General features: G+C 47.6%; 4 protein-coding genes across 4 annotated transcripts; 2 read left to right on the forward strand and 2 right to left on the reverse strand.

Annotated features, from left to right (window-relative positions):
• Positions 1-5,560: 5,560 nt before the first annotated feature.
• On the forward strand, positions 5,561-16,746 carry LOC129847059 (uncharacterized). Its single transcript, XM_055914833.1, has 10 exons — positions 5,561-5,708; positions 7,897-7,979; positions 8,511-9,291; positions 9,389-9,544; positions 9,688-9,776; positions 10,169-10,205; positions 10,453-10,727; positions 11,786-15,926; positions 16,243-16,330; positions 16,497-16,746. Exons 1-8 carry the CDS (start codon positions 5,688-5,690, stop codon positions 15,432-15,434), a joined length of 5,091 nt encoding a protein of 1,696 aa, XP_055770808.1. The 5' UTR covers positions 5,561-5,687; the 3' UTR covers positions 15,435-15,926; positions 16,243-16,330; positions 16,497-16,746.
• Positions 16,747-16,913: 167 nt separating this feature from the next.
• On the reverse strand, positions 16,914-35,448 carry LOC129847064 (polysialoglycoprotein-like). Its single transcript, XM_055914842.1, has 5 exons — positions 35,349-35,448; positions 35,127-35,192; positions 34,884-34,967; positions 33,222-34,747; positions 16,914-16,928 (listed from the first exon to the last, which is right to left on the reverse strand). The coding sequence occupies exons 1-5, from the start codon at positions 35,446-35,448 to the stop codon at positions 16,914-16,916; spliced, it is 1,791 nt and encodes a 596-aa protein (XP_055770817.1).
• Positions 35,449-40,943: 5,495 nt separating this feature from the next.
• Positions 40,944-45,068, forward strand: LOC129847063 (polysialoglycoprotein-like). Its single transcript, XM_055914841.1, has 5 exons — positions 40,944-41,012; positions 41,184-41,249; positions 41,413-41,496; positions 41,635-41,781; positions 43,435-45,068. The coding sequence occupies exons 1-5, from the start codon at positions 40,952-40,954 to the stop codon at positions 44,958-44,960; spliced, it is 1,884 nt and encodes a 627-aa protein (XP_055770816.1). The 5' UTR covers positions 40,944-40,951; the 3' UTR covers positions 44,961-45,068.
• Positions 45,069-48,843: 3,775 nt separating this feature from the next.
• On the reverse strand, positions 48,844-49,702 carry LOC129847062 (polysialoglycoprotein-like). The gene is made up of 4 exons (XM_055914839.1): positions 49,632-49,702; positions 49,388-49,453; positions 49,143-49,224; positions 48,844-49,006 (listed from the first exon to the last, which is right to left on the reverse strand). Exons 1-4 carry the CDS (start codon positions 49,690-49,692, stop codon positions 48,991-48,993), a joined length of 225 nt encoding a protein of 74 aa, XP_055770814.1. The 5' UTR covers positions 49,693-49,702; the 3' UTR covers positions 48,844-48,990.
• Between the last annotated feature and the right edge of the window lie 8,583 nt (positions 49,703-58,285).

Genomic DNA, 58,285 nt, shown 5'->3' on the forward strand with positions numbered 1-58,285 from the left:
TTACCAAAGCCCCTTATACCACCCACCACTACGACCTGTATGCTCTTGTCGGCTGGCCCTCGCTACATATTCGTCGCCAGACCCACTGGCTCCAGGTCATCTATAAGTCTATGCTAGGTAAAGCTCCGCCTTATCTCAGCTCACTGGTCACGATAACAACACCCACCCGTAGCACGCGCTCCAGCAGGTATATCTCACTGGTCATCCCCAAAGCCAACACCTATTTTGGCCGCCTTTCCTTCCAGTTCTCTGCTGCCAGTGACTGGAACGAATTGCAAAAATCGCAGAAGCTGGAGACTTACATTTCACTCACTAACTTTAAATATCAGCTATCTGAGCAGCTAACCGATCACTGCAGCTATACATAGTTCATCTGTAAATAGCCCACCCCAATCTACCCACCTCATCCCCATATTGTTTTTATTTACTTTACTGCTCTTTTGCACACCAGTATCACTACTTGCTCATCTATCACTCCAGTGTTAGTCTGCAAAATGTTTATTACTTTGAAACTATGGCCTATTTATTGCCTTACCTCCTCACGCCATTTGCACACACTGTATAGACTTCTTTTTTTCTATTGTGTTATTGACTGACTCTGTGTTGTTGTTTGTGTCGCACTGCTTTGCTTTATCTTGGCCAGGTCGCAGTTGTAAATGAGAACTTGTTCTCAACTAGCTTACCTGGTTAAATAAAGGTGAAATAAACAAAAAATCCCAGAGGATCCCAGATGGCTAACAATAACATAACCTGACATAACGTAAACGTTATACATTAAGCTCTCTCCCTCAGTGACATGAATTAGTATATTTCATATTCTCAGAACCCAACAGTAGGTTTTAAGGTGTGGCTGCATGTTTGTCGTGGACGCATTGTCACTCTTGATGTTCTTTTTCCAGATTGCAAGTGAAACACCTTTAGATGTAAGTGCCAGTTGGTAACTTTCTCACACTTGCTTGTTTAAGGTATGGATGCAACACCCCAGTATGTCTGCAGGGGCTGGTCACTGAGATTTACCATGTTTCACATGCTACTAGACTAACCTTCCAAGTAAATATGTTACAAGTCTGAACTGGCCATCCTGGTCTTTCCTCAACTAATTGAAACCTCAGGGACAGACATGCTAAACGACTTTGATGTCAGAGCTCCCATCAGCCCTCTACACCTCGCTGTGAGTAAAGCCTACCTGCTCCTGAAGTGGTCTCCATATGACAAATGGTACCCTATTCCCTCTTTAGTACACTACTTTTGACCAGATCCTTATAGGCCCTGATCAAAAGTAGTTAACTACATAGGGAATAGGGTGCTATCTGGGATGCAGGCGTGGTGTTGATTTTCCACAGGAAGTTGACTGTCCAGATAGACTCACACACCAAATTCCTATCTATTCCTGATTAGTGTGAAATACATGCATATTCTACACAGTGATGATGAGGAAGATTTCCTTATTTTGCCATTTGAGGTAATCAACCTCAGAGGAGAAGTAGAGTGTTTGTTTCTCAATCCCACACTTGGCAGGGACCTCAGATTTTGATGCTGGGCGGGAGCAAAAATGGGCTCCCGATTGAAAGACTCTGGTCTACTTTAGAGGTCTAGCACTGTATTTCTGTTCGGGCGTACCACTGGTCTACTATAGGACATTGATTATATTAAGAGTGTATATCTATTCAGGCGTACCACTGGACTTTGCTTGAGACTGTGTTTGTGTTTCTATTCAGGCGTACCACGGCCACCACCATGCTATGGAGGTCCTGGTTCAGTCTCTGCTGGATCTAGACGTGAGGGACAGCCAGGGGCGCACCCTCTGGACCTGTCTGCCTTAAAATGCCATGTGGAGTGTGTTGACGTCCTCATCAACCAGGGAGCCTCCATCCTGGTTAAATACTTCACCCTAAAGAGGACCCCCATCCACGCTGCAGGTACACATAGGATATCACACAGAGCTTCTGTAATTAAAAAGTTTTCCTGACCAAGATGGCCATTTGTTTGGTAATGTTGCTAGGACGACAATGTCCACTCTAGGGATGTTACATGGTATAGTGTGAACATGCCCACTAGACACTGATCTAAGGTCATTTTTTGTCATGTTTTCTACTAATGATTGAGGATCTAGGGAGGGTAAGCTGATCCTAGATCAGTGCACAGGGGAGACTTCTATCCAGAGCCAGGTACACAGCTAGCAGGTGACAGGCTTCGATGGCCTCAGCCCCAAAATTCTTTATTATCTGCTGTGTTAACATCTTGAGGATGTCATCTACCAACACCATTGTTCTACAAATCTGTCTGTTCATGTGAAGGTTATAGTCATCCAGCAATCTGCTCATATCCTCTCTGTTTATCCTCCTCCAGCTACCAACGGTCAATCATCTCACATTCTTATATCCTCTCTGTTTATGCTCCTTTAGCTACCAACGGTCAATCATCTGACATTCTTATGTCCTCTCTGTTTATGCTCCTTTAGCTACCAATGGTCAATCATCTGACATTCTTATGTCCTCTCTGTTTATCCTCCTCTAGCTACCAAGGGTCAATCATCTGACATTCTTATATCCTCTCTGTTTATCCTCCTCTAGCTACCAACGGTCAATCATCTGACATTCTTATATCCTCTCTGTTTATCCTCCTCTAGCTACCAACGGTCAATCATCTGACATTCTTATATCCTCTCTGTTTACATCATTTACATTTACATTTAAGTCATTTAGCAGACGCTCTTATCCAGAGCGACTTACAAATTGGTGCATTCACCTTATGACATCCAGTGGAACAGCCACTTTACAATAGTTTATCCTCCTCTAGCTACCAACGGTCAATCATCTGACATTCTTATATCCTCTCTGTTTATCCTCCTCTAGCTACCAACGGTCAATCATCGGACATTCTTATATCCTCTGTTTATCCTCCTCCAGCTACAAGCTAGATATTCTTATATCCTCTCTGTTTATCCTCCTCTAGCTACCAACGGTCAATCATCTGACATTCTTATATCCTCTCTGTTTATCTTCCTCTAGCTAACAACGGTTATTCGGAGTGTTTGCGTTTGCTGATTGGAAATGCTGACCTCCAGAGTGCAGTGGACGTTCAAGACGGGAATAGACAGTAACTCATTTGGGTTTCGGATACAATTCCTTAAATAAAGAGATTTTGACACTAGGCTTTCATCCCAAATGGCAACCTATACCCTACTTGATGCACTACTTTAAACCAAAGCCCTATGGGCTCAGGTCAACAGTAGTGTACGATATAGGGAATAGGTTGCCATTTGGGACTCAGCCTGGTTATTACCAGTTTGTAATATGACCTGTTGTCTTGTGTATCAGAACCCCTCTGATGCTGTCGGTGCTGAGCGGACACACAGACTGTGTATACTCATTGCTCAACAAGGGAGCCAGAGACAAATGGCACAGAACAGCTCTACACAGAAGGGTAGTGAGGAGAGCTGGCTGTACGCGCTCACACACAGAAAGAGAGGGGGAGGCTTGTTCTGATCTAGGGATGGGGCCATTGAACTACTAGGGATGGCTTTGGTGTGGGATCTAGCATGGAATATAAATTATGCCCAAATATACCTATTATGATTCCTTATTATTTAATAGATTATGAATTATTCAAATCCATTCTTGTCTCCCCTCCCTTCCTCCTAGGCGGTGACGGGTCACGAGGAGTGCAGCACAGCGCCAGCTTCCTGGTTCGGAAAGGTAAGGGGCGGAGCCCTGTCCACCTGGTGGCGACGTCCGGACACATCGTGGTGCTGGGGTGGCTCCTACACACCGCCCAGTCAGTGTGGACCCTCCCCGTCATCACAGACAACCAGGGCTACACGCCACTACACTTGGCCTGCTACAACGGTACGTACTGGACAGAGGGACAGCGAAGTGAGCCCGAGGCCACAAACAAATACACACATAAATATAGCGTGTCTTAAATCACCACAGCCAGCTTCGGGAGGGTACGAACCGAGACAGTCCGCACAGGAGCCTTAAGAGTCCCTCAGACTGAGAGAGAGGGAGGAACAACAGGCTGGCTGGCCCACACTCATCCTCTCGTACCACCAGGTGTCCTTCCAGCAGATACTGGACTTCAGAGGAACTGCTGCTTCTATACCCCATCTTTACCTTTACCCACAAAGGTCCTAAACGGTAGAAAGTGTCCGGCCAACAGACAGACACCTTATGATGGCAATAACCTGTAGTCCAAGGGGATAGTAGCACTTCACTGAGAGCAAAACAGACAGGGATCAAAAGATGTGGAAGAAGCATTTTCAAAACCTGTTTTGACTGTAGATATTGGGCTGAGTGTTTGGGCTGAGAAAAGACATTAGGAGTGATGTTTCATTTAAGTTTCATGAGAGTGATTGTCATGTTAATCCGCACACTAAGACAGTCAGAACGCACCTAGCCTCTTGTCTGTAATCCATGTGGGAGGAGGGGAAATCATACATTTTTTATGAACAAACATTTGAATAAAATCATTCATGTCTTAAGGTCTGTGGGAATCAAAACATCGTAGTATTTGCTCTCATGAGTAATTGTAAAGTTTTGATGATCCCAAATGGAACCCTATTCCCTATACTGAATATTGAACAGGGCCCATAGTGGTCTGGTCAGAAGCAGTGCACTCTAAAGGAAATAGGGTGCCATTTAGGATGCTGGTTTTGCATACCGGTATGTGACCAACAGGACTTTTTGATGGGACATATTACATTTGTGTTATTAAACCTACCTGTCCTTTGCCCTCTAGAAAATATTTTTTAAAGTAAATGATTAATTCATGTATTCTTTCTTGTGATATTTATGTCATCATTTTATGCCTTCGTTAGTTACTGAGGGGTGGTTAGGAGAGTAGGGGCAGCTGTATGAGCGAAAACAATGATGCACACTAAGTACTACAAAGTTTGTGAAAAGCACTGATACTATCCCGAGGCATGTGAGGTGGAAAACATGTCTCCCTTGGAGAGGAGAAACACTGTGTAAACCAATGGTAGGACAGCAGCAATTAGATTTTCTTCTGTTGGAAAATAAATATCTATATTATTTGTCTTTGGTCTTATAATCAATGTTTTTTAACAGGTTTTGCTTGCTTTAACTTCTTCAAAAACTGAAACCACTCAATCCTTGTATGTGATTGCATGTTCAAATCCCAGTTTTTGTCTCTTTTTGAAAATAATTTTAACTGGAAATATGTGCAATACATTTGCTATGTTCACCAAATCAGCAACAAGAGGTTCACAGGTTTTTTCGTGTCATTATCATTCTTTTAAACGGATGAAACTAGCACGTACATATGAAATAGTGACTGAATTCGAAACTCCCATGAATTCTTTCAGTATCTGAAGTTTGCTGTATATTTTATGAGTAATCAATGTTATTTAATGATGAACTCTGGGTTATCAGTGTGGGTTATGCATTCTATTTTATTTTGCATTGCGTCCACAACATTACATTTTTAAAGGCAATAGTAGCCTACATTTGTTTACAACTGGCAGAATTTCCATGCGTGAATTTACAACCGCACAGAGCGTTGCATCAGCACGAGATTGGAAGTGCGTCAAATCTGTACAGCATTGTTACGTCATCACTGATAAACGTTGAAACTGATGAGAAACCGCGGGAGCAGTTCAGTCTGATTCTCGCTAGTGCTGGAGGAGCGTTCATTTTGGCAAGGAAATGTACTGATTTTGCAAGGACATGGAGAATAAAGAGTTCAAGGTAGGCATGTTATTTAAGCAATAAGGCCCAAGGGGTTGTGGTATATGGTCAATATACCACGGCTAGGGGCTGTTCTTACGCACGACGCAACCCGAAGTGCTAGGACACAGCCCGTAGCCATGTGGTATATTGGCCATATATCACGAATCCCCGAGGTGCCTTATTGCTATTTATTATAACTGTTTACCAACATAATTAGAGCAGTAAAAAATACACGTTTTGTCATACCCATGGTATACATACAGTTTGATATACCATGGCTTTCAGCCAATCAGCATTCAGGTCTCGATCCACCCAGTTTATAATTATTTTTAAATCCCGATTTATATTAATTACTGTGGATTAAATATTGTTAAATAAATAAAAGAATGTGCTATTCATTCTGTAATATCAAACCACAAAGTCTATGGCCGGGGAGTCATGAGAGTTGGCTAAAGGTACAGTAGAATCTGTTGTGGGTCAAATGGGGGACTAGGGTCAAAGGTTATTATGACACCACCTTCACATTTCTGTCCTAAATGGCACCCTATTCCCTATGTAGGCTAGTGCACTACTTTTGACCAAGATACATACACTGGTTGGCCTACGTCACGAAAAACATGCACGCTCATCAATGGCCGGAATGCGTGTATCTTGTTATGACTCTAAACCTCAGCTAGCAAGTGCTCATTATGCAAATGTATTTGTTTGCAATTAACATTTAGAGACTAAATATAGTTTACATGTTGTCAACATTCTAAGCAAACCCTGTCTATTTTACCCACAGTTACTTGCCAGTGTTGTTGCTAAACAACCAACCCGTCTATATAGCCCCACAGTGGAGGTGTCATAATACCCATAAAACCTAGCGGTCAAACAGGGAGGGAAATGGTTCCAATCGTTTTTCCACATAAAATAAGGGCTGTGTTTCATGTGGATTTACCGTGGTGTGACATTTTTATAACCATGTAAAGCTCTCATGGACAAGGTGACTTTTAGCAATACATTTGGCTCTATTTACTCTCAGATTCGAAATTTCTAATTATTATCAAAGTAGACATGCAAAACTACAAATCCCTGCAAGCTCCTAATCGTCATTTCTAGCTGACACCTTTGCTAACAGGTATTGTGTCAATTTAAAACTTGCACTAAACAGTTCACAGAATTGTCCATTTAAAGAAATGTAGCCAATTTATTAATTACTACATTTAGCTAACATTAGATAGTTAGTCAAGAGATTCTTACCTTTGCCTCGATCAGCATGATCATCGTGGCATTTGAAATTCTTTATGATAGCCACATTAGCAGCTAATTAGCATTTAATTTTTTGGGGGTAAATACAGGCGAATATATTGATAAAAGTCACCTTGTCCTAGAGAGATTTACACAGTTATCAAAATGGTAAGCCTACCTGAAACACAGCCCTTATTTTAAGTGTTTCTAAAATCCACTATGGGAAAAATGTATGGTGGGAAAACGATTGGAACCATTTCCCTGTTTGACTACTAGGTTTTATGGGGATTTTGACTCATTCCTGTGGCACTCTATAGGGCTCCGGCCAAAAGAAGTGCACTATATTGGAAATAGGGTGCTATTTCGGACACAAGCATAGATATGATGCATTATGATGTGACCGTAGAAATAGAATCACTAGAAAGGATAGAGCCTCTGACCATGGCAATTTGACTGGTAAACTGAACTGTACACCTGACATGATGTTCTGGTGATTCTATTTCTATGCATATGATGCATTATGCTGTGACAATGAGTGTTGGGTTAATGGTGCTTTCAAGGCAAGTGATCTTGGTCAAATCATGACTTCCATGTTCTTTAGGTCGGAAAGTTGGAGCTCTAAAAAGATGCCAGAGTTTCCGACTTTATTTAATTAAATTTTGTATAAATTTTTTGTGATATCCAATTGGTAGTTACGATCTAGTCTCATCACTGCAACTTCCCAACGGGCCCGGGAGAGGTAAAGGTCGAGTCAGGAGTCCTCCGAAACATGACACGCCAAGCCGCGCTGCTTCTGACTTGGAAATCCAAGTTGGATGACTATTGAAAACGATTTTTCCCTGTCGGAGTTAGTTTTTTCCCCCCGGTTGTCTTGAACGCACTGAAGTCGGAAGTCAGAGAGTTCCCAGTTGTTTTCAACACGGCTAAAGGCGACACAGTAGGTGACATCCAAACATGACTTTGTCCTGTCTTTCAGGAGTCAGAGGTCAGTGGGAATGACCTCACCCTCATAGACCTGGATGACCCCATCAATGACGATGATGTTATGAAGGAAGACAGGTAAGTGATTTACACTAATGACACATTTGTGACTGGTTACAGGATCACATAGGCCTACAAATACAGATTCTGTAGTAGGTCAAAGGTCCTATGGAGAGGTAGGCCCAGAGCCATGTATTTAGAGAGATGGGACATCTATCTGCATTATGTTGCATTTACATCAATATGTATACATTATATGACACAGTATAATCAAAGATATCCATATGAGAGCTGGCTCCCCATGCGCAATATTGACATTTTAAACAATAATATGTAACTGAACATCTATTTTATAATTGACTTATTGGGTAAATGAAAGGCTCAAAGGCGCTAACATGGAGTCCTTTCTAAAAGTTTGCCAAATTCTGTAAATACTGTATATACCTCTGGATAGGCCGAGTCATCTCAGAGTATTGGAACCATATAATTCGAGTGATTCTATTCTAATTCTAGAATGATTCATTCTAATTCTATAATTGGAACACATCCTCACACTCACATTATAGCACATTATAGTGACCTTAGAGAGATTTTTTTTTCTGTATCTAGATCTGATAAAGATCACAGAGAGGTTGAGAGACAGACCACGTTGGAAGAGGCTGTTCTAGAGACAGATATCCAAACTCTGTCACTAGAGGCTGAAGGAGAGATTGAGATGCAGGAGGCTGATCTGAAGACAGATGGCACGTCTCAGTCACAGAAGGTTGAAGGAGAGATTGAGTTGGACGATGCTGTTGCCATCCCACCTCAGTCACAGAAGGTTGAAGGAGAGATTGAGTTGGACGAGGCTGTTGCCATCCCACCTCAGTCACAGGAGGTTGAAGGAGAGAGTGAGTTGGACGATGCTGTTGCCATCCCACCTCAGTCACAGGAGGTTGAAGGAGAGAGTGAGTTGGACGATGCTGTTGCCATCCCACCTCAGTCACAGAAGGTTGAAGGAGAGAGTGAGTTGGACGATGCTGTTGCCATCCCACCTCAGTCACAGGAGGTTGAAGGAGAGAGTGAGTTGGACGATGCTGTTGCCATCCCACCTCAGTCACAGGAGGTTGAAGGAGAGAGTGAGTTGGACGATGCTGTTGCCATCCCACCTCAGTCACAGGAGGTTGAAGGAGAGAGTGAGTTGGACGATGCTGTTGCCATCCCACCTCAGTCACAGGAGGTTGAAGGAGAGAGTGAGTTGGACGATGCTGTTGCCATCCCACCTCAGTCACAGGAGGTTGAAGGAGAGAGTGAGTTGGACGATGCTGTTGCCATCCCACCTCAGTCACAGGAGGTTGAAGGAGAGAGTGAGTTGGACGAGGCCGTTGTCATCCCATCTCAGTCACAGGAGGTATGATGTATTGTGTTTTGTGTTTTAATGACGCATTGAAGATTAAAATGACAAATGAATTTTCCAAGCTTGAGCTAGTAAAGGTCTTCTAATCTAGGAGGCCAAAGGTGAGAGTGAGTTGAATCAGGTTGATCTGAAGACAGCCACATCAACTCTGACACTGGAGGTCGAAGGAGAGAGTGTGATGCAGGAGAGTGATGATCTACAAACAGCCGGGACATCTCAATCCCAAGAGACTGAACGAGTGGCAAAGGTAAATGCTTCCAGATAACAGTGTGTGTGTACATTTCTGTTTGTGCATGCAGACCGTAGTTCGTAAACAGACATTGCATTAACAGTGCTATGGCGAATTTGATTGAATTCCAGCCTAAGTCTGCTTTCTGTCATCCCCATCAGGCTGCAGCCTCCCAGACCAGCCTCACCCTTAGCAGGGGAAAGAGAAGCTGCCCAGACCTACACACCTTTGTGCAGGACATGAAGGATGGGTAAGTTGCTCTTTGGCTTCCCCATGCATCCCCTAGATATGTTCCCTATTAGAGCCTTGGTCAACAATAGTTCAGTATTTAAGGAATAGGGGCCATTTGGGACGCACCCATAGGGACAATCTCAATTGCATACTCCTCACGTCCTCTCTTCTCGCCTCCTTCTCAAAACCCATTGGATGAGAAAGCCCTCCCTTTTGACCTTCTCGTCCAATGGGTTTTGAGAAGGAGGTGATGAGTCTCGGACAAATACAAGGGACTTAACTGACCAAATGACCAATCAGGGATGTTTGGATGTGGCCTAGTTCCATAGAGGTCCATCCATAATGTAATCTAAGAGAATAGAGGTAATGTCATGTAGTTTAATTGTGTGCCTTTATTTATTTACTTTTCAGCCATTGGAATCTGCTGAGTGAGAATATGCGCGCCGGGGTGAGTTATAGTCACTTCTAAAGTAGTTCATGTTGGTAAGATGGACCAAACATTCCAAACTCTTATTGGTGGAAATCGTGCAGGACCTTTAATTCAGAGGTTCCCAAACTTTTTCACTCAGGCCCCCCTTTCCAGCATTGTGGAACATCCTGAACCACTGCTTTAATTGACTAGCTTGAGTGAACACATGGTGCAGCAGTGCAGCCCCGTTAACAAACTAACTCTGTATGGTCTTTTAACATTTCAGATGAGCAGACATGAGTTTAGTGCCAGGTGCATGGATATCACAAATTGGGTGATGGAGTCTACATCCACTGTGGTCATTCCCGCCCTTGACCTCACCATGCAGATAGAGCTCTCTGATTCGTCAAGCTCTTCTGGATCAGGAAGTAATGAGGCAAGAGAAGTGACTTCTCTTGGCCGCAGCGTCAGATTCAGCTTTAGTGGAGGACCCAGTAGGCGCACCAGTTCTAGAACCGCTTGCAGCACACGAACTCCCACCCCTTTCCCCTCCTCTCACAGGTACTTACCCCTATCATATTCTCTCATAGGTACCTAACCCTATCCCCTCCTCTCACAGGTACTTACCCCTATCCCCTCCTCTCATAGGTACCTACCCCTATCCCCTCCTCTCACAAGTACCTACCCCTATTCCCTCCTCTCACAGGTACCTACCCCTATCCCCTCCTCTCATAGGTACTTACCCCTATCCCCTCCTCTCATAGGTACTTACCCCTATCCCCTCCTCTCATAGGTACTTACCCCTATCCCCTCCTCTCACAGGTACCTACCCCCATCCCCTCCTCTCACAGGTACCTACCCCTATCCCCTCCTCTCATAGGTACCTACCCCTTTTCCCTCCTCTCACAGGTACCTACCCCTTTTCCCTCCTCTCACAGGTACCTACCCCTTTTCCCTCCTCTCACAGGTAGCTACCCCTATCCCCTCCTCTCACAGGTACCTACCCCTATCCCCTCCTCTCACAGGTACCTACCCCTAGCCCCTCCTTTCACAGGTACCTACCCCTATCCCCTCCTCTCACAGGCACCTACCCCTATCCCCTCCTCTCACAGGTACCTACCCCTAGCCCCTCTTTTCACAGGTACCTACCCCTAGCCCCTCTTTTCACAGGTACCTACCCCTATCCCCTCTCACAGGTACCTACCCCTATCCCCTCCTCCCACAGGTACCTACCCCTATCCCCTCCTCCCACAGGTACCTACCCCTATCCCCTCCTCTCACAGGTACCTACCCCTATCCCCTCCTCTCACAGGTACCTACCCCTATCCCCTCCTCTCATAGGTACCTACCCCTAGCCCCTCCTTTCACAGGTACCTACCCCTACCCCCTCCTCTCACAGGTACTTACCCCTTTCCCCTCCTCTCATAGGTACTTACCCCTTTCCCCTCCTCTTCTTGTAGGTCTTTCTAAAAACATTATTCCCATGTCCCTTGTTATAGGTACAAATATCCATTCCAGATCCACTTAGTGAGAAATACTACTTAGATACTTCCAAATTCTTGGATCATATTTTGTATTTTGTTACCATGTACTATTAATTTCTGTTGTGCATTCTGCAGGTCCATGACTTCCTTGCTGAGTGAGGATGAAGAGCGATATGTCTCCTCACCTGAGGGTGGTGATAGAGAGATGAAACACAGACCCCACTCAGCACCACTGAGATCTGTGTTTGGAATCTCTGAGGATTCTGTCTTCAACATGGTCCAGAGCGGCCAGTCGCAGAGTGACATCGTACTGTCGTCCAGTTGGAGTAGACGGGAGAAATACAGACCTCTCAAAATACCAACGGACACCAGGTTTATGATGGGTATTGTAGAGTTGGTTATGAACCTTCTCAACTCCAGATTGGCTGAGCTAATGCCAAGTCTCAGTCAGGGAACTCTAGGTCCGCTGTCTGGTAGTTACTCAGCAAGTCAGCAGTTTGCCCAAGAGATGCTAAGCATGGTGTCTGCTAAGATGTATTCCCATGCCATAGAGCATATTGCGCACGGCCACAAGTCTCCCCTTGAGTTAGAGAGGGAGCTTGAGGCCATATTGGGTCCTCTGGCTGGACAGGTTATAGTCATCATCATAGATAGCATCTTCAAGGCTAAAGCCAACGGAGGAAACAAGGGGCGAGCGACCAGCCCCTTGACCTATTTTCTCACTGCCATTTCGGCAGAAGTACAAAGCCTAGTTGTTCAGAGATCGGCTAGCAGACCGTCCACCAGACTGTCCAACAACGACCCACTGCTGAACATTTCCAAGTCAAAGGTCTTAAGATCAGTTCTGCTCAAAATGGCAGAACTCTTTGGTCAAGGTCCAAGTGAAACCTGTCTAGTTCCACTAGTCCAGAGTCAGTCCGACAACTCTATTTGCGACTGGACTCTGAATGCAGGCACCATTCATCCAAGTCAATTTCTGTCCAACAACAGAATGACAGAAGTTTCATCCGATGTTGTGGATCTTGTACTTGAGGTTTTTGGGATAACAGGATTTTTGGATAGCAGGAGCCCGTCAAGGCCACAGAGTGCCTGCTCCTACAACTCAGCTAGTGGAGCAATAGACATGAGAGCTCTTGCTGGGGACTTGGTCAGACAGGTGTCTGTCAAATTCAGACCCTTTGTCTCTGAGAGTCAACTCTCCACCATGTCCATGACAGATCTGTCATCATCTATTTCTGACTCCACCTTGAAGCAGTTGTGTTGTAGCTCTGCTGTTGCTGCAGCAACTGTCTGTCAAGCAATCAAAACGGAGCTCGAGAGCCAGAGACCTACCAACCTGTCAGCCAGAGACCTACTATCGTCTCTGGTAGAGACCATTGAGGACATGGATATCTCTGACGTCCTCCAGGGCCCGTCGGCCATTTTGGAGGAGGCTGCTATGATAAAGCACCCGGAGATGTCCACCTCGATAATATACAGGTCTTTGCTTCTCGACTCATCTCTCGCCTCCTCTAACATGGTCACTGAGAGCATTATCTTCAACAGTCCACGCCCATCAGAGGAGAATGTGAGTATTCAGAAGGTGCTCCCTGCTGATAAAGTTGACATCCTCCATGGTCAACCAGTGGAGGAGTATATCATCAAAGCTGAACAATGCATCACTCAGGTTATTCAGGATGCAGCTGTGACATATACTGGCGTGCTGGATAAAACCGACACTTGTGGGAAACTGTCGGAAGTTCTGTCTGTCTGTGTTTCCGCGGAGAATATTGAGGAAGCATCCTCTGATCTATTTGGTGGAATTATTTCCGACCTGCATGAGGTATTTGAGGTCAATAAGGCCTCCATGCGTACGAAATCAGGTCGCAAAATGTTCTGGGTGGAAGTGAGTTCAGGTTCCCAGAAGATTTATACCAAAACCCTGGACAAACTGAGGAAGCTTTTCACCTCTCACCTTCTCACTGAGGGAAAAAATACTCCTGTGCAAATTGAGCTCTATGACACTGGACTACTTGTAACTGAGACCACTGTGGAGGTATCTCCTGTACAGAAGACAGACAGTAATAGCTCTTCTATGTCCTCAGCCTCAGCCCACCAGTTCACCCTCGACACCTGCACTAAAGGGGTCATCAAACAGGTGATCTCGGTGCTGAGGTTGGAGACTTCAAAGGAAGACCGCTTCGCTTCCGTTGGGGAGAACACGTCAAATGCGTCCTTCGACTTCAACCAGAAGTTGGACACGATCATTTCGAAATTGGAGGACCTCACCATTTCGAGTGACGTGGCGTCAGCTGAGATTGCCACGCTCACGCGATCTCGTAGTGCAGCCAGCAGAACCTCTAACATTTCCATCCAGAGCTTTCACAGTGCTGAGTTCCGAGCTAAGGCCAAACAGATTGTGCGTGAGGCCATTCTCAGAGCTGCTAGCGAAGCCAGCTGTTCTTTGCCACAGAGCATGCCTAGCATCACCTTCTCACACCATGTGGTTTCTACAACTGAAGATATATTGAATATGGTCATGCAAGATCTTGAAAGTGTATCCCAGTACACAGTGGAGGACGCAGACTTCTTCCCACTAGGAGAGAAAAAGCTGCAGTCCCAACTCAATCCCAGAGTTGTCTTTGACAACTCATTTTTTGCTGCTCAAATCATGTACCACAGAGTAAAGGATAGACTGAACGTCTTTTTATCTTTTCCACCCGTGTCAGTCACCACAGCTAAAGATGTGCTGGACTCCACCCCTGTGGAGACACTCAGATGCTCGAAGTCCCCTGACACTGCTCTTGTTAAGGACAGGAGCCGCCCTCCGTCTGTGAGAAGTGAGAAGCCATTTTCAAAAGTCAGTTTGACTAAAAGGATTAAAGCCCTTGTGTCTTCGAGTGGCTCCTCCACAGACCACCATGTAATTGACACATGCAGTGAGGATGTCAGTCTGCCCACCAGGAGTATGTCAGTTGTGAGCGACACCAGTTTGAAGAGAGCCTCTCCTCTCCATGGTAGTGGATTGAGTGAAAGTTGTGAACCTCTTGTGGCTCTACAAGACGGAACAGTGGCAGTCAGCCAAGAAGGCTTTAGCAAAACTGCAAAGAAGACGCTCAGCTTGATCCTAAATGTGATCAAGTGCAGATTGGCCAACTCTGAGAGTTCATCTGTTGGGCAGAATGCAAGTGAGGAGTGTCTGATAGCCACTAATATGTTAGACTCTCTACTGGAGAGCCTTGACCTGTTGCCTGACATGAGCGCTGCCGATGAGATCACAAGGAAAGAATGCCATACCTCTAACGCAATGGACAAGACAGGTTCACAGTCAGCGCTTGTGAGCCAACAAGAAATGAACATATCTGACACCGGTATCATAGTGAAAACTATAATGGACACATTGAAGACAGATGACCCAGAGATGACTTCAGCAGAAGAAAATCTGGATAGGCTTCTGTCAATTGAAGCCCTTCAAGATGCGTCTGGCAACCTGATCGCAAAGGTCCATGGTCTCATTCAGGAGATAACCATAAGCCGCCAGCTTCAATCCATGACTGGCCACAGAAGCCTCTCTCAACCAGCACTGCCAAAGCCAGCACTGAGGAAGCTGTCAAAGGACGATGCGTCAGAGCTCGTTTACAGCTTTGCCCACACTTCTGTTAGCAGACTCCTGGGGCAGTGTTTGGGTAGGCCTATGCCACCCACTGCTGACAGGGTTTTGGATCAGGTCATCAAGTTGATGACAGACATGGTGATGGACAGCCTGACTGATCTGTCCAAGTCTGCAATGGAGGGTGGTAAGTGAAAGTACCTCTTTACATCTGCATAGGACTTCATTGTAACATGATGCTCAATACATTGCGTTTTATGATGTGAACTTTGCTGGGTGTGTCCAAAATGGCACCTTCTTCCATGTTTAGTGCACTACTTTTGACCAGAGCCAGACCCTATGGGCCCTGTTCAAAAGTAGTGCACTATAAAGGGAAGAGAATGCCTTTTGGAACGCAGTGACTGCTTTCCATTGTTGCGTCCTCTTCTCCCAGTTATTGTACCCAGGTCAGTCACACCAGCTTGCTCTTCTTATTTAGACACCAGCAATGCCGCAAGTGACATCACTCATGGTGTTGTGGCTGAGATTAATGCTACTGAGGAATTCCCTGCCAGGGGCCTTAGCCCGGCTGATGGAAAGGCTGACGGCATGGCCCGCCTTCCCTCTGCCAGAGGGGAAGAGAATAAGAAGAACAGGAAGTGGCGCTTCCTACCCAAAATTGGCAAGATTCCAAAGATCAGGATGAAGGTAGGGGGCTCTGGGGCTGAAATGTACCCTACAGATTCACTACACCCCTATTGTCTCTCAGCATTAGAACAATGCTGTTGTCATTGTCTTTAGGAGGTTGAGTGAGGCCGCTGTAATACAATCCTAATACACATGGGAGAAAGTAAATGTATGTGTCCCAAATCGCACCCTATTCTCTATATAGTGCACTACTTTTGACCAGAGCACTATGGGCCCATGTCAAAAGTAGTGCCTTACGTAGCCAATAGGGTGCCTTTTGGGATGCATGCCATATATTTTACACAGGCTCAGTTGTCTTGATGTGTTTTGTCAACAGCTGTTCAAGACAAAAGGGGAACCGAAGAGCCACCCTGAACAGGATGCGCTGCCTACCAAACGTCTCAGAGAGACTCGTATTTCACAGAGTAAGTGATAAGCATCGATAACGTCATATTGATGTATCACCCTATGGCCAGCTTGTTAAAACAGTGACTACAGATACAGGTGGACAGACAGGCAGACAGACAGACGGATAGACAGGCAGACGGACACACACGTTCATTTTCTGATTATGAAATATTCTTATCACAGATGCTGAGTGTGAGGTTCCAGAGGTTCCATCCACTTCCCCACTCAAGGAGGACCTGACAACCACACTGGCCCCTGCTCCCCAGGAGTGCCAGTCCCGTAAACGCCCTCTCTTAGTCAGGGTGTTACGAGCTATCTCCAGAGCCATCTCCAAACCATTCAGAGGAGCTTTTGGGAAGAAGAATTAGCCAAATGCCTGATTTTATTACTATTTTAATCAGAGTCTTTATTTAATAAAACATTACTGCATTGATTTCTGTCTATAGTAGTCTTACTGTTTGTGCAAGATAATGGTAAAGTACTTCAAACCACATAGTCAAACGTATTTATAGTGAAGCACTTCATATATGTTTTATTTTATTTATCCTTCATTTAACTAGGCAAGTCAGTTAAGAACAAATTATTATTTACAATGACGGCCTACCCCGGCAGAACCTGGATGGATAAGATGAACAGAGAACACTTTGTAACGCTTTCTATGAAGTCCGTATCTATAATGCATACACTCAAGTTTACTCATCATTGGGAAAGGTAGGCCAAACGGCCTTTACTTATCAATGGGAAAGGTAGGCCAAACGGCCTTTACTTATCATTGGGAAAGGTAGGCCAAACGGCCTTTACTTATCATTGGGAAAGGTAGGCCAAACGGTCTTTACTTATCATTGGGAAAGGTAGGCCAAACGGCCTTTACTTAACATTGGGAAAGGTAGGCCAAGCGGTCTTTACTCATCATTGGGAAAGGTAGGCCAAGCGGCCTTTACTTATTGGGAAAGGTAGGCCAAACGGACTTTACTCATCATTGGGAAAGGTAGGCCAAACGGTCTTTACTTATCATTGGGAAAGGTAGGCCAAGCGGCCTTTACCTATCATTGGGAAAGGTAGGCCAAACGGCCTTTACTCATCATTGGGAAAGGTAGGCCATGCGGTTTTTACTCATCAATTCTATTCCAAGAAGGCGTAGCAGTCGGACGTGTGTTTGTCTTGTCTTGTCCCGCGTAAATAGTCTTCGTATTTTTTGTATACATTTCGTATATATTTTAATTTCACTTTCCATCTTGGAACTGAATATACATTCCCGCAACCCGCCTCACCCAATGTGGTACGGATCTGCTATTTTTTATACTTTAGAACCGTACCCCCAATCAGAAGCTAGCCAGATAACTAGCTACTAGCTAGTAGTCAGTTAGCCACTGCTGCGGTCTTCGCCCTTAACTCGGACACCAGCCAGCTTCAGCTCGGGCAAATACCTGCCAGTCTGCAGGCGCGATATCAACCCAGAGAATATAGGACTGCTTTTTCTCTACCACATCACCGGATTCCTGACGCAAGCTCTGGACAATTACACCGGATCATCGTCGCTAGCTAGCTGCAACCAGGTGGCTACTACTGGCTAATACCTCTGTCCCGAAACAAGCACCAGTTAGCCTTGAGCTAGCCTCGAGCTAGGCCCATCTGCCGGCTAGCCGAAGAGGCCTACCAGCGAATTATTGGGCTACAATACCTCTTTTGCCAATTGGACTGGACCCTTTATTGCCGACACGGAGCCCCGCCGATCCATCACGACTGGTCTGCCGACGTAATTGTCCGAGGTGGTTTCAACAGGCTTTTCCATTGCGACGTTTCTGAATACCCATCTGCTAATTATTAGCTGTCTTATCGGCTGCTATCTAAATAAATATACCGGACAATTTTTTTTTTCTTTTTTTCTGGGTCACTATATCTATTTTGCCAATTGGATCGATCCCCTCTACCACACGGAACCCCACTAATCTACCGACGGAAACGAACGAGGTGACAAAAATAAATAAAAATAAAAAATAAATAAAACCGACCTCCATCCTATGTTATCTTGCTACCGATAGCCAGCTACCCGGCCAGCTGTCTGGATCGCCGTGCCCCCAACCAACCTCTACTCACTGGACCCTTATGATCACTCGATTAAGCATGCCTCTCCTTAATGTAAATATGCCTTGTCCATTGCTGTTCTGGTTAGTGTTTATTGGCTTATTTCACTGTAGAGCCTCTAGCCCTGCTCACTATATATCCAACCTCTCAGTTCCACCACCCACATATGCGATGACATCACCTGGTTTCAATGATGTTTCTAGAGACTATATCTCTCTCATCATCACCCATTACCTAGGTTTACCTCCACTGTATTCACATCCTACCATACGTTTGTCTGTACATTATTCCTTGAAGCTATTTTATCGCCCCCAGAAACTTCCTTTTACTCTCTGTTCTAGACGTTCCAAACGACCAATTCTCATAGCTTTTAGCCGTACCCTTATCCTACTCCTCCTCTGTTCCTCTGGTGATGTAGAGGTGAATCCAGGCCCTGCAGTACCTAGCTCCACTCCTATTCCCCAGGCGCTCTCTTTTGATGACTTCTGTAACCGTAATAGCCTTGGTTTCATGCATGTTAACATTAGAAGCCTCCTCCCTAAGTTTGTTTTGTTCACTGCTTTAGCACACTCTGCCAACCCAGATGTTTTAGCCGTGTCTGAATCCTGGCTTAGGAAGACCACCAAAAATTCTGACATTTTCATCCCTAACTACAAGATTTTCAGACAAGATAGAACGGCCAAAGGGGGCGGTGTTGCAATCTACTGCAAGGATTGCCTGCAGAGTTCTGTTTTACTATCCAGGTCTGTTCCGAAACAATTTGAACTCCTACTTTTAAAAATCCACCTCTCTAAAAACAAGTCTCTCACTGTTGCCGCCTGCTATAGACCACCCTCTGCCCCCAGCTGTGCTCTGGACACCATATGTGAACTGATTGCCCCCCATCTATCTTCAGAGCTTGTGCTGCTAGGCGACCTAAATTGGAACATGCTTAACACCCCAGCCATCCTACAATCTAAGCTTGATGCCCTCAATCTCACACAAATTATCAATGAACCTACCAGGTATCACCCCAATTCCGTAAACACGGGTACCCTCATAGACATCATCCTAACCAACTTGCCCTCCAAATACACCTCTGCTGTTTTCAACCAAGATCTCAGCGATCACTGCCTCATTGCCTGTATCCGTAATGGGTCAGCGATCAAACGACCTCCACTCATCACTGTCAAACGCTCCCTGAAACACTTCAGCGAGCAGGCCTTTCTAATCGACCTGGCCGAGGTATCCTGGAAGGATATTGATCTCATCCCGTCAGTAGAGGATGCCTGGATATTTTTTAAAAATGCCTTCCTCACCATCTTGAATAAGCATGCCCCATTCAAGAAATTTAGAACCAGGAACAGATATAGCCCTTGGTTCTCTCCTGACCTGACTGCCCTTAACCAACAGAAAAACATCCTATGGCGTTCTGCATTAGCATCGAACAGCCCCCGTGATATGCAACTTTTCAGGGAAGCTAGAAACCAGTATACACAGGCAGTTAGAAAAGCCAAGGCTAGCTTTTTCAAGCAGAAATTTGCTTCCTGCAACACAAACTCAAAAAAGTTCTGGGACACTGTAAAGTCCATGGAGAATGAGAACACCTCCTCCCAGCTTCCAACTGCACTGAAGATAGGAAATACTGTCACCACCGACAAATCCATTATAATTGAGAATTTCAATAAGCATTTTTCTACGGCTGGCCATGCTTTCCACCTGGCTACCCCTACCCCGGTCAACAGCACTGCCCTCCCCTCTGCTACTCGCCCAAGCCTTCCCCATTTCTCTTTCTCCCAAATACAGTCAGCTGATGTTCTGAAAGAGCTGCAAAATCTGGACCCTTACAAATCAGCCGGGCTAGATAATCTGGACCCTTTCTTTCTAAAACTATCTGCTGAAATTGTTGCCACCCCTATTACCAGCCTTTTCAACCTCTCTTTCGTGTCGTCTGAGATTCCCAAAGATTGGAAAGCAGCTGCGGTTATCCCCCTCTTCAAAGGGGGAGACACTCTAGACCCAAACTGCTACAGACCTATATCTATCCTACCCTGCCTTTCTAAGGTCTTCGAAAGCCAAGTCAACAAACAGATTACCGACCATCTCGAATCCCACCATACCTTCTCCGCTATGCAATCTGGTTTCAGAGCTGGTCATGGGTGCACCTCAGCCACGCTCAAGGTCATAAACGATATCTTAACCGCTATCGATAGGAAACGGTACTGTGCAGCCATATTCATTGACCTGGCCAAGGCTTTTGACTCTGTCAATCACCACATCCTCATCGGCAGACTCGACAGCCTTGGTTTCTCTAATGATTGCCTCGCCTGGTTCACCAACTACTTCTCTGATCGAGTTCAGTGTGTCAAATCGGAGGGTCTGTTGTCCGGACCTCTGGCAGTCTCTATGGGGGTGCCACAGGGTTCAATTCTTGGACCGACTCTCTTCTCTGTATACATCAATGATGTCGCTCTTGCTGCTGGTGAGTCTCTGATCCACCTCTACGCAGACGACACTATTCTGTATACTTCTGGCCCTTCTCTTGACACTGTGTTAACAACCCTCCAGGCGAGCTTCAATGCCATACAACTCTCCTTCCGTGGCCTCCAATTGCTCTTAAATACAAGTAAAACTAAATGCATGCTCTTCAACCGATCGCTGCCTGCACCTGCCCGCCTGTCCAGCATCACTACTCTGGACGGCTCTGACTTAGAATATGTGGACAACTACAAATACCTAGGTGTCTGGTTAGACTGTAAACTCTCCTTCCAGACTCACATCAAGCATCTCCAATCCAAAGTTAAATCTAGAATCGGCTTCCTATTCCGCAACAAAGCATCCTTCACTCATATTGCCAAACATACCCTTGTAAAACTGACCATCCTACCAATCCTCGACTTCGGTGATGTCATTTACAAAATAGCCTCCAAAACCCTACTCAATAAATTGGATGCAGTCTATCACAGTGCCATCCGTTTTGTCACCAAAGCCCCATATACTACCCACCACTGCGACCTGTACGCTCTCGTTGGCTGGCCCTCGCTTCACACTCGTCGCCAAACCCACTCGCTCCAGGTCATCTACAAGACCCTGCTAGGTAAAGTCCCCCCTTATCTCAGCTCGCTGGTCACCATAGCAACGCCCACCCGTAGCACGCGCTCCAGCAGGTATATCTCTCTGGTCACCCCCAAAACCAATTCTTCCTTTGGCCGCCTCTCCTTCCAGTTCTCTGCTGCCAATGACTGGAACGAACTACAAAAATCTCTGAAACTGGAAACACTTATCTCCCTCACTAGCTTTAAGCACCAGCTTTCAGAGCAGCTCATAGATTACTGCACCTGTACATAGCCCATCTATAATTTAGCCCAAACATCTACCTCTTTACCTACTGTATTTATTTATTTTGCTCCTTTGCACCCCATTATTTCTATCTCTACTTTGCACCTTCTTCCACTGCAAACCAACCATTCCAGTGTTATTTTTTTTTACTTGCTATATTGTATTTACTTCGCCACCATGGCCTTTTTATATATATTTTTTATTTTTTTTATTTATATATATATTTTGTTTGCCTTCACCTCCCTTATCTCACCTCACTTGCTCATATTGTATATAGACTTATTTTCACTGTATTATTGACTGTATGTTTGTTTTACTCCATGTGTAACTATGTGTTGTTGTATGTGTCGAACTGCTTTGCTTTATCTTGGCCAGGTCGCAATTGTAAATGAGAACGTGTTCTCAATTTGCCTACCTGGTTAAATAAAGGTGAAATAAATAAATAAATAAAAAATTGGGAAAGGTAGGCCAAGCGGTCTTTACTCATTATTGGGAAAGGTAGGCCAAACGGCCTTTACTCATCATTGGGAAAGGTAGGCCAAGCGGTCTTTACTCATCATTGGGAAAGGTAGGCCAAGCGGTATTTACTCATCATTGGGAAAGGTAGGCCAAACGGTCTTTACTCATCATTGGGAAAGGTAGGCCAAGCGGTCTTTACTCATCATTGGGACAGGTAGGCCAAACAGCCTTTACTCATCATTGGGAACGGTAGGCCAAGCGGTCTTTACTCATCATTGGGAAAGGTAGGCCAAGCGGTCTTTACTCATCATTGGTAAAGGTAGGCCAAGCGGTCTTTACTCATCATTGGGAAAGGTAGGCCAAGCGGTCTTTACTCATCATTGGGAAAGGTAGGCCAAGCGGTCTTTACTCATCATTGGGAAAGGTAGGATGTGTTCTGGACACATCCTTTCTGTGCTCCAGCAATTTAAGAACAGATGCCTCCTTCTATCAGCCGTATGCACCTTGTTCAGTATCTGTCACTTTACAGTACTGTAGTTCATGATCTGGTTCTACTTACTTTATGACATTCCTCCTCGTTCTTATAGGCTGGAGTAGGCTTAGTCTCAAAATAAGACCGGTTTAAAATAGTTTTAGCCTGTTAAAGCAGGGTTTCCCAAACCTTTCTTTTTCAAGGTGAAGGGGGAGGTTCGGACAGAGCTAAAGGACGTCCATTTTTTTTGCACTGATCACAGACGTGGTCAAGTGTAAATATGACTTCTTACATGAGCCTGACAATGCATCTCACGAAAGACTGAACACTATCTCAGGCTAACATAGTTTGGAAAGCAATTGGCTATTGCTTCAAAGAGAAGACAATGAAAAGACTGATCTGTCTTTTAGTTATCAAAATTCTCAACTTAATTGAGCGAACAGTATTTTTGCCATTGGCTATATCCCCGGTGAGTGTGCATATTCACTTTCTTTATCCCTGAGTCAGTGCCACTTGAAAGTCATATTGAACAATATTCTGCTAATCTCTATAGTCATATAGAGTGTAGTAGAATTGCATGATAAAAAATATTTTAACAAGGGGGGGAAAAAAATCCTGCAAAGACATATCTGACATAGCCTAGCCTAGCCTTACTCCACCACGCGCTGCATTGAACAGCCGTTTTTTGAGGAGGTTGGGACCAGTGTGTTGGGACCAGGGGGGTGGGACCAGTGTGTTGGGACCAGGGGGTTGGGACCAGGGGGCTGGGACCAGGGGATTGGGACCAGTGTGTTGGGACCAGGGGGTTGGGACCAGGAGGTTGGGACCAGGAGGTTGGGACCAGTGTGTTAGGACCAGGGGGTTGGGACCAGTGTGTTGGGACACAGTGTGTTGGGTCAGGGGTTTTTCCAAACCAAGTGACCTGATCAGGAATGTATTGTCTCTCTCTCTATCAACATGTTAAATGTGCAACCAGAGGAAAAGAAACTCTGGACCACCTTTACTCCATATTCAAAGATGCATACAAAGCTCTCCCTCGCTCTCCATTTGGCTAATCTGACCATATTTCTATCCCCTGGATTCCTGCTTACAAGCAACAATTAAAGCAGGAAGCACCAGTGACTAGATCAATAAAAAAGTGGTCAGATGAGGCAGATGCTAAACTACAGGACTATTTTGCTAGCACAGACTGGAATATTTTCCGGGATTCTTCCGATGGCATTGAGGATTACGCCACATCAGTCACTGGCTTCATCAATAAGTGCATCGATGACGTCATCCCCACAGTGACTATACGTACATAACCCAACCAGAAGTCATGGATTACAGGCAAAATCCAACCTTAGCAAAAAGGGTAGAGCTGCCGCTTTCAAGGAGCGGGACTCTAACCTGGAAGCTTATAAGAAATCCCGCTATGCCCTCCGACGAACCATCAACCAGGCAAAGCTTCAATACAGGACAAAGATCACATCATACTACACCAGCTCCGATGCTGGTCGGATGTGGCAGGGCTTGCAAACTATTACAGACTACAAAGGGAAGCACAGCCGAGAGCAGCCCAGTGACACGAGCCTACAAGACGAGCTAAATTATTTATATGCTCGCTTCGAAGCAAGTAACACTGTAACATGCATGAGAGCACCAGCTGTTCCGGACTACTGTGTGATCACATTCTCCGCAGCTGATGTGAGTAAGACCTTTAAACAGGTCAACATTCACAAGGCCACAGGGCCAGACGGATTACCAGGATGTGTACCCGAGCATGCGCTGACCAACTGGCAAGCATCTTCACTGACATTTTCAACCTCTCCCGGTCTGAGTCTGTAATACCAACATGTTTCAAGCATTGCACCATAGTCCCTGTGCCCAAGAAGACTAAGTAACCTGCCTAAATAACTACCGACCCGTAGCACTTACGTCTGTGTTTTTGAAAGGCTGATCATGGCTCACATCAATACCATTATCCTAGAAACCCTAAACCTACTGCAATTTGCATACCGCCCCAACTGATCCACAGATGATGCAATCTCTATGGCACTCCACACTGCCCTTTCACACCTGGACAAAAGGAACACCTATGTGAGAATGCTATTCATTGACTACAGCTCAGCGTTCAACACCATAGTGCACTCAAAGCTCATCACTGTCAATCAATGAAATTTACATTTACATTTAAGTCATTTAGCAGACGCTCTTATCCAGAGCGACTTACAAATTGAAATGTATTTATAAAGCCCTTCTTACATCAACTGATGTCACAAAGTGCTGTCCAGAAACCCAGCCTAAAACCCCAAACAGCAAGCAATGCAGGTGTAGAAGCACGGTAGCTAGGACAAACTCCCTAGGAAGGCCAAAACCTAGGAAGAAACCTAGAGAGGAACCAGGCTATGAGGGGTGGCCAGTCCTCTTCTGGCTGTGACGGGTGGAGATTAAAACAGAACATGGGCAAGATGTTCAAATGTTCATAGATGACCAGCAGGGTCAGATAATAATAATCACAGTGGTTGTAGAGGGTCAAACAGGTCAGCACCTCAGGAGTAAATGTCATTTGGCTTTTCATAGCCGATCATTCAGAGTATCTCTACCGCTTCTGCTGTCTCTAGAGAGTTGAAAACAGCAGGTCTGGGACAAGGTAGCACGTCCAGTGAACAGGTCGGGGTTCCATAGCCGCAGGCAGAACAGTTGAGACTGGAGCAGCAGCACGGCCAGGTGGCCTGGGGACAGCAAGGAGTCATCAGGCCAGGTAGTCTTGAGGCATGTCCTCCTCCGAGAGAGAGAGAAACAGAGAGAATTAGAGAGCATACTTAAATTCACACAGGACACCGGATAAGACAGGAGAAATACACCAGATATAACAGACTGACCCTAGCCCCCCGACACATAAACTACTGCAGCATAAATACTGGAGGCTGAGACAGGAGGGGTCGGAAAACACTGAGGCCCCATCCGACGATACCCCCGGACAGGGCCAAACAGGCAGGATAGAACCCCACCCACTTTGCCAAAGCACAGCCCCCACACCACTAGAGGGACACCTTCAACCACCAACTTACTATCCTGAGACAAGGCCGAGTATCTCCAGTATCTCCAATCTCCAGTGGGTGTGCGGGAGGGGGTAGATCCAGAATTTTGGGAATCCTGTAGAAAGGAGATCGCGTCTCTTCCCTCCATGACCTCCGGGAAACCTTGAAGTCTCAAATTCGAGTGCCTTTGGAAATGTTCATAATAATCAAATTTCTCCTCGAGTTTAGCGATGGAGTCTTCCAACTTCTTGTATTTTTGGTCCACTTCCTCACGGACGTCCAGGATGGCAGCCTGGTGGTCAGCATGGTCTTTTTCTAACTTTGTCACTCGTCCATTTGTGACTGTATGGTCTTCGTGGAGTTTATCGACCAGTACATCAATTTTGCTGAGGGGTTCAGAAAGTGTCTCTTGGATTTATTTTTGTTATACCCTTGTCCATCTCCATTCTGAACCATGCTGGTGCTTCTTCCCGAGCTAGCATCCGCCGAGGCCGATGAAGGGCTGTCAGAGAGGGGCATTTTTCCATGCCTCGTCTGAGGCTTTGACATATTTGGCATATTTTGTTTTGGCGATACAATAAATGTTTTAACTTCCAACGCACTATTAACGAACAGTTTAACAATGTCAAAATGCCTTAAAACTGTTTGAAAGTTCGAGGACACTACGCAGATGCGTCTTGTTAGAGCTTCGCCATTGGCGGAAGTCTCTCTCATATCATCATTCTTAACAGTCATCGTCCAACAAGTCTTCTACTGTTGTTCTTCTCCATTTCATGCACAACACATTGGAGGGACACTTCACATATGTAGTGGGTGTACTTTCCATGTTACAGTATTTCTTTTATAACATTTATAATGACTACATAACTAACAAAACAACATTAGTGTTCTTTAGATCACCTCTGACCATTCCCCACGTTTTATGTTAGATATATTATTCCAGTAGTTGCTTCTGAACGTGTTAGAATTTCGTCGGGAAAAAGTATTCTTGAAACAAAGCAAAAGGACGTCAGTTGTTAACCCCCACCAGTTCCCTCCTCCCCCCTCTGCGGGTGAGAGGGGGCGGCAGCGTAGCCTAGTGGTTAGAGCGTTGGACTAGTAACCGAAAGGTTGCAAGATCGAATCCCCGAGCTGACAAGGTACAAATCTGTCGTTCTGCCCCTGAACAAGGCAGTTAACCTACTGTTCCTAGGCCGTCAATGAAACAAAGAATTTGTTCTTAACTGACTTGCCTAGTTAAATAAAGGTTAAAAAAGAAGGGATCTTGTTGAAGTCATTCATTGCAAACCTGATCTGACCTATTTGGATCCTCACAGGACAGTCTGTAATCCCGACATATTTCAAGCTGACGACCATTGTCCGTGTTCCCAAGAACTCCAAGGTAACCTGTCTGCGGCACTCACATCTGTGCTTTGAAAGTCTGGTCATGACCACATCAACACAATCATCCCAGACACCCTGTACCCACTCCCCTCTTGTACTCCCTGTTCACCCATGACTGTGTGGCCACACACGACTCCAACACCATCATCAAGTTTGCTGACGGCACGAAGGCGATGAGAGGTCAGAGACTTGGCATTGTGGTGCCAGGACAACCTCTCCCTCAATGTCAGTAAGACCAAGGAGCTGATCGTGGACTATAGCAGCAAGAGGGGAGAGCACGTCCCCATCCATATCAACAGGGCTGTTAAAGGGTCTTGCTTTGACCCTACCCACAATCACTAGACTGTATACAAACCATATGCACACACACACACACTACGTTCACACTCCCACACAAACCCCACACACACAAACCAACACAACCCAAACACACATGCGTACACATTACACACTCTCACAAACAAACACACACCTTTACACTCATTTGCTGCTGCTGCTCTGTTCTTTATTTTGCTCTTATTATTATCTATCCTGATGCCTAGTCACTTTACCCTGCCTTGTACATATCTACCTCAAATACCTCGTACCCCTGCACACTGATCTGGAACTGGAACTCCTTGTATATAGCTTTATTCTTGGGTATTTTATTACACTGTTACAATATGTACAGTACCAGTCAAAAGTTTGGACACACCTACTCATTCCAGGGTTTCTTTATTTTTTACAATTTTCTACATTGTAGAACATCAAAAGTATGAAATACCACATAAGGAATCCTGTAGTAACCAAAAAAATCTAAATATATTTTATTTTTGAGATTCTTCAAAGTAGCCACCCTTTGCCTTGATGACAGCTTTGCACACTCTTGGCATTCTCTCAATCAGGTTCATGAGGTACTCACCTGGAATGCATTTCAATTAACAGGTGTGCCTTGTTCAAAGTTAATTTGTGGAATTTATTTCCTTAGTGCGTTTGAGCCAATCACTTGTTTTGTGACAAGGTAGGGGTGGTATACAGAAGATAGCCCTATTTGGTAAAATACCAAGTCCATATTATGGTAAGAACAGCTCAAATAAGCAAAGAGAAACGAAAGTCTAATATTATTTTAAGACATGAAGTTCAGTCAATCCGGAAAATTTCTAAAACTTTGAACGTTTCTTCAAGTGCAGTCACAAAATCCATCAAGCGCTAGACCCAGAGTTACCTCTGCTCTAAAGTTCAAGTAACAAACACATCTCAACATCAACTGTTCAGAGGAGACAGCGTGAATTAGGCCTTCATGGTCAAATTTCTGCAAAGAAACCACTACTAAAGTACACCAATAAGAAGAAGAGACTTGCTTGGGCCAAGAAACACGAGCAATGGACATTAGACCGGTGGAAATCTGTCCTTTTGGAAAAGCAATCCAGATGAAGCTGGTTGAGAGAATGCCGAGTGTGTGCAAAGCTGTCAACAAGGCAAAGGGTGGCTAAATATAAATAAAATATATATTGATATGTTTAACACTTTTTTTGGGTACTACATGGCCTGCTGGAGGTCATTTTGCAGGGCTCTGGCAGTGCTCCTCCTGCTCAAAAGCGGAGGTAGTGGTCCTGCTGCTGGGTTGTTGCCCTCCTACGGCCTCCTCCACGTCTCCTGATGTACTGGCCTGTCTCCTGGTAGCGCCTCCATGCTCTGGACACTACGCTGACAGACACAGCAAACCTTCTTGCCACAGCTCGCATTGATTTGCCATCCTGGATGAGCTGCACTACCTGAGCCACTTGTGTGGGTTGTAGACTCCGTCTCATGCTACCACTAGAGTGAGAGCACCGCCAGCATTCAAAAGTGACCAAAACATCAGCCAGGAAGCATAGGAACTGAGAAGTGGTCTGTGGTCACCACCTGCAGAATCACTCCTTTATTGGAGGTGTCTTGCTAATTGACTATAATTTCCACCTTTAGTCTATTCCATTTGCACAACAGCATGTGAAATGTATTGTCAATCAGTGTTGCTTCCTAAGTGGACAGTTTGATTTCACAGAAGTGTGATTGACTTGGAGTTACATTGTGTTGTTTAAGTGTTCCCTTAATTTTTTTGAGCAGTGTACATTGTGTGCAAAAGGCATGAGGAGGTAGGCAATAAATAGGCTATAGGAGCAAATAAATTACAATTTAGCAGATTAACACTGGAGTGATAAATCATCAGATGATCATGTGCAAGTAGAGATACTGGTGTGCAAAAGAGCAGAAAAGTAAATAAATAAAAACAGTAAGGGGATGAGGTAGGTAAATTGGGTGGGCTGTTTACAGATGCAGCGATCGGTTAGCTGCTCAGATAGCAGATGTTTAAAGTTGGTGAGGGAAATAAAAGTCTCCAGTTTCAGCGATTTTTGCAATTCGTTCCAGTCACATGCAGCAGAGAACTGGAAGGAAAGGCGGCCAACTGAGGTGTTGGCTTTTGGGATGATCAGTGAGATATACCTGCTGGAGCGCGTGCTACGGGTGGGTGTTATCGTGACCAGTGAACTGAGATAAGGCGGAGCTTTACCTAGCATGGACTTATAGATGACCTGCAGCCAGCATGTCTGGCGACGAATATGTAGCGAGGGCCAGCCGACTAGAGCATACAGGTCGCAGTGGTGGGTGGTATAAGGGGCTTTGGTAACAAAACGGATGGCACTGTGATAAACTGCATCTAGTTTGCTGAGTAGAGTATTGGAAGCTATTTTGTAGATGACATCGCCGAAGTCGAGGATCGGTAGGATTGTCAGTTTTACTAGGGTAAGTTTGGCGGCGTGAGTGAAGGAGGCTTTGTTTGATTTTGGATTGGAGATGTTTGATATGAGTCTGGAAGGAGAGTTTACAGTCTAGCCAGACACCTAGGTATTTATAGATGTCCACATATTCTAGGTCGGAACCGTCCAGGGTGGTGATGCTAGTCGGGCGGGCGGGCGGGTGCAAGCACTGAACGGTTGAAAAGCATGCATTTGGTTTTACTAGCGTTTAAGAGCAGTTGGAGGCCACCGAAGGAGTGTTGTATGGCATTGAAGCTCGTTTGGAGGTTAGATAGCACAGTGTCCAAGGAATGGCCAGAAGTATACAGACTGGTGTCGTCTGCGTAGAGGTGGATCAGGGAATCGCCCGCAGCAAGAGCAACATCATTGATATATACAGAGAAAAGAGTCGGCCCGAGAATTGAACCCTGTGGTACCCCCATAGAGACTGCCAGAGGACCAGACAACATGCCCTCCGATTTGACACACTGAGCTCTGTCTGCAAAGTAGTTGGTGAACCAGGCAAGGCAGTCATCAGAAAAACCGAGGCTACCGAGTCTGCCGATAAGAATATGGTGATTGACAGAGTCAAAAGCCATGGCCAGGTCGATGAAGACGGCTGCATAGTAATGTCTTTTATTGATGGCGGTTATATCGTTTAGTACCTTGAGCGTGGCTGAGGTGCACCCGTGACCGGCTCGGAAACCGGATTGCACAGCGGAGAAGGTACGGTGGAATTCGAGATGGTCAGTGATCTGTTTATTAACTTGGCTTTCGAAGACCTTAGATTGGCAGGGCAGGATGGATGTAGGTCTGTAACAGTTTGGGTCCAGGGTGTCTCCCCCTTTGAAGAGGGGGATGACCACGGCAGTTTTCCAATCCTTGGGGATCTCAGACGATATGAAAGAGATGTTGAACAAGCTGGTAATAGGGGTTGTGACAATGGCGGCGGAAAGTTTCAGAAATAGAGGGTCTAGATTGTCAAGCACAGCTGATTTGTATGTGTCCAGGTTTTGCAGCTCTTTCAGAACATTTGATATCTGGATTTGGTTGGCATAAATTAGTAAAGCGGTGCCATAGAAATGTTTGAAATACAGCACATACCTACCGGTAGCTCAAAAGTTGGAGTCAATTTTGTTGCTGTATTAACTGCATTTAAAGGTTGCGTGTACGTGCTTTTTTAATTCATGGCGACTAAGTACGGTTTGCTACGACGCACACCCTGAGCGTTCATCATGCGGCTTGAGAAAGCCTGTATGAACAGACTTCCTCACACTTCTCATAGAAATTTACCAGTCCCAAGGTTTATCCCATGTAAATCAGAGTGGGTGGGAAATCCTGGTCAAACTCTTCCTGCCCTCAAACCCTAGGTTAGCAGCGCTACAAGCAACTCTAGGAGAGCCTGGACCTGATAGCAACCTGCCAACTAAGACAGGTTAGCATTGACTTACTTAAACCTGAAAGTTTGGATTGGCACTGGGATATGAAGACACCCCGCCAAAACGATATGCTAATGATACGAGAGCTGGTTTTATATTTAAGCTTTCACTAATAGGAAACCAAGTCAGTTACGAGAGAAGACACCCAGCAGAGTCATTTAAATGCAAGTTGACAACCGTGATATTAGTTAGCACTGACACCATTAAACCCGATTCTAGCAGCCTCATGTACCAACCCCAAACACTCAGTTCCACAACCATCAAGTTTAAATGAACTAGAACCCATTCCACATCATGTGATGCTACTAGCATAATTTGACCAAATGTAGCTTAAGTCAAATGGTAGTTTAGGCACAGGGGTCAAAGTAGACATATTGCTGATGCCAAAGCATGGTTATAATGCAAAATAAATGTTGCCATCACCAGTTACTCATGTCAGGTCAAAGACCTCAACTCCAAGTAGGAACCGTCAAAACAATACTGAGGACACAATTATTACAGTTAGCGTTTAATTGAGCCAAAACAAGAAATTGCAGTTACACACACAACCTGGACAAAAAACCCATGAACTCTTGCATGGACCCCGAGCACCATGTCCCACATCAGATATCCATGTTTGTGGTCAACGGGTGCTGAGATGCAGAAGTCAACAGTTACTCAATGGCATGGTCAGACTGGCCGGTGGCAGCTTCAGAGGTAGCGTCGTCAGACGGGCCAGTGGCAGCGTCGTCAGACGGGCCAGTGGCAGCGTCGTCAGACGGGCCAGTGGCAGCGTCGTCAGACGGGCCAGTGGCAGCGTCGTCAGACGGGCCAGTGGCAGCGTCGTCAGACGGGCCAGTGGCAGCGTCGTCAGACGGGCCAGTGGCAGCTTCAGAGGTAGCGTCGTCAGACGGGCCAGTGGCAGCTTCAGAGGCAGCGTCGTCAGACGGGCCGGTGGCAGCGTCGTCAGACGGGCCGGTGGCAGCGTCGTCAGACGGGCCGGTGGCAGCGTCGTCAGACGGGCCGGTGGCAGCGTCGTCAGACGGGCCGGTGGCAGCGTCGTCAGACGGGCCGGTGGCAGCGTCGTCAGACGGGCCGGTGGCAGCGTCGTCAGACGGGCCGGTGGCAGCGTCGTCAGACGGGCCGGTGGCAGCGTCGTCAGACGGGCCGGTGGCAGCGTCGTCAGACGGGCCGGTGGCAGCGTCGTCAGACGGGCCGGTGGCAGCGTCGTCAGACGGGCCAGTGGCAGCGTCGTCAGACGGGCCGGTGGCAGCGTCGTCAGACGGGCCGGTGGCAGCTTCAGAGGTAGCGTCGTCAGACGGGCCGGTGGCAGCTTCAGAGGTAGCGTCGTCAGACGGGCCAGTGGCAGCTTCAGAGGTAGCGTCGTCAGACGGGCCAGTGGCAGCTTCAGAGGTAGCGTCGTCAGACGGGCCAGTGGCAGCTTCAGAGGTAGCGTCGTCAGACGGGCCAGTGGCAGCTTCAGAGGTAGCGTCGTCAGACGGGCCAGTGGCAGCTTCAGAGGTAGCGTCGTCAGACGGGCCAGTGGCAGCTTCAGAGGTAGCGTCGTCAGACGGGCCAGTGGCAGCTTCAGAGGTAGCGTCGTCAGACGGGCCAGTGGCAGCTTCAGAGGTAGCGTCGTCAGACGGGCCAGTGGCAGCTTCAGAGGTAGCGTCGTCAGACGGGCCAGTGGCAGCTTCAGAGGTAGCGTCGTCAGACGGGCCAGTGGCAGCTTCAGAGGTAGCGTCGTCAGACGGGCCAGTGGCAGCTTCAGAGGTAGCGTCGTCAGACGGGCCAGTGGCAGCTTCAGAGGTAGCGTCGTCAGACGGGCCAGTGGCAGCTTCAGAGGTAGCGTCGTCAGACGGGCCAGTGGCAGCTTCAGAGGTAGCGTCGTCAGACGGGCCAGTGGCAGCTTCAGAGGTAGCGTCGTCAGACGGGCCAGTGGCAGCTTCAGAGGTAGCGTCGTCAGACGGGCCAGTGGCAGCTTCAGAGGTAGCGTCGTCAGACGGGCCAGTGGCAGCTTCAGAGGTAGCGTCGTCAGACGGGCCAGTGGCAGCTTCAGAGGTAGCGTCGTCAGACGGGCCAGTGGCAGCTTCAGAGGTAGCGTCGTCAGACGGGCCAGTGGCAGCTTCAGAGGTAGCGTCGTCAGACGGGCCAGTGGCAGCTTCAGAGGTAGCGTCGTCAGACGGGCCAGTGGCAGCTTCAGAGGTAGCGTCGTCAGACGGGCCAGTGGCAGCTTCAGAGGTAGCGTCGTCAGACGGGCCAGTGGCAGCTTCAGAGGTAGCGTCGTCAGACGGGCCAGTGGCAGCTTCAGAGGTAGCGTCGTCAGACGGGCCAGTGGCAGCTTCAGAGGTAGCGTCGTCAGACGGGCCAGTGGCAGCTTCAGAGGTAGCGTCGTCAGACGGGCCAGTGGCAGCTTCAGAGGTAGCGTCGTCAGACGGGCCAGTGGCAGCTTCAGAGGTAGCGTCGTCAGACGGGCCAGTGGCAGCTTCAGAGGTAGCGTCGTCAGACGGGCCAGTGGCAGCTTCAGAGGTAGCGTCGTCAGACGGGCCAGTGGCAGCTTCAGAGGTAGCGTCGTCAGACGGGCCAGTGGCAGCTTCAGAGGTAGCGTCGTCAGACGGGCCAGTGGCAGCTTCAGAGGTAGCGTCGTCAGACGGGCCAGTGGCAGCTTCAGAGGTAGCGTCGTCAGACGGGCCAGTGGCAGCTTCAGAGGTAGCGTCGTCAGACGGGCCAGTGGCAGCTTCAGAGGTAGCGTCGTCAGACGGGCCAGTGGCAGCTTCAGAGGTAGCGTCGTCAGACGGGCCAGTGGCAGCTTCAGAGGTAGCGTCGTCAGACGGGCCAGTGGCAGCTTCAGAGGTAGCGTCGTCAGACGGGCCAGTGGCAGCTTCAGAGGTAGCGTCGTCAGACGGGCCAGTGGCAGCTTCAGAGGTAGCGTCGTCAGACGGGCCAGTGGCAGCTTCAGAGGTAGCGTCGTCAGACGGGCCAGTGGCAGCTTCAGAGGTAGCGTCGTCAGACGGGCCAGTGGCAGCTTCAGAGGTAGCGTCGTCAGACGGGCCAGTGGCAGCTTCAGAGGTAGCGTCGTCAGACGGGCCAGTGGCAGCTTCAGAGGTAGCGTCGTCAGACGGGCCAGTGGCAGCTTCAGAGGTAGCGTCGTCAGACGGGCCAGTGGCAGCTTCAGAGGTAGCGTCGTCAGACGGGCCAGTGGCAGCTTCAGAGGTAGCGTCGTCAGACGGGCCAGTGGCAGCTTCAGAGGTAGCGTCGTCAGACGGGCCAGTGGCAGCTTCAGAGGTAGCGTCGTCAGACGGGCCAGTGGCAGCTTCAGAGGTAGCGTCGTCAGACGGGCCAGTGGCAGCTTCAGAGGTAGCGTCGTCAGACGGGCCAGTGGCAGCTTCAGAGGTAGCGTCGTCAGACGGGCCAGTGGCAGCTTCAGAGGTAGCGTCGTCAGAGGACAGGTTATCATTTGCCAGAGAGCTACCATGGTTTGGAGAAGCTTGGGATTCTACTTCATTAGTCTCGAAATACTCTAGAGAGAAAACAAAGAAACAGTTGGGTATTCTACAGCAACACAGCTGTTCTACACGGTCTAGGCCAAACTGCTATTCGAATGTTGAGCAACATGAACCCAACACAGATTTCAAAGTATATGTTTCAGGCCGTACCTTCTCTGTCTTGTTTAGCGTCAGACCCTATGGATCGGAGCAAGGCCAGGGCATGCACAATGGAGACGTCATTTGATGACAGCTCTGAAAAACGTAGGTTAAGGGACACAAGCAAAGTGACCAAATCAAAGGGTTTGACAACATTAGACAACTGAGTTACTCTATGGTGTTGAATGAGTGTCAAACACAGCAGCACCATAGACACAGTACAAAGCTAGAAGGGTAGTGGAAAGAAACACTTACCTCCAAGTCTCCTCTGCAGAGAGACTTGCTCTTGCTTCTGGGACTTTCCAACAGGGTAACAAGAAACTGAGGAGAAAGTGTTGACAGAAAATAACTACATATATTAATAATAGCAGATGACCAATGCGGAACAAACAGTCACATTGTAACCTCCAACTGATAAAGTAAAGCATATTTCCCAAACAAATCCCTTCAATCCAAATAAAACATTAGTGAACCAACCTTTCACAACCCCCACAGTCACCACAAAGAGCAGCAGTTCTCTCACACCTCCCATGATCATGAAAATAGTCTGTGTTATCAACAGGTAATGTCTTCCCATGGCCTGTATGAGGCTTATATAGGCCACTAATGACCTTTTACCTGACAAACATGACTTAACGATCAATTAACATGCTTGATTGAGGTGTTACATTCAGATAGAAATAGACCATGTAGAACGTATGTTGATTCTGGTGGGCAGGCAATCTTTTCTACTCCATATATTGCATTTATATCTGTAATGTTTAACCCTAATGGTCTCAGATCAGCAGTAAAAAGAAGTAGGCCTAATTATTTTAGGTGTAATCTTCAAAGATATTAGGGGGAAATAAACACTGTACTCAAATCCACTTTTTACAATGCTCCTGGGAAATGGGTAGGCCTCCACCATATAGTCCTCATAGTTTTACAGCTGTGTTATATTCCTTTATTTACATAGATCACATACATAAATATTTATGTTAGCTGTAGGTAGCTTTGGGATAAAATTCCCATATTGTATTGTTACTAACATAAGTCATAATATATCATATTTTCCTCATTTGCTCTGTAGGAGGTTCGTCATATGAAGGACATTCAAGTGGGTGTGACCCCTAAACTGTAGGAGGAGCTCAGTGGGGTGACAGACATCCTGTAAGGGATCTCCAGCTAGTGTCTGAGGACCTGTAGGAGGCTGTGTCTACAGCAGTGGGGCAGGACAAGCATGGTAACCTAACCTCAATGTATGAAGGATTTTATTGTTAGGGATAGTAACCTCCAATCTTTTAAAATATGTCTCTGTGTCTCTCCACCAATCTCCCTTCTCTTCCCCATCCCCCAACCCACTTCAGTAGGTTCAGCCCAGGATAAGTGCACCATCCTGGCTGTGATCCCCAGTCCAGCTGCTCCATGTAACCTAGCTGGGAAGCAGGACCTCAGCGAATGTATGTGGTTGTTCCTTACTTTAACATAAAACTATCATAGATATTATGTACACCTAATTGTCTTCTCACATGTTCCCTTCGCCCTCCTCCTCAGACCGCTGCACCCTGACCTTTGACCCTTGTACGGCCAACGATCACCTGCTCCTCTCCCAGGAGAACGTACGAGGGCATCCCCAGGAAGGAAAAGGGGAAACGGTGTATGGTGGGAATGAACGATCTTCCCTAGAGCCTCCAGCTGGATGAGCGCCAGCTGAGCACCTGGCACAATGGGTGCCTGTGTAACCGATGTGAAATGGCTAGCTAGGTAGCAGTGGTGCGCGCTAGCAGCCTTTCAGTCGGTGACGTCACTTGCTCTGAAACCTTGAAGTAGTGGTTCCCCTTGCTCTGCAAGGGCCGAGGCTTTTGTGGAGCGATGGGTAACGATGCTTCGTGGGTGACTGTTGTTGATGTGTGCAGAGGGTCCCTGGTTCGCGCCCGGGTCGGGGCGAGGGGACGGACTAAAGTTATACTGTTACACCTGGAAGCGGTGGATGACCACTGTCACCACTCCCGCTTTAGAATGCTGCTGGACTACGAGGCTGGAAAACTGACTACGGAGACGGGCAGACACGGCTGCATGCCTCACCTTCACTCAGGAGCTGTTCCCGACCTGTTGCCACGACGACAACACGAAAGGGGATGACGTGACCTAACCATCTCATATGGGACTAATCTCCGTAACCATATACTTAGATAGACATCGTATCATTGTATCTTTTATTTATTTATTTTATTTCACCTTTATTTAACCAGGTAGGCAAATTGAGAACACGTTCTCATTTACAATTGCGACCTGGCCAAGATAAAGCAAAGCAGTTCGACACATACAACAACACATAGTTACACATGGAGTAAAACAAACATACAGTCAATAATACAGTGAAAAATAAGTCTATATACAATGTGAGCAAGTGAGGTGAGATAAGGGAGGTGAAGGCAAACAAAATATGTATATAAATAAATAAAAATATAAAAAAGGCCATGGTGGCGAAGTAAATACAATATAGCAAGTAAAAAAAACACTGGAATGGTTGGTTTGCAGTGGAAGAAAGTGCAAAGTAGAGATAGAAATAATGGGGTGCAACGGAGCAAAATAAATAAATAAATACAGTAGGTAAAGAGGTAGTTGTTTGGGCTAAATTATAGATGGGCTATGTACAGGTGCAGTAATCTATGAGCTGCTCTGACAGCTGGTGCTTAAAGCTAGTGAGGGAGATAAGTGTTTCCAGTTTCAGAGATTTTTGTAGTTCGTTCCAGTCATTGGCAGCAGAGAACTGAAAGGAGAGGCGGCCAAAGGAAGAATTGGTTTTGGGGGTGACCAGAGAGATATACCTGCTGGAGCGCGTGCTACAGGTGGGTGCTGCTATGGTGACCAGCGAGCTGAGATAAGGGGGGACTTTACCTAGCAGGGTCTTGTAGATGACCTGGAGCCAGTGGGTTTGGCGACGAGTATGAAGCGAGGGCCAGCCAACGAGAGTGTACAGGTCGCAGTGGTGGGTAGTATATGGGGCTTTGGTGGCAAAACGGATGGCACTGTGATAGACTGCATCCAATTTATTGAGTAGGGTTTTGGAGGCTATTTTGTAAATGACATCACCGAAGTCGAGGATTGGTAGGATGGTCAGTTTTACAAGGGTATGTTTGGCAGCATGAGTGAAGGATGCTTTGTTGCGGAATAGGAAGCCAATTCTAGATTTAACTTTGGATTGGAGATGTTTGATGTGAGTCTGGAAGGAGAGTTTACAGTCTAACCAGACACCTAGGTATTTGTAGTTGTCCACATATTCTAAGTCAGAGCCGTCCAGAGTAGTGATGTTGGACAGGGCGGGCAGGTGCAGGCAGCGATCGGTTGAAGAGCATGCATTTAGTTTTACTTAAGAGCAGTTGAAGAGTATTTAAGAGCAGTTGGAGACCACGGAAGTAGAGTTGTATGGCATTGAAGCTCGCCTGGAGGGTTGTTAACACAGTGTCAAAAGAAGGGCCAGAAGTATACAGAATAGTGTCGTCTGCGTAGAGGTGGATCAGAGACTCACCAGCAGCAAGAGCGACATCATTGATGTATACAGAGAAAAGAGTCGGCTTGAGAATTGAACCCTGTGGTACCCCCATAGAGACTGCCAGAGGTCCGGACAACAGGCCTTCCAATTTGACACACTGAACTCTGTCTGCGAAGTAGTTGGTGAACCAGGCGAGACAGTCATTTGAGAAACCAAGGCTGTTGAGTCTGCCGATAAGAATACGGTGATTGACAGAGTCGAAAGCCTTGGCCAGGTCGATGAAGACGGCTGCACAGTAATGTCTTTTATCGATGGCGGTTATGATATCGTTTAGTACCTTGAGCGTGGCTGAGGTGCACCCATGACCAGCTCGGAAACTGGATTGCACAGCGGAGAAGGTACGGTGGGATTCGAAATGGTCAGTGATCTGTTTATTAACTTGGCTTTCGAAGACTTTAGAAAGGCAGGGCAGGATGGATATAGGTCTATAACAGTTTGGGTCTAGAGTGTCACCCCCTTTGAAGAGGGGGATGACCGCGGCAGCTTTCCAATCTTTAGGGATCTCGGACGATACGAAAGAGAGGTTGAACAGACTGGTAATAGGGGTTGCAACAATGGCGGCGGATCATTTTAGAAAGAGAGGGTCCAGATTGTCTAGCCCAGCTGATTTGTACGGGTCCAGTTTTTGCAGCTCTTTCAGAACATCTGCTAACTGGATTTGGGTGAAGGAGAAGCTGGGGAGGCTCGGGCAAGTAGCTGCGGGGTGTGCGGAGCTGTTGGCCGGAGTTGGGGTAGCCAGGAAGAAAACATGGCCAGCCGTAGAGAAATGCTTATTGAAATGTTCGATTATCATGGATTTATCGGTGGTGACCGTGTTACCTAGCCTCAATGCAGTGGGCAGCTGGGAGGAGGTGCTCTTGTTCTCCATGGACTTTACAGTGTCCCAAAACTTTTTGGAGTTAGAGCTACACTGTGCAAATTTCTGGTTGAAAAATCTACCAGACACAGTCTGGTACCAATCAACATGACAGCCTTGAGTTGGGGAGGAGTGAGCACTTTGGGGTAGCGGTCAGGTCAGATGAAGTGAGGAAGAACAGATATCACAAAGGTTCTGTCTAGCAACAGAGATGCATTGGCTGTTCAGAGGTGTAGGAGTAGACTCAGCATAGGAGAAAGGATTAAATATCAGTGCTTGTGTGAATATGTTTTTTGTCTAATGCAGCTGTCTTGACCCTCTGGGAAGAATAAACTTGGTTTAAGCTTTCATAGTGTCCGTCGAGTTTTTACTCTGAGAATTAGAACCTAACAGTTGGCACTGCGAGCAGGGTTCACCACGATTTGCAGTCGAACTAGAGATTCTGAATCAGTGAAACAGAAACAAGGTAGGCACAGTTCCTACACCTGTTATCACTAATTCTGACATCTTGGGGAGATGAGAGTCGTACGCTGAACCAATTATAGGGTACGGACCTAGAAAGCCTGAGCTTATTCAGTAGTCCCATTGTAATTATGACCGGTCGTAGTCTTAGGGGGTAAGACCCGGGTGGGGTTGGTTACCTGCTAATACCTGTAACGAGTGGGTGAAAGTCTCAGCCGCAGTGGACATGCGGCAGTAGAGTGGGTGTGGATGGATAAAATGACATGCTTGTGTACTAGGATAAAAAGTTGCCATTCAGGGTTAGAAGAAAAGCATTAAGATACTCGAACGCTGTTGGATTTGGTTGTATTAGCAATAAAGAGAGCAATAAAGAGAGGTTGGTTTTATGCCCTGTTAAGGTGGGGAACCATGACAGATTATGTGGAAATAGGAAGACAAGTGTGAATCATTTTGGTAATGTGTGTTATCAACAACAGTGATATTTGAACAGATTGGAGATGACTATGAATAACAATGAAATCCTTCATACAGTGAGGTTAGGGTAGGTTACCATGCTTGTCCTGAACCACAGCTGTAGACACAGCCTCCTCCAGGTCCTCAGACACTAGCTTGGAGATCCGTTACAGGATGTCTGTCACCCCACTGAGCCCCTATTGCAGGTTAGGGGTCACATCCACTTGAATGTCCTTCATATGACGAACCTCCTACAGAGCAAATTAGGAAAATATGATATATTATGATTTATGTTAGTAACAATACAATATGGGAATTTTATCCCAAAGCTACCTACAGCTAACATATATATTTATGTATGTGATCTATGTAAATAAAGGAATATAACACAGCTGTAAAACTGTGAAGGACTATATGGTGGAGGCCTACCCATTTCCCAGGAGCATTGTAAAAAGTGGATTTGGGTACAGTGTTTATTTCCCCCTAATATCTTTGAAGATTACACCTAAAATAATTAGGCCTACTTCTTTCTACTGCTGAGCTGAGACCATTAGGGTTAAACATTACAGATATAAATGCAATATATGGAGTAGAAAAGATTGCCTGCCCAACATACATTCTACATGGTCTATTTCTATCTGAATGTAACACCTCAATCAAGCATGTTAATTGATCGTTAAGTCATGTTTGTCAGGTAAAAGGTCATTAGTGGCCTATATAAGCCTCATACAGGCCATGTGAAGACATTACCTGTTGATAGCACAGACTATTTTCATGATCATGGGAGGTGTGAGAGAATTGCTGCTCTTTGTGGTGACTGTGGGGGTTGTGAGAGGTTGGTTCACTAATGTTTTATTTGGATTGAAGGGATTTGGTTGGGAAATAATCTCAACTTTATCAGTTGGAGATTAAAATTTGACTGTCTGTTCCCCATTGGTCATCTGCTATTATTAATATATGTAGTTATTTTGTGTCAACTCAACTTCTGTCAACACTTTCTCCTCAGTTTCTTGTTACCCTGTTGGAAAGTCCCAGAAGCAAGAGCAAGTCTCTCTGCAGAGGAGACTTGGAGGTAAGTGTTTCTTTCCACAACCCTTCTAGCTTTGTACTGTGTCTAAGGTGCTGCTGTGTTTGACACTCATTCAACACCATAGAGTAACTCAGTTGTCTAAATAATGTTGTCAAACCCTTTGATTTGGTCACTTTGCTTGTGTCCCTTAACCTACGTTTTTCAGAGCTGTCATCAAATGACGTCTCCATTGTGCATGCCCTGGCCTTGCTCCGATCCATAGGGTCTGACGCTAAACAAGACAGAGAAGGTGTGGCCTGAAACATATACTTTTAAATCTGTGTTGGGTTCATGTTGCTCAACATTCGAATGGCAATTTGGCCTAGACCGTGTAGTACAGCTGTGTTGCTGTAGAATACCCAACTGTTCCTTTTTGTTTTCTCTCTAGAGTATTTTGAGACTAATGAAGTAGAATCCCAAGCTTCTCCAAACCATGGTAGCTCTCCGGCAAATGATGCCCTGTCCTCTGAAGCCGCCTCTGAAGCTGCCACCGGCCCGTCTGACGACGCCGCCTCTGAAGCTGCCACCGGCCCGTCTGACGACGCCGCCTCTGAAGCTGCCACCGGCCCGTCTGACGACGCCGCCTCTGAAGCTGCCACCGGCCCGTCTGACGACGCCGCCTCTGAAGCTGCCACCGGCCCGTCTGACGACGCCGCCTCTGAAGCTGCCACCGGCCCGTCTGACGACGCCGCCTCTGAAGCTGCCACCGGCCCGTCTGACGACGCCGCCTCTGAAGCTGCCACCGGCCCGTCTGACGACGCCGCCTCTGAAGCTGCCACCGGCCCGTCTGACGACGCCGCCTCTGAAGCTGCCACCGGCCCGTCTGACGACGCCGCCTCTGAAGCTGCCACCGGCCCGTCTGACGACGCCGCCTCTGAAGCTGCCACCGGCCCGTCTGACGACGCCGCCTCTGAAGCTGCCACCGGCCCGTCTGACGACGCCGCCTCTGAAGCTGCCACCGGCCCGTCTGACGACGCCGCCTCTGAAGCTGCCACCGGCCCGTCTGACGACGCCGCCTCTGAAGCTGCCACCGGCCCGTCTGACGACGCCGCCTCTGAAGCTGCCACCGGCCCGTCTGACGACGCCGCCTCTGAAGCTGCCACCGGCCCGTCTGACGACGCCGCCTCTGAAGCTGCCACCGGCCCGTCTGACGACGCCGCCTCTGAAGCTGCCACCGGCCCGTCTGACGACGCCGCCTCTGAAGCTGCCACCGGCCCGTCTGACGACGCCGCCTCTGAAGCTGCCACCGGCCCGTCTGACGACGCCGCCTCTGAAGCTGCCACCGGCCCGTCTGACGACGCCGCCTCTGAAGCTGCCACCGGCCCGTCTGACGACGCCGCCTCTGAAGCTGCCACCGGCCCGTCTGACGACGCCGCCTCTGAAGCTGCCACCGGCCCGTCTGACGACGCCGCCTCTGAAGCTGCCACCGGCCCGTCTGACGACGCCGCCTCTGAAGCTGCCACCGGCCCGTCTGACGACGCCGCCTCTGAAGCTGCCACCGGCCCGTCTGACGACGCCGCCTCTGAAGCTGCCACCGGCCCGTCTGACGACGCCGCCTCTGAAGCTGCCACCGGCCCGTCTGACGACGCCGCCTCTGAAGCTGCCACCGGCCCGTCTGACGACGCCGCCTCTGAAGCTGCCACCGGCCCGTCTGACGACGCCGCCTCTGAAGCTGCCACCGGCCCGTCTGACGACGCCGCCTCTGAAGCTGCCACCGGCCCGTCTGACGACGCCGCCTCTGAAGCTGCCACCGGCCCGTCTGACGACGCCGCCTCTGAAGCTGCCACCGGCCCGTCTGACGACGCCGCCTCTGAAGCTGCCACCGGCCCGTCTGACGACGCCGCCTCTGAAGCTGCCACCGGCCCGTCTGACGACGCCGCCTCTGAAGCTGCCACCGGCCCGTCTGACGACGCCGCCTCTGAAGCTGCCACCGGCCCGTCTGACGACGCCGCCTCTGAAGCTGCCACCGGCCCGTCTGACGACGCCGCCTCTGAAGCTGCCACCGGCCCGTCTGACGACGCCGCCTCTGAAGCTGCCACCGGCCCGTCTGACGACGCCGCCTCTGAAGCTGCCACCGGCCCGTCTGACGACGCCGCCTCTGAAGCTGCCACCGGCCCGTCTGACGACGCCGCCTCTGAAGCTGCCACCGGCCCGTCTGACGACGCCGCCTCTGAAGCTGCCACCGGCCCGTCTGACGACGCCGCCTCTGAAGCTGCCACCGGCCCGTCTGACGACGCCGCCTCTGAAGCTGCCACCGGCCCGTCTGACGACGCCGCCTCTGAAGCTGCCACCGGCCCGTCTGACGACGCCGCCTCTGAAGCTGCCACCGGCCCGTCTGACGACGCCGCCTCTGAAGCTGCCACCGGCCCGTCTGACGACGCCGCCTCTGAAGCTGCCACCGGCCCGTCTGACGACGCCGCCTCTGAAGCTGCCACCGGCCCGTCTGACGACGCCGCCTCTGAAGCTGCCACCGGCCCGTCTGACGACGCCGCCTCTGAAGCTGCCACCGGCCCGTCTGACGACGCCGCCTCTGAAGCTGCCACCGGCCCGTCTGACGACGCCGCCTCTGAAGCTGCCACCGGCCCGTCTGACGACGCCGCCTCTGAAGCTGCCACCGGCCCGTCTGACGACGCCGCCTCTGAAGCTGCCACCGGCCCGTCTGACGACGCCGCCTCTGAAGCTGCCACCGGCCCGTCTGACGACGCCGCCTCTGAAGCTGCCACCGGCCCGTCTGACGACGCCGCCTCTGAAGCTGCCACCGGCCCGTCTGACGACGCCGCCTCTGAAGCTGCCACCGGCCCGTCTGACGACGCCGCCTCTGAAGCTGCCACCGGCCCGTCTGACGACGCCGCCTCTGAAGCTGCCACCGGCCCGTCTGACGACGCCGCCTCTGAAGCTGCCACCGGCCCGTCTGACGACGCCGCCTCTGAAGCTGCCACCGGCCCGTCTGACGACGCCGCCTCTGAAGCTGCCACCGGCCCGTCTGACGACGCCGCCTCTGAAGCTGCCACCGGCCCGTCTGACGACGCCGCCTCTGAAGCTGCCACCGGCCCGTCTGACGACGCCGCCTCTGAAGCTGCCACCGGCCCGTCTGACGACGCCACCTCTGAAGCTGCCACCGGCCCGTCTGACGACGCCACCTCTGAAGCTGCCACCGGCCCGTCTGACGACGCCACCTCTGAAGCTGCCACCGGCCCGTCTGACGACGCCACCTCTGAAGCTGCCACCGGCCCGTCTGACGACGCCACCTCTGAAGCTGCCACCGGCCCGTCTGACGACGCTGCCACCGGCCCGTCTGACGACGCCACCTCTGAAGCTGCCACCGGCCCGTCTGACGACGCTGCCACCGGCCCGTCTGACGACGCCACCTCTGAAGCTGCCACCGGCCCGTCTGACGACGCTACCTCTGAAGCTGCCACCGGCCCGTCTGACGACGCTACCTCTGAAGCTGCCACCGGCCCGTCTGACGACGCTACCTCTGAAGCTGCCACCGGCCCGTCTGACGACGCTACCTCTGAAGCTGCCACCGGCCCGTCTGACGACGCTACCTCTGAAGCTGCCACCGGCCCGTCTGACGACGCTACCTCTGAAGCTGCCACCGGCCCGTCTGACGACGCTACCTCTGAAGCTGCCACCGGCCCGTCTGACCATGCCATTGAGCAACTGTTGACATCTGCATCTCAGCCCCCGTTGACCCCAAACATGGATATCTGACGTGGGACATGGTGCTCGGGGTCCATGCAAGATTTCATGGGTACTCTAGTCCAGGTTGTGTGTGTAACTGCTTTTTCTTGTTTTGGCTCAATTAAACGCTAACTGTAATACTTGTGTCCTCAGTATTGTTTTGACGGTTCCTATTTTGACTTGAGGTCTATGACCTGACTGGGGTAATGTCAACATTTATTTTGCATTATAACCATGCTTTGGCATCAGCAATATGTCTACTTTGACCCCTGTGCTTAAATTACCATTTGACTTAAGCTACATTTGGTCAAATTATGCTAGTAGCATCACATGATGTGGAATGGGTTCTAGTTCATTTAAACTTGATGGTTGTGGAACTGAGTGTTTGGGATTTGTACATATGAGGCTGCTAGAATCGGGGTTAATGGTGTCAGTGCTAACTAATATCACGGTTGTCAACTTGCATTTAAATGACTCTGCTGGGTGTCTACTAGTCTTCTCTCGTAACTGACTTGGTTTCCTATTAGTTAATACTTACATGTAAAACCAGCTCTCGTATCATTAGCACATCGTTTTGGCGGTTGGTCTTCATATCCCAGTTCTAATCCAAACTTTCAGGTTAAATTCAGGCTGTCCCTCACGTCTAGATCCAGCAGAGACTGAACCAGGACCTCCATAGCATGGTGGTGGCCGTGGTACGCCTGACTAGATATACAGTGCTAGACCTCTAGACCAGAGTCTTTCAATCGGGAGCCAATTTTTGCTCCCGCACAGCATCAACATCTGAGGTCCCTGCCAAGCGTGGGATTGAGAAACAAACCTGGAGGTTGATTAACTCAAATGGCAAAATAAGGAAATCATCACTGTGTAGAATATGCATGTATTTCACACTAATCAGGAATAGATAGGAATTTGGTGTGAGTCTCTGGACAGTCAACTTCCTGTGGAAAATCAACACCATGCCTGCATCCCAGATAACTACGTAGGGAATAGGGTGCTAACTACTTTTGATCAGGGCCTATAAGGATCTGGTCAAAAGTAGTGTACTAAATAGGGTGCCATTTGTCATATGGAGACCACTACAGGAGCAGGTAGGCTTTACTCACAGCGAGGTGTAGAGGGCTGATGGGAGCTCTGACATCAAAGTCGTTTAGCATGTCTGTCCCTGAGGTTTCAATTAGTTGAGGAAAGACAAGGACAGCCAGTTCAGACTTGTAACATATTTACTTGGAAGGTTAGTCTAGTAGCATGTGAAACATGGTAAATCTGTGACCAGCGCCTGCAGACATACTGGGGTGTTGCATCCATACCTTAAACAAGCAAGTGTGAGAAAGTTACCAACTGGCACTTACATCTAAAGGTGTTTCACTTGCAATCTGGAAAAAGAACATCAAGAGTGACAATGCGTCCACGACAAACATGCAGCCACACCTTAAAACCTACTGTTGGGTTCTGAGAATATGAAATATACTAATTCATGTCACTGAGGGAGAGAGCTTAATGTATAACGTTTACGTTATGTCAGGTTATGTTATTGTTAGCCATCTGGGATCCTCCGGGATTTTTTGTTTATTTCACCTTTATTTAACCAGGTAAGCTAGTTGAGAACAAGTTCTCATTTACAACTGCGACCTGGCCAAGATAAAGCAAAGCAGTGCGACACAAACAACAACACAGAGTTACACATGGAATAAACAAGCGTACAGTCAACACAATAGAAAAAAAGAAGTCTATACAGTGTGTGCAAATGGCGTGAGGATGTAAGGCAATAAATAGGCCATAGTTTCGAAGTAATAAACATTTTGCAGACTAACACTGGAGTGATAGATGAGCAAGTAGTGATACTGGTGTGCAAAAGAGCAGTAAAGTAAATAAAAACAATATGGGGATGAGGTGGGTAGATTGGGGTGGGCTATTTACAGATGAACTATGTATAGCTGCAGTGATCGGTTAGCTGCTCAGATAGCTGATATTTAAAGTTAGTGAGTGAAATGTAAGTCTCCAGCTTCTGCGATTTTTGCAATTCGTTCCAGTCACTGGCAGCAGAGAACTGGAAGGAAAGGCGGCCAAAAGAGGTGTTGGCTTTGGGGATGACCAGTGAGATATACCTGCTGGAGCGCGTGCTACAGGTGGGTGTTGTTATCGTGACCAGTGAGCTGAGATAAGGCGGAGCTTTACCTAGCATAGACTTATAGATGACCTGGAGCCAGTGGGTCTGGCGACGAATATGTAGTGAGGGCCAGCCGACAAGAGCATACAGGTCTTAGTGGTGGGTGGTATAAGGGGCTTTGGTAACAACACGGATGGCACTGTGATAGACTGCATCCAGTTTGCTGAGTAGAGTATTGGAAGCTATTTTGTAGATGACATCGCCAACGTCGAGGATTGGTAGGATAGTCAGTTTTACTAGGGTAAGTTTGGCGGCGTGAGTGGAGGCATTGTTGCGAAATAGAAAGCCGAAACTAGATTTGATTTTGGATTGGAGATGTTTGATTTGAGTTTGGAAGGAGAGTTTACAGTCTAGCCAGACACCTAGGTATTTGTAGTTGTCCACGTATTCTAGGTCAGAACCGTCCAGAGTAGTGATGCTAGTCGGGCGGGCGGGTGCGGGCAGCGAACGGTTGAAAGCATGCATTTGGTTTTACTAGCGTTTAGGAGCAGTTGGAGGCCACGGAAGGAGCGTTGGTGTTTAATGTTTAATTACAGCAGATACCTACCGGTAGCTCAAAAGTGTGAGCCAATTTTGTTGCTGTATTAACTGCATTTAAAGGTTGCGTGTACGTGCTTTTTTTATTTCATGGCGACTAAGTACGGTTTGCTACGACGCACACCCTGAGCGTTCATCATGCGGCTTGAGAAGGCCTGTATGAACAGACTTCCTCACGCTTCATAGAAATTTACCAGTTTCTTCCAATGGTTTATCCCATGTAAATCAGAGTGGGTGGGAAATCCTGGTCAAACTGTTCCTGCCCCAAACCCTAGGTTAGCGGCGCTACAAGCAACTCTGGGAGAGCCTGGACCTGATAGCAACCTGCCAGCTAAGACAGGTTAGCATTGACTTATTTAAACCTGAAAGTTTGGATTGGCACTGGGATATGAAGACACCCCGCCAAAACGATGGGCTAATGATACAAGAGCTGGTTTTATATTTAAGCATTCACTAATAGGAAACCAAGTCAGTTACGAGAGAAGACACCCAGCAGGGTCATTTAAATGCAAGTTGACAACCGTGATATTAGTTAGCACTGACACATTAAACCCGATTCTAGCAGCCTCATATGTACCAACCCCAAACACTCAGTTCCACAACCATCAAGTTTAAATGAACTAGAACCCATTCCACATCATGTGATGCTACTAGCATGATTTGACCAGATGTAGCTTAAGTCAAATGGGGGTCAAAGTAGACATATATTGCTAATGCCAAAGCATGGTTATAATGCAAAATAAATGTTGCAATCACCAGTTACTCATGTCAGGTCAAAGACCTCAACTCAGTAGGAACCGTCAAAACAATACTGAGAACACAATTATTACAGTTAGCGTTTAATTGAGCCAAAACAAGAAATTCCAGTGAAACACAACCAGGACTAGAAAACCCATTAACTCTTGCATGGACCCCGAGCACCATGTCCCACATCAGATATCCATGTTTGTGGTCAACGGGGGCTCAGATGCAGAAGTCAACAGTTACTCAATGGCATGGTCAGACGGGCCAGTGGCAGCTTCAGAGGTAGCGTCGTCAGACGGGCCAGTGGCAGCTTCAGAGGTAGCGTCGTCAGACGGGCCAGTGGCAGCTTCAGAGGTAGCGTCGTCAGACGGGCCAGTGGCAGCTTCAGAGGTAGCGTCGTCAGACGGGCCAGTGGCAGCTTCAGAGGTAGCGTCGTCAGACGGGCCAGTGGCAGCTTCAGAGGTAGCGTCGTCAGACGGGCCAGTGGCAGCTTCAGAGGTAGCGTCGTCAGACGGGCCAGTGGCAGCTTCAGAGGTAGCGTCGTCAGAGGACAGGTTATCATTTGCCGGAGAGCTACCGTGGTTTGGAGAAGCTTGGGATTCTACGTCATTAGTCTCGAAATACTCTAGAGAGAAAACAAAGAAACAGTTGGGTATTCTACAGCAACACAGCTGTTCTACACGTTCTAGGCCAAATTGCCATTCGAATGTTGAGCAACATGAACCCAACACAGATTTAAAAGTATACGTTTCAGGCCGTACCTTCTGTCTTGTTTTGCGTCAGACCCTATGGATCGGAGCAAGGCCAGGGCATGCACAATGGAGACGTCATTTGATGACAGCTCTGAAAAACGTAGGTTAAGGTACACAAGCAAAATGACCAAATCAAAGGGGTTGACAACGTTATTTAGACAACTGAGTTACTCTATGGTGTTGAATGAGTGTCAAACACAGCAGCACCATTGACACAGTACAAAGCTAGAAGGGTAGTGGAAAGAAACACTTACCTCCAAGTCTCCTCTGCAGAGAGACTTGTTCTTGCTTCTGGGACTTTCCAACAGGGTAACAAGAAACTGAGGAGAAAGTGTTGACAGAAGTTGAGTTGACACAAAATAGCTACATATATTATTAGTGGTGAAGAATACAAGATGACCAATGCGGAAGAAACAGAGAGTCAAATTTGAATCTCCAACTTATAAAGTTAGGCATATTTCCCAAACAAATCCATTCAACCCAAATTAGTGAACCAACCTTTGACAACCCCCACAGTCAACACAAAGAGCAGCAATTCTCTCACACCTCCCATGACCATGAAAATAGTCTGTGTTATCAACAGGTAATGTCTTCCCATGGCCTGTATGAGGCTTATATAGGCCACTAATGACTGTTACCTGACAAACATGACTTAACGATCAATTAACATGCTTGATTGAGGTGTTACATTCAGATAGAAATAGACCATGTAGAACGTATGTTGATTCTGGTGGGCAGGTAATCTTTTCTACTCCATATATTGCATTTATATCTGTAATGTTTAACCCTAATGGTCTCAGATCAGCAGTAAAAAGAAGTAGGCCTAATTATTTTAGGTGTAATCTTCAAAGATATTAGGGGGAAATAAACACTGTACCCAAATCCACTTTTTACAATGTTCCTGGGAAATGGGTAGGCCTCCACCATATAGTCCTCACAGTTTTACAGCTGTGTTATATTCCTTTATTTACATAGATCACATACATAAATATATATGTTAGCTGTAGGTAGCTTTGGGATAAAATTCCCATATTGTATTGTTACTAACATAAATCATAATATATCATATTTTCCTCATTTGCTCTGTTGGAGGTTCGTCATATGAAGGACTTTCAAGTGGGTGTGACCCCTAAACTGTAGGAGGGGCTCAGTGGGGTGACAGACATCCTGTAAGGGATCTCCAGCTAGTGTCTGAGGACCTGTAGGAGGCTGTGTCTACAGCTGTGGGGCAGGACAAGCATGGTAACCTAACCTCAATGTATGAAGGATTTTATTGTTAGGAATAGTAACCTCCAATCTTTTAAAATATGTCTCTGTGTCTCTCCACCAATCTCCCTTCTCTTCCCCATCCCCCAACCCACTTCAGTAGGTTCAGCCCAGGATAAGTGCACCATCCTGGCTGTGATCCCCAGTCCAGCTGCTCCATGTAACCTAGCTGGGAAGCAGGACCTCAGCGAATGTATGTGGTTGTTCCTTACTTTAACATAAAACTATCATAGATATTATGTACACCTAATTGTCTTCTCACATGTTCCCTTCGCCCTCCTCCTCAGACCGCTGCACCCTGACCTTTGACCCTTGTACGGCCAACGATCACCTGCTCCTCTCCCAGGAGAACGTACGAGGGCATCCCCAGGAAGGAAAAGGGGAAACGGTGTATGGTGGGAATGAACGATCTTCCCTAGAGCCTCCAGCTGGATGAGCGCCAGCTGAGCACCTGGCACAATGGGTGCCTGTGTAACCGATGTGAAATGGCTAGCTAGGTAGCAGTGGTGCGCGCTAGCAGCCTTTCAGTCGGTGACGTCACTTGCTCTGAAATCTTGAAGTAGTGGTTCCCCTTGCTCTGCAAGGGCCGAGGCTTTTGTTGAGTTATACTGTTATACCTGGAAGCGGTGGATGGCCACTGTCACCACTCCCGCATTAGAATGCTGCTGGACTACGAGGCTGGAAAACTGTCGAACTACAGAGACGGGCAGACACGGCTGCATGCCTCGCCTTCACTCAGGAGCTGTTCCCGACCTGTTGCCACGACGACAACACGAAAGGGGATGACGTGACCTAACCATCTCATATGGGACTATTCTCCGTAACCATATACTTAGATAGACATCGTATCATTGTATCTTTTATTTATTTATTTTATTTAACCTTTATTTAACCAGGTAGGCAAATTGAGAACACGTTCTCATTTACAATTGCGACCTGGCCAAGATAAAGCAAAGCAGTTCGACACATACAACAACACATAGTTACACATGGAGTAAAACAAACATACAGTCAATAATACAGTGAAAAATAAGTCTATATACAATGTGAGCAAGTGAGGTGAGATAAGGGAGGTGAAGGCAAACAAAATATATATATATATAAATAAAAATATAAAAAAGGCCATGGTGGCGAAGTAAATACAATATAGCAAGTAAAGAAACACTGGAATGGTTGGTTTGCAGTAGAAGAAAGTGCAAAGTAGAGATAGAAATAATGGGGTGCAAAGGAGCAAAATAAATAAATAAATACAGTAGGTAAAGAGGTAGTTGTTTGGGCTAAATTATAAATCAAATCAAATCAAATCAAATTTTATTAGTCACATACACATGGTTAGCAGATGTTAATGCGAGTGTAGCGAAATGCTTGTGCTTCTAGTTCCGACAATGCAGTAATAACCAACAAGTAATCTAACCTAACAATTCCACAACTACTACCTTATACACACACACAAGTGTAAAGGGATAGAGAATATGTACATAAAGATATATGAATGAGTGGTGGTACAGAACGGCATAGGCAAGATGCAGTAGATGGTATAGAGTACGGTATATACATATGAGATGAGTACTGTAGGGTATGCAAACATAAAGTGGCATAGTTTAAAGTGGCTAGTGGTACATGTATTACATAAAGATGGCAAGATGCAGTAGATGATATAGAGTACAGTATATACATATGAGATGGGTAATGTAGGGTATGTAAACATTATATTAAGTGGCATTGTTTAAAGTGGCTAGTGGTACATTTTTACATAATTTCCATCAATTCCCATTTTTAAAGTGGCTGGAGTTGAGTCAGTATGTTGGCAGCGGCCGCTAAATGTTAGTGGTGGCTGTTTAACAGTCTGATGGCCTTGAGATAGAAGCTGTTTTTCAGTCTCTCGGTCCCTGCTTTGATGCACCTGTACTGACCTCGCCTTCTGGATGATAGCGGGGTGAACAGGCAGTGGCTTGGGTGGTTGTTGTCCTTGATGATCTTTATGGCCTTCCTGTGACATCGGGTGGTGTAGGTGTCCTGGAGGGCAGGTAGTTTGCCCCCGGTGATGCGTTCTGCAGACCTCACTACCCTCTGGAGAGCCTTACGGTTGTGGGCGGAGCAGTTGCCGTACCAGGCGGTGATACAGCCCGACAGGATGCTCTCGATTGTGCATCTGTAGAAGTTTGTGAGTGCTTTTGGTGACAAGTCGAATTTCTTCAGCCTCCTGAGGTTGAAGAGGCGCTGCTGCGCCTTCTTCACGACGCTGTCTGTGTGGGTGGACCAATTCAGTTTGTCCGTGATGTGTACACCGAGGAACTTAAAACTTTCCACCTTCTCCACTACTGACCCGTCGATGTGGATAGGGGGGTGCTCCCTCTGCTGTTTCCTGAAGTCCACAATCATCTCCTTTGTTTTGTTGACGTTGAGTGTGAGGTTATTTTCCTGACACCACACTCCGAGGGCCCTCACCTCCTCCCTGTAGGCCGTCTCGTCGTTGTTGGTAATCAAGCCTACCACTGTAGTGTCATCCGCAAACTTGATGATTGAGTTGGAGGCGTGCATGGCCACGCAGTCGTGGGTGAACAGGGAGTACAGGAGAGGGCTCAGAACGCACCCTTGTGGGGCCCCAGTGTTGAGGATCAGCGGGGTGGAGATGTTGTTACCTACCCTCACCACCTGGGGGCGGCCCGTCAGGAAGTCCAGGACCCAGTTGCACAGGGCGGGATCGAGACCCAGGGTCTCGAGCTTGATGACGAGTTTGGAGGGTACTATGGTGTTAAATGCTGAGCTGTAATCGATGAACAGCATTCTCACATGGGTATTCCTCTTGTCCAGATGGGTTAGGGCAGTGTGCAGTGTGGTTGCGATTGCGTCGTCTGTGGACCTATTGGGTCGGTAAGCAAATTGGAGTGGGTCTAGGGTGTCCGGTAGGGTGGAGGTGATATGGTCCTTGACTAGTCTCTCAAAGCACTTCATGATGACGGAAGTGAGTGCTACGGGGCGGTAGTCGTTTAGCTCAGTTACCTTAACTTTCTTGGGAACAGGAACAATGGTGGCCCTCTTGAAGCATGTGGGAACAGCAGACTGGGATAAGGATTGATTGAATATGTCCGTAAACACACCAGCCAGCTGGTCTGCGCATGCTCTGAGGACGCGGCTGGGAATTGCCGTCTGGGCCTGCAGCCTTGCGAGGGTTAACACGTTTAAATGTTTTACTCACCTCGGCTGCAGTGAAGGAGAGCCCGCAGGTTCTGTTAGGGGGCCGTGTCAGTGGCACTGTATTGTCCTCAAAGCGGGCAAAAAAGTTGTTTAGCCTGTCTGGGAGCAAGACATCCTGGTCCGCGACGGGGCTGGTTTTCTTTTTGTAATCCGTGATTGACTGTAGACCCTGCCACATACCTCTTGTGTCTGAGCTGTTGAATTGCGACTCGATTTTGTCTCTGTACTGGGACTTAGCCTGTTTGATTGCCTTGCGGAGAGAATAGCTACACTGTTTGTATTCGGTCATGCTTCCGGTCACCTTGCCCTGGTTAAAAGCAGTGGTTCGCGCTTTCAGTTTCACGCGAATGCTGCCGTCAATCCACGGTTTCTGGTTTGGGAATGTTTTAATCGTTGCTGTGGGTACGACATCGTCAATGCACTTCCTAATGAACTCGCTCACCGAATCAGCATATTCGTCAATATTGTTGTTGGACGCAATGCGGAACATATTCCAATCCGCGTGATCGAAGCAGTCTTGAAGCGTGGAATCAGATTGGTCGGACCAGCGTTGAACAGACCTGAGCGCGGGAGCTTGTTGTTTTAGTTTCTGTTTGTAGGCTGGAATCAACAAAATGGAGTCGTGGTCAGCTTTTCCGAAAGGGGGGCGGGGGAGGGCCTTATATGCGTCGCGGAAATTAGTATAACAATGATCTAGGGTTTTTCCAGCCCTGGTAGCACAATCGATATGCTGATAGAATTTAGGGAGTTTTGTTTTTAGATTAGCCTTGTTAAAATCCCCAGCTACGATGAATGCAGCCTCAGGGTGTGTGGTTTCCAGTTTACAAAGAGTCAGATAAAGTTCGTTCAGGGCCATCGATGTGTCTGCTTGGGGGGGAATATATACGGCTGTGATTATGATCGAAGAGAATTCCCTTGGTAGATAATGCGGTCGACATTTGATTGTGAGGAGTTCTAGATCAGGTGAACAGAATGACTTGAGTTCCTGTGTGTTGTTATGATGATCACACCACGTCTCGTTAATCATAAGGCATACCCCCCCGCCCCTCTTCTTACCAGAAAGATGTTTGTTTCTGTCGGCGCGATGCATGAAGAAACCAGCTGGCTGCACCGACTCCGTTAGCTTCTCTTGAGTTAGCCATGTTTCCGTGAAGCAGAGCACGTTGCAATCCCTGATGTCTCTCTGGAATGCTACCCGTGCTCGGATTTCATCAACCTTATTGTCAAGAGACTGGACATTGGCGAGTAGTATGCTAGGGAGTGGAGCGCGATGTGCCCGTCTCCGAAGCCTGACCAAGAGACCGCTACGTTTGCCCCTTTTACGGCGTCGCATAGGGTCCCCGGCTGGGATCAGATCCATTGTATTGGGTGGAAGGCAAAACACTGGATCCGTTTCGGGAAAGTCATATTCCTGGTTATAACGATGGTGAGTTGACGTTAATCGTATATTCAGTAGTTCCTCCCGACTGTATGTAATGAAACCTAAGATTACCTGGGGTACCGATGTAAGAAATAACACATAAAAAAACAAAATACTGCATATTTTCCAAGGAACGCGAAGCGAGGCGGCCATCTCGGTCGGCGCCATCTTTGAAGTTAACCAGATATAGATGGGCTATGTACAGGTGCAGTAATCTATGAGCTGCTCTGACAGCTGGTGCTTAAAGCTAGTGAGGGAGATAAGTGTTTCCAGTTTCAGAGATTTTTGTAGTTCGTTCCAGTCATTGGCAGCAGAGAACTGGAAGGAGAGGCGGCCAAAGGAAGAATTGGTTTTGGGGGTGACCAGAGAGATATACCTGCTGGAGCGCGTGCTACAGGTGGGTGCTGCTATGGTGACCAGCGAGCTGAGATAAGGGGGGACTTTACCTAGCAGGGTCTTGTAGATGACCTGGAGCCAGTGGGTTTGGGGACGAGTATGAAGCGAGGGCCAGCCAACGAGAGTGTACAGGTCGCAGTGGTGGGTAGTATATGGGGCTTTGGTGACAAAACGGATGGCACTGTGATAGACTGCATCCAATTTATTGAGTAGGGTTTTGGAGGCTATTTTGTAAATGACATCACTGAAGTCGAGGATTGGTAGGATGGTTAGTTTTACAAGGGTATGTTTGGCAGCATGAGTGAAGGATGCTTTGTTGCGGAATAGGAAGCCAATTCTAGATTTAACTTTGGATTGGAGATGTTTGATGTGAGTCTGGAAGGAGAGTTTACAGTCTAACCAGACACCTAGGTATTTGTAGTTGTCCACATATTCTAAGTCAGAGCCGTCCAGAGTAGTGATGTTGGACAGGCGGGCAGGTGCAGGCAGCGATCGGTTGAAGAGCATGCATTTAGTTTTACTTGTATTTAAGAGCAGTTGGAGACCACGGAAGTAGAGTTGTATGGCATTGAAGCTCGCCTGGAGGGTTGTTAACACAGTGTCAAAAGAAGGGCCAGAAGTATACAGAATAGTGTCGTCTGCGTAGAGGTGGATCAGAGACTCACCAGCAGCAAGAGCGACATCATTGATGTATACAGAGAAAAAAGTCGGCTTGAGAATTGAACCCTGTGGTACCCCCATAGAGACTGCCAGAGGTCCGGACAACAGGCCTTCCAATTTGACACACTGAACTCTGTCTGCGAAGTAGTTGGTGAACCAGGCGAGACAGTCATTTGAGAAACCAAGGCTGTTGAGTCTGCCGATAAGAATACGGTGATTGACAGAGTCGAAAGCCTTGGCCAGGTCGATGAAGACGGCTGCACAGTACTGTCTTTTATCGATGGCGGTTATGATATCGTTTAGTACCTTGAGCGTGGCTGAGGTGCACCCATGACCAGCTCGGAAACTGGATTGCACAGCGGAGAAGGTACGGTGGGATTCGAAATGGTCAGTGATCTGTTTATTAACTTGGCTTTCGAAGACTTTAGAAAGGCAGGGCAGGATGGATATAGGTCTATAACAGTTCGGGTCTAGAGTGTCACCCCCTTTGAAGAGGGGGATGACCGCGGCAGCATTCCAATCTTTAGGGATCTCGGACGATACGAAAGAGAGGTTGAACAGACTGGTAATAGGGGTTGCAACAATGGCGGCGGATAATTTTAGAAAGAGAGGGTCCAGATTGTCTAGCCCAGCTGATTTGTACGGGTCCAGTTTTTGCAGCTCTTTCAGAACATCTGCTACCTGGATTTGGGTGAAGGAGAAGCTGGGGAGGCTCGGGCAAGTAGCTGCGGGGTGTGCGGAGCTGTTGGCCGGAGTTGGGGTAGCCAGGAAGAAAACATGGCCAGCCGTAGAGAAATGCTTATTGAAATGTTCGATTATCATGGATTTATCGGTGGTGACCGTGTTACCTAGCCTCAATGCAGTGGGCAGCTGGGAGGAGGTGCTCTTGTTCTCCATGGACTTTACAGTGTCCCAAAACGTTTTGGAGTTAGAGCTACACTGTGCAAATTTCTGGTTGAAAAATCTACCAGACACAGTCTGGTACCAATCAACATGACAGCCTTGAGTTGGGGAGGAGTGAGCACTTTGGGGTAGCGGTCAGGTCAGATGAAGTGAGGAAGAACAGATATCACAAAGGTTCTGTCTAGCAACAGAGATGCATTGGCTGTTCAGAGGTGTAGGAGTAGACTCAGCATAGGAGAAAGGATTAAATATCAGTGCTTGTGTGAATATGTTTTTTGTCTAATGCAGCTGTCTTGACCCTCTGGGAAGAATAAACTTGGTTTAAGCTTTCATAGTGTCCGTCGAGTTTTTACTCTGAGAATTAGAACCTAACAGTTCGGTTCACCACGATTTGCAGTCGAACTAGAGATTCTGAATCAGTGAAACAGAAACAAGGTAGGCACAGTTCCTACACCTGTTATCACTAATTCTGACATCTTGGGGAGATGAGAGTCGTACGCTGAACCAATTATAGGGTACGGACCTAGAAAGCCTGAGCTTATTCAGTAGTCCCATTGTAATTATGACCGGTCGTAGTCTTAGGGGGTAAGACCCGGGCGGGGTTGGTTACCTGCTAATACCTGTAACGAGTGGGTGAAAGTCTCAGCCGCAGTGGACATGCGGCAGTAGAGTGGGTGTGGATGGATAAAATGACATGCTTGTGTACTAGGATAAAAAGTTGCCATTCAGGGTTAGAAGAAAAGCATTAAGATACTCGAACGCTGTTGGATTTGGTTGTATTAGCAATAAAGAGAGCAATAAAGAGAGGTTGGTTTTATACCCTGTTAAGGTGGGGAACCATGACAGATTATGTGGAAATAGGAAGACAAGTGTGAATCATTTTGGTAATGTGTGTTATCAACAACAGTGATATTTGAACAGATTGGAGATGACTATCCATAACAATGAAATCCTTCATACAGTGAGGTTAGGGTAGGTTACCATGCTTGTCCTGAACCACAGCTGTAGACACAGCCTCCTCCAGGTCCTCAGACACTAGCTTGGAGATCCGTTACAGGATGTCTGTCACCCCACTGAGCCCCTATTGCAGGTTAGGGGTCACATCCACTTGAATGTCCTTCATATGACGAACCTCCTACAGAGCAAATGAGGAAAATATGATATATTATGATTTATGTTAGTATCAATACAATATGGGAATTTTATCCCAAAGCTACCTACAGCTAACATATATATTTATGTATGTGATCTATGTAAATAAAGGAATATAACACAGCTGTAAAACTGTGAAGGACTATATGGTGGAGGC

The sequence above is a fragment of the Salvelinus fontinalis genome, unplaced genomic scaffold, assembly GCF_029448725.1.
Source record: "Salvelinus fontinalis isolate EN_2023a unplaced genomic scaffold, ASM2944872v1 scaffold_0692, whole genome shotgun sequence".
Taxonomy (NCBI): domain Eukaryota; kingdom Metazoa; phylum Chordata; class Actinopteri; order Salmoniformes; family Salmonidae; genus Salvelinus; species Salvelinus fontinalis.

What these genes read in the sequence shown, in the direction of transcription:
- LOC129847059 (XM_055914833.1), top strand. Translation starts at nt 5,688, where the DNA reads ATGGAGAATAAAGAGTTCAAG. An exon ending in AGACTGAACGAGTGGCAAAG is followed by an intron (nt 9,545 to 9,687) that starts GTAAATGCTTCC and finishes CATCCCCATCAG; the next exon opens with GCTGCAGCCTCCCAGACCAG. An exon ending in GTGAGAATATGCGCGCCGGG is followed by an intron (nt 10,206 to 10,452) that starts GTGAGTTATAGT and finishes TTAACATTTCAG; the next exon opens with ATGAGCAGACATGAGTTTAG.
- LOC129847064 (XM_055914842.1), bottom strand. Translation starts at nt 35,448, where the DNA reads ATGGGAAGACATTACCTGTTGATAACACAGACTATTTTCATGATCATG. An exon ending in GACTGTGGGGGTTGTGAAAG is followed by an intron (nt 35,193 to 35,348) that starts GTTGGTTCACTA and finishes CTTTCTCCTCAG; the next exon opens with TTTCTTGTTACCCTGTTGGA. An exon ending in CGCTAAACAAGACAGAGAAG is followed by an intron (nt 34,748 to 34,883) that starts GTACGGCCTGAA and finishes TTTTCTCTCTAG; the next exon opens with AGTATTTCGAGACTAATGAA.
- LOC129847063 (XM_055914841.1), top strand. Translation starts at nt 40,952, where the DNA reads ATGATCATGGGAGGTGTGAGAGAATTGCTGCTCTTTGTGGTGACTGTG. An exon ending in TCTGCAGAGGAGACTTGGAG is followed by an intron (nt 41,250 to 41,412) that starts GTAAGTGTTTCT and finishes TACGTTTTTCAG; the next exon opens with AGCTGTCATCAAATGACGTC. An exon ending in CGCTAAACAAGACAGAGAAG is followed by an intron (nt 41,497 to 41,634) that starts GTGTGGCCTGAA and finishes TTTTCTCTCTAG; the next exon opens with AGTATTTTGAGACTAATGAA.
- LOC129847062 (XM_055914839.1), bottom strand. Translation starts at nt 49,692, where the DNA reads ATGGTCATGGGAGGTGTGAGAGAATTGCTGCTCTTTGTGTTGACTGTG. An exon ending in GACTGTGGGGGTTGTCAAAG is followed by an intron (nt 49,454 to 49,631) that starts GTTGGTTCACTA and finishes CTTTCTCCTCAG; the next exon opens with TTTCTTGTTACCCTGTTGGA. An exon ending in TCTGCAGAGGAGACTTGGAG is followed by an intron (nt 49,225 to 49,387) that starts GTAAGTGTTTCT and finishes TACGTTTTTCAG; the next exon opens with AGCTGTCATCAAATGACGTC.